Source organism: Oenanthe melanoleuca, chromosome 15, assembly GCF_029582105.1.
Source record: "Oenanthe melanoleuca isolate GR-GAL-2019-014 chromosome 15, OMel1.0, whole genome shotgun sequence".
Classification (NCBI taxonomy): domain Eukaryota; kingdom Metazoa; phylum Chordata; class Aves; order Passeriformes; family Muscicapidae; genus Oenanthe; species Oenanthe melanoleuca.
The window spans coordinates 11655182-11716129 of NC_079349.1; the positions used below are offsets into that span (position 1 = coordinate 11655182).

Genomic DNA, 60948 nt, shown 5'->3' on the forward strand with positions numbered 1-60948 from the left:
AGCACAGCTCTGCCCTGAGCTGCTGTGTGTGAGCTCCATGGCCCTGCACAGAGCTGCACAGCTCTGCCCTGAGCTGCTGTGTGTGAACTCCATGGCACTGCCCTGAGCAGCACAGCTCTGCCCTGCCTCATCCTCTGCAGAGGCTCTCACTGGTACACACTGTTAAGGGAATTAAGTGAGGAAAGCAGACACTCTACCTTTCCTGCAGGCTTCCTCATTACCCTTCTGTATCAGGAGGTAGGATGGTGAATCAGGGAAAAATGGGAGGGTAACCAGCTGAACCAATGCTGAAAGTCCACTAGATGCTAACAACCATGGCCACAAAGCTTCGCTTCCTAAAATCTCCCTGGAAAGTGTATGTGAAACAAAATTATGCTGAAATAATGGAATGAATGTTCAGGAAACTTTTCTGAATGATAAAGATTGCTCAGATTCCATTCAAGGGTTCACTAGATTTAAGCCCTGAATTTTAATTAGGCAAATTTCACAAATTTGGCTATTTTTATTTCTAACAATTTATTTTAAAATAATTATCTGATATTTTGAAAATTTTTCTGAATACCATTGGAACACAGTGTAATGTCTATAGAGCTGATAAGACTTTTTGACCACTGCTTGGCCACAAGAGCAAAACATCTTGCAATGACTTTTCATGTAAGTACAATGAATTTTGAAGGGAAAGTCTCCGAATAGAAAGATAGTGGAAAAAAAAAAGAAATCCGTTTATAAGTAAATGATTTCCTTCCTTCTATATTTAAAACTGTATTTCCCTCAAATATGATCAATATTTTTCTTCTGGCATAAGCTAAGGCATGTTTTGGGGAGGAGTAGAGTGTTTCTCAGTCACTGACTAGGTGAGAGGGTAAAGTTATAGAAACATTTCTACTTTTAGTGTAACCTGATAGAAAAATTGGAGAATTTACCGTAGTCCAACCACCTGTCCTGTGAGTTTTCCCAGGGTCAGAAAAACAGCAACAGTGGAGTTGGTAAAACCACGCAACTTCTTGGGTGAAATCTCTCCTACATACTGAGGATGTATATTGAGAGAAAAACCTTGAACATACAAGGGGATAAATAGCAGTTAAAATATTTAGAAAACATTTTGCCCATCCTCTCTTAGATTGTTTCCATTCACTCTGGTATTTAGATTACAATTTCTTGCAAAAGAGATTATATCTTTCACTTTTATTGAGTGGCTGGTGTATTTGCTTTAAAAATCATTCTTGAAGGATGGCTGTAGAGACAGCCCCAGGACAGTGACATACCTGAACCAATGCCATAGAGAAAGCGCCCAACCAGAATCATCTCAAAGGATTTGGCTGTTTTACTGAGGGCCATGAAAAGTGCAGCTACCAACATGATCAGGTTGGTGAACATCTGGCACTTTTTCCTAGGGAGAAAAAAAAAAAAAGAGACCTTGAGAATTTCATGTGAAATGAGAGCCTCTTGTACTCTTTTGACTACTCCTTCTGTGACAGGAAAAATGGTACAGCCATTCCTACTGTATTGAGGAATGCCTCAAATAATTTCAACTCAGGAGAGTCAAAATGGTTCTTTAAAATTTTAGGATCTTTTAGATTTTAATAAATAAAATCTTAAGTTAGAATTTAAACATCTGGAATCCTTTGTCAGCATTTCCACAGTACAAGGAAGGGAAAAGATTGAAGGTCTGGCCCAGTTTGTCTCCAAGATTTTTAAATGGATGTAAGTCTTCATAAAATGTCAGGTTGTTCCCCAGAAACAGTCTGAGTCCACAGGTCCCATTCTAGAATGGCTCATCCTAAAAACACTCTTGGCTAAATGGGTGCTCTGGGATGGCAGACAGAGTTTTTTAGAGGCATATTTCATTTCAAAAGTCACTCTGTGTGAATCCAGGCTGGTGTGTTCACCACTCTGCTGTCTCAGGCTCAAGTCTTTTGCACTCAGATGTTTTGCTGTGACCCTTGTTAGGCAAGAGCCCCCTTGCCTGCATTGAGGATCACAGAGACTCTGTGCTGTGATTCAGCAATTAGGCTACCAGGTGTTAAATAAGCCATGGGAGAGGTGCATGGTCTTGTTTCCAGCCTTGGGAGACTCTCAGTGTGTGGGATGAGGCAGTGTCCCACAAGAAATTTCTTGGGGGCACTTACCTGTGAGGAAAGAACACAATTGCAGGCAGGCTAAGATGGTTTGTTGAGACCCAAATGAGGGGCCCCTGGATCAGTGTGTTGTGGAGCAGATCTTTAAGTGGGTCACACCAAGAAGATCTGTTTGCCAATTTCTCTGCAAATGAAATTAGTGGTGTTACACACAAGGCACCGAGAACAGACCTGACTGGTGAGGAATCCTTCCTTTGTCCAGTGGCAAAGGTGGCTTGGAACTGACTTTCAGTAAAATGGATTGCCAAGAACAAACATGTCTCTTGGTCACTTGTTTTGGTGCTGATTATATCTTTACAGTGAAATTACAAGCAATTTTTTTCTCCTTTCTCCATATTTTCACTAGAGTAGATCTGAATATTTAGTGTAGTGTCACCACCCTAAAATGAGTGTATTTAAATGGAAATCTGACTCTTCTTTTTCACATAAGGATATTTTCCATGTGTTTGAGTAACTGCATATGATGTATTACAACACAAGACACACAGCTCCTTTTTTGGAGTTTGTAAAGCTTGGGAGATCTAATGAGAGTGGTAGGGGACCCTGAAGGGAACGTGATCCTGTGTCACATTGATCTGGTGATGTGATGATGGCTGCAGCCCCTAGAGAGCACTGCTCCCTGGGGAGGGCAGGTAAATGAGACAGAAGGCTGCTTGGGAACAGTGCCAGGAAACCAAATTGAATGTCTCCAACAGAGCTGCTTCAACTGAAAAGAAGGGACTTACTTGTCCACCTTGGTATTTCCCTGTACTTTCTGACTGCTGAGCTGTTACAAGAAGCACTTACTTCCTGTATTTTGTAGTCAGGTAGCCACAGCAGAGGCTTCCCAGGAATCCTCCTATCCCATAAACAGACACAATGAAGGACCACAGCAGCATGATTGTCTCAGGATGGAGGGGAGAGCCGTGCCGATCTATCCAGGTTTCATTAATAAACTTCCTGATGTGCTGAAAAATAAAACGAGATCTGCCTGGGTAATGGGTGTAAGATCCCTTCACATTTGGCTGTTGTACTTCAGATCAAGCCTGTGGTTCTAATATGAGACTTATTTTGAAACTTTTCTAGTAAAACAAGTTCATTGAGATCACACAGCAAATTCTTCAAGTCTGTATCCCTCAGGAAGCTTCCTGGTGAGCTGAGACTCATTTTGTGCCCTCCTTTGGAGGCTTGTACACTACATGGCAAGAGCTTATTTAAAACAGAAAATGCTATCCAGTTCTTTAAAGGAGGAGAAGTTCTCTACTCAGGTGATGTTACTTTTAGCCAAAGAAATGTCTAGATATATCAGCTGAATGCTCAGTAAATTTGGGATTTGTGGGAGAACAGGGGGCTCAGGCTCTCACCTCTGTGTTTTCAGCCTCAGAGAGAGATGGCTACTTACCACAGAAGGATAGTTGATGACAGAAATATGGAATCCATATGGAAAACTACCACCAATTCCCAGCACTAAGATCATTTGAAGTAGCCCCCGGAACTGAACCTGCAACACAAAAATAAAACCCTCCATCAGCTTCTCACTACTCCAGTTTGGTGCAAGGCCAGAGACTTTGCAGCCACACTGGTCCTTCCTCTTTGTAGCCACACTCTTTGTCCACTTCAGACCCTTTTGAATTTAAACATTTTTCAAAATCCCTCTAATCTGCTGCCAGAGCAGGACCATCAGCCACAGCACCAGAGCAAACAACATGGGTGTAAGGGTGAGAATCCATCACTCTGCTTGCAAGAAAGACAAGCAGTTTAAGAAGGTGTTCCTGATAGTACAACTCTCACTGTGTGCCTGCAACATCCCACAGCTTGGCTGGATAAAGGTGTCAGTCCTGGACATGGGGCAGAGGGAATCATTTTCCCTGTCTGCAATCGACAGCAACCAATGTACACCAAACCATAATTTATGATGATACACATCACTTCTTCCCTTTCTAAGATTATGGAAAGTCTTGATGGATTATATTAATTATCTTTTGAGGAAGTGAAGAAAGCAATTTATTTAAAACTTTATGTCATGATTTCTTAGCCTTTTGCTGTACCATTACTGTATTCATTATTTGAGAAGTAATCACAGTGCTTAATATTTAGTATTGTTATCAGTAATTTAGAAGGCAAAGTAAAGTATCATAGTCAGTGGTGGAAGAGCCAGAGCTGTTATTGGATTTTCATTTAATTTATTTTAATTTCATTTCACTTGTTGCATAGAAAAGACAATGCAACAGGACCTTCATGGCCCCCATTGCTCCTTGTGATGTTTAAACACAGGAAGGAAAGATGGTCTCTGTAACAAAGGAATTTAAAATTTTTCAAGAACCTGAATCTCTAGTATTATGTTATCTTTGTCTCTTTTTAGTCAGAGGCCTGGGGAGATGTGGGCAGGTACTCACCAGGTTAGAGAGGAAGGCAGCCATCTCCTATGAATGAGCTGCTGCCTGCTGCTCACTGCTGCTCCCTGCCAAAGGAGCCAAATGCTCACATTGTACAGCAGCACTGTCAGTGAGCTAGTCCCATGTTACCAAAGTTAAAATTTACTTCAGAGGCTTTTGAGTTAATTACACATATTCCAGCTGTGTACAAAGTTTAGGATTGTTGGATTAAATATTTCAACCAGTGGTTATGCCCAGCCCAAGTAAACAGGATGGTGTCCCTTGCAGAACCTGTGTATTTCATGAACTCTGTCTTCTGTTAGGGGGACAGGGGACCAAGGAAACACTTTTAAACAGGATTGCCATCATCATGACCTGCTCAGTTTTCAGTATAAGTGAGAAACTTGGAGACAGAGTTCTCTAAGTCTTAGATGGGGCTTGGACAGTGAACTCCAGGACTTTGGCATGAATAGGAAAGAGCTGTCCTCTCTCCAGGTGATGGCAACTGGAGCACATCGGAACTTAATCATTACTGGAAGGAACTGAACTATTCCATGGTTTTGAAATGGGGTGAAAACTTAACAATTCTGCAGTGACACACCAGGCTTGACCAGCCAAGTATTTAGTAGAGGATTTTTCTCTGCTAGTAGAGAGAAAGCTTCATCATGCACAGCTTTGTCTGGCATTTCCACTAGTCAGTGTACTCATTTCTGGGTCTGCAATGAAAAATAAGATTGTTTTGAAGCTGTTTTGTAACCTACACAGCTGGATTGGTATCTGTTTCTTCTGAGAGAAAATTCTCAGGCTGTAACTTCAGTTATTTCACAATTAAGAGGATATTGAATGTATTGAGTTGGTAAATGGCTTAGTTATCACTTGGCATTTACACTTCAGTTGAAGGAGAGGATGAGGAAATCATAAAGGACTTGGTTGATGCAAGCTGTCATATTTAATACAAAATATTTCATATGCAAAGCATATTCCTGGATTCTCTAGCTAGTGTTTGAAATGTAGTGTATGGCACCACCCCATTTCTCCTGCCACTCTCAGGCCTCATCATGACCTTGACTTTGCTGTTGGTTTGTGCTGAGAGTTCATGGAGGAGTTTGTTCTTCAGCTGAGGTTCTCCAGCAGATAAACTCTTGTTAAAGCACAAGTGAAACTGTCCCTTTGATGCTAAGAATTAATTTCCTTTTCCTGTAAAGTTATACAAAGTTGAAACAACATGATGTGCATCTGACAAAGGGACAAAATTCCATGTTAGCTGCTGGCACGTGCCTTGCTCAGATGGTGTGGGGGGACACACCAACAGGCAATAACATGTACATTTCTGCATGGGGCACTCCTCAAATGCAGCCTGCTGCACATATTTTCTAATGTTTTACTTTACCCACTTCTACTTAGTGAATTTATACTTATTGGAACTTCTACTTTTTGCTTTCAGACTTTAATTTAGGATTCCTACTTTGGGTAGGTTGAATCTTCCTCTCATAACTCCCTTCCTGTGTAATGTCTTTTGGTGATTAGTGATTGTATGAGTGCTGTTACTGTTTAGACTGTTCTGAGGCTCCCTTTATTAGATGTGCAGTTTGATAATAAGCAGTTAGCAGAAATCTTACAGATATCCTTCAGTCAGATTTGTGATCAGGGCAGTAAGTCTCACAGCATCAGGTCATTTAGTCATTTATCCTCCAGTTTTACAGTCATGTGTGGCACACATGTGCAAAGCTGTGCTGAGCTTCCCTTAATACAGATCCATATTTATTGTGTCCAGCTGACAGCAGTTCACAGATATAAAAATTTAAAAAATGTATCTGTCTCAATTAGTATTTGAGTCATATCTTACCTATCAGCTGATGTCCTGGAAGATATTGTGTGTGTAGTGTTTCTGAATCACTGTCCCCTTTGTCCCTGTGCCCTGCCATGTATACTGGAACATCCCTTTTGCTGTTTCATCCTTGACCACCCTGTCCCCACGACACAGCTCTTGCTCCACTGAGCACAGGCCAAGGCTGACCTGTGCTCCACGTGGCTGTTCTGCTTCGTTGTCCCTGCAATGTTCCACAGGGCATCTCTGGCTGCCTGGGGAGGGTCCTAGGGGAAGGCTTTCCTAATGGCACCTAATGAATAACTGAGACCAGAGAAGTGTCTCACTGGAGAGTCTGTCAGCAGTGCTACACACTGCCACTCTGCTCTGGTTTCCAAAGATTTCAGGGATTGTGGTCATGGAATGGTGTTTCCAGAATGACTGGTAGAGAAGAGACAATTCTGTTTTGCAAAAAGTTGATATTTCTTATCCATATTGGTAGCTGTCTCCAGATGACTGGTAGTTTTTAATCAGATTACATGTATATAGAACACTACAAAATTATTGAGTTTTCTGACTTTAGGACACTTCATGTTTCATAGATACACAGTTCTGTTTATGTAGTTATATTTAATGAGATGTTTGAAGTGTCACTCAGTACTAAAGACAGGAATAATGAAAAACTCCAATCATTTCTAATCAACTCCCCCTGAGGAGATCATGTGGGAAAAGAAATGTTTGTGGAGGCCAGAAGTTTTATTACAAGGCAATCTGTCATTTTTATTATGGTTACCATTTGCAATTAAGATAAGCAGCAGTTAAGACGAACAATTGAATTCTTATTTTGAATAACCTTGTTTGAGTTGAAGTAAATATGCCAGTCAAAGCAACAGCAGAGATAAAACTACTGTGCAAGTCTAGAGTCTGGAATTTAAATTGTATAATGTGCTTCAAAGTAAGCCTTGGGTTTGGTCATGTTCTTCCTCACAGTATTGATTTCCTTCTGCAGCCATGTGAGCCTCTCATTTATGGAGGGAAACATCCAGAATATTAGACACCTTCTAAAGAAAAGAAAAGTCCCATGGGCCTCTATATTTCAAAAGAAGTTTCTGATTAAATCAGTCCCAGTCTGAGGCAGCTCTTCTGGGGTGAGCAGGTTCCAGGCAGCCAAAAGTCACAGGAGGAAGTCTCAGTTCAGCTGCTGTGGGATTCACAGCCCGTGAGCTGTCTGTGGGAATTCTGCTCCTGGAGGAGGAGCTGCAGACTTGAGATGGCAGCAGTGATGGGCAGGACAGCACAGAGTATCTGAAATGACTGTGGATGCTTGGGGCTTATGGTGCCTGGATTGTGTCCATCAGTCCTTTTAGCTCATTGCTGCTGAAAGGCAATCTGAAATGGTTGAAGTCTGTCAAACTAGACACTACACAAGGACAACATGGCACTGTGCATGGGAACCTGGCAAGTTTTGGTTATTCAGCTGAATCTAGAGAAACAAAGAATTTATCTCCTATTCCACTAAATTTTTTCTTTAATCTGTTATGGATTGAACACTAGCCAGAGATAGCAAGCCAAGAACTTCACTGTTCCCATTTCAGCACTGTAAAAACATACTCAGAAATCATAGAGAGAGAGGATCACAGGTCTTTCCTTTCTCTGTGGTCAGCAGAGTGTTTATAAATTCTACATGTGTAGTTTCAGTGTGTATTAGTTGCTCTGTTAAGAAGAGATTTACACATCAGCACTTTAAGCCAAAATGCTCCTGATTCACACAAGTCTATCCTGTTAATATCAACCCTTATCCCTTTTCAGAGATGCCCAGAGTGGAGTGCTTGAGAAAAAAGCTGGTTTGTCAAAATGGGAACCTTGTAAGTGACAGATAGGAAAGCTGACAGTCCATTTGGAGCAACTTGTTAGACAGAGAATGGCAAATGTCTTTTTTTCCCTACTTTTATACAAAAACCTAATTCCACTTATGGCTGGTCAAAGCCTGGTGCAGAAGGTATAATCCTCTGTGACATGATTTGGAGTTGCTGGAATATGCTTGTTTCTAAAGTTTAGCTTATTGAATTCTTCTGTGATTTCCATGATTGATTTCCCTTTTGTTTCTGGAAGGAACAGGTGAACAATTGTCCCTGAAGTGAAAAGTACCACCATAAAGATGAGGAAGCAGAACTGCTTGAGCCTTTCCTGCAGGAAAGAACAAAGTGAGAAAGAGAGCAAGATGAGCATATCTTCGCTTTAGTCACTTTCTTGGCACATTTTTTGTATTTGGGTCCCATGATGCCTTAATTTTTTATATTTTTCAGATTCTGTATTGCATCAGTGTATAACTCTGAGCTCTATGCAGAGTGTTACTAAGCTCTCTTTGCACTTTGGTCAGACAAAACTATCCCTCCAGGCCTGAGAACCAAGGCCACTATCTGCCTCAGGCCCCAAAAAGTATAAACAAAAGTGAGTCAGTGGTGGGGGAAGAAACCAGGGGAATGTGATTTAATTATCTGAAGCTATAATTGGACAATTAACCTCTGATATACACCAGACTGATATCCATCTGAGAAACTCATCATCCATCTCAGGTGTAGCCTCTGCCAGGCTTTGCACTCTGCACTGCCCAAGGTGTATCCTTAAAGACCCTTAATAAATACCTAATTTATTCTTTTAATTCTGTCTAGCCTCTGTTCTAGGTAGCCACACCAAGGCATCACCCAAAGTATTTTGAAATTGATAAGGAATTTTTTCAATTTCCCCTATTCCATTTTGAGCTTTGACATATATTTCAGTCTGAACAAGCATCTTGGGCAGATCAGGGCCCTCTGGTTGCAAAAGTGGATGTGGGAGAGCAGGAGCCAAGAGCTCCCCAGGCTGTGCCACCCCCCAGGGATGCTGCTCATCCCCCAGAGCCCAGAGCTGAGCACTCACCACGATGAAGGGGAAGGTGGTGCCAATCACAAACACTCCCAGCCAGTTCAGAACAGAGCTGATCACAAAGGCAGGAGGTCTGCAGGACAGCTTGAAAATTTCTACCCTGGTGGAAACCGTGGCACCACCTGGAAGGAAAGGACAAGAATTGTTTCTTGTTTGATGTCTTGGCCTCAGTGTTTGGATTGGGTGTTACACAGTCAGCTGAGAGATGCTACTATGATGGACTGGCATGAGCACCAGAATTGTAAAATGGCATTGAGTATGTTGCATTTGTGGCATCTAATAAACTGCTGGACACCAGCTTATTAAAGTGGTAAAATACTCAAATAAATTTTTGAGCCATCCAAGAATTAATTAATTGGGAAAGCCTGACATCCTCTCATGAAAGGTGTCAGGATGGAGTGACAATTATTATTGCTAAAATGAATTTCCAGTGTGATTCTGCTGGGTTACCAATGAGTGATCCTCCCAGATTTACTTCCTGGGCATTTCAGTTATGTTTTGAAGTCACAGGATGTCAACTGTTTTGAGTTAGGAAAATAATTCAACCCTGCCATATGGGAAGGCAAATATTTAAAAAATTATTAGCCTTTATAAAACAAAGCCTTTTATAAAATAAATTTTATAAAATAATTTAATGAATAGCAGGAAATAAATGCCAGGAAAAAAATTACTCCAAAGAAGGTCTTCTGCACTGCTGTCTGTGTGGGATAAGATGTAACATTATAAAACATTGAATTTAAAAGAACTCTTGCTTTTCTTTATCTCTGTCTTTTCCCCTAGCATTTAAAAAAAATATTTTATCCATCTGCTTTTGCTCTATTTCTGCTGTATTTTTCCAATGTGTTCCTTTCTTCTTGTTAGCAAAACTCAAACCTGATGGTATTGAATTTTATGTCCAATGAATAATTGGACCCACAGTGTTTAAATGACTGCAAGATTATGTTAGATTAATTTGCTTATGCAATATAAGGCAGTATTTTCCTAACCCTATTAATAATCTCACCTGACTCAATTCCTTTATTTCCTTTGACTGATAACTTACCTGGCCCAACAGCAAAGACAATTGAAAACAGGACAATGAGAGCAAGGCTGCAGTATGGCATCCAGTAGTACCAGTCCTGGGGAAAGAAAGCCCATAACAAACTGCTGGTTAAAAACTGCTAACAGCCCTAGGTGAGGAATGCTCCTGCTGTTCCTACACTGTCACCTCAAGAAAGAATTATCCAGTGTGTGGGAACTGAGAGCTGGGAGTGCTTTGCTCTGTGGATGGAGCAGCTGAGCTCTTTGCTAGGACACAGGTCTGCCAGTGCAGAGCAGCTGCAAATCTAGGGGGGCTTCAATTAAACAAAGTCTGAAGAGAACTTTTGCACCCTGTCCTTTCTTTCTGATCTCATAGCCCTTCCTCCAATCCTTAGAGATATGAGAAGGACAAATCACATCTTAACTTTTGTTAAGTCATAGATTTAATAACTGGTACTGCAAAACAGTTTTTCTAGATCTTAGTCAAGGAGAAATAAGACTCGATGCTTGAGAAAAAAAAGATTTCTCTCTTCTGTGTTTGGGAGCTTTCATGAATGAAGCAAAACCAGAAGTCTGCTGCCACCTTGCTTCCAGGTCAGTTTTGCAGTTTATCTACAGAGCAGCTCTGGATCAGTACTGGTAACACAGGTGATTTGCTTCTGAAAAAGCTGCAGCAATGACACAGAGGAGTCACTGTTGGAGAAGTGAGCTGCTCTCACAGCAGTGCCTTCCCACAGCTGTCTGCAGCAAAGCTCAGTTGCAAATGAACTGATGCAAAAGGCCTGGGGTTTGTTGTTACTAGTTAAAAACAGCATTAATGGAAGGGGCCATTTTCCTGGGGCTGTCTTGTGGTCTGTGTGGCTGGTGTTTGGTGTTTGCAGTCTCATGAAGTCAGGAGCCAGGCTCCCAGTGTTCTATGTGTTCCAGGCTAAGGTCATGGCTTTATGTTGAGAGGAAGGCAGGAGCACAAGAGACTACTGGGCTAAGAGAGAGTTTAATCCTACATATAGACAAGCTTGATGTAAGCCTCACTTTCCTTTCTCAGTAGTGGTCCTGCCAGGGAGCTTTAGATCAGAAATAGAATGGTCAGAGCAGAATTTGCTTACCTGGAGGGACAGAGTCACAGTGATAGCAGCTAGCAGTGAACCCATGATCCAGTAGCCTCCTCTTATGAGCACTTTCCTGCCCAGTCGCTCAATGATGGAGCTCTGAAGGACAGAAGTGACATCAGTGTCAGTGCTGGCAGCAAAGTGTGCCCCACTCCCCTGAAATGTGACTTACACAGACTACAGCAGCTACGAGCTCAGAGAGTCCAATAGAGAGGGTCATATAGGAGGCCATTCTTTCATCAAAGCCAGCTGCCTGAAGGACTTCAAAAGTATAAAGATAAATCTGGAAAAAAAACCAAACCATCAAACAGTAAGAGAAGAAAATAATTGATTTCTTACCCAAACTTGCATGACACTGCCCTAGATATGAGCTGCTAATTAGGGAGCATGCAGCTCAGATTTGGAGGGAGCTGGAATTCTGCACTCTTTTGGTAGTATTCACTTTATCAACAGACAAAAATATTATAAAACATTACCTAATTAATTTCATTAATTCATTTAATAAAAGATAAATTGCTGGGATAATTGGACCTCCAGTTACTACAATGCAATTAGGTTTGCATACTCTTGATTTAGGTGCTTTCAGAAACAGCCAGGTACATCTTGTTTTCAAAGCCCATCCAAAAACAACATTGTAGGATATTCCCAAGAAAGAAGAGCATGGGTTATAGAGTCATGAGGGGGTAAACCAAACATCTTTTCAAGTCTCTCTGCTAATGTTTGGAGATATGCTGAGGTGATAAAGATTCCAGTTTAAGCTGTGTTGTATTCAGCAGTGTATTTCCTTTACAGATGCTGCTGCATCATGGTGTTAGAGGTAGGAGGATCATGCAGGCAATTGCAAAGCTGTGACTTCAGAAGGATCCCAGAAAAGCAGTGCTGTGAGGAAAGCAGAGCTGCAGAAGCTGCAGAACAGGGAGAATGCTTGTTGTTAGCTTTAATGGCAGAGTGAGCAGACTGCCATCCCAGCGTCTCGGGGTGCCAAGAGTCAGAGGAGAAATAGCAGCAGTTGCAGTGAGCAGTCACATAGCACTAGAGATTGTGCCATTAGAGAGTGGGCTCATCTGTGAGAGAGAGCTCTGCAGTGGCTCCCAAAGGTGGCTGTTCCTTGAGCCTAACTACAGAGACAGGCAACTCCAGCAGGGACCAGGAGCTGGGCTGAGGGACGTCACACAGAGCCCAGCCAAGTTTGTGGCTGCTGCTGCCCTCTAGAAGGGCTGGCAGACAGCAAGGTTCGGTCTGAGAAGCCTCAGAAAAGTGGAGGAAGCTCCTGTGAGCTGTGATTTCTTGGGACTTTAAGGGGGAAATACACTCAACTGCATTGATGCCACACAGCTGAATTGTGGCGGTCAGAATAACTATCATGTACAGCTGCCAACGGAAAGCTGGTTCTTTCACTAGTTCCAGGACACTCAAGATCTTGGTGTTTTTCATTGTTGCCTTCTCTTTCATGATGTCATCAATTTCTGCTTGGTGTTGGCCTTCACCCCAAAGCTGCCTTATGGCTGTGAAGAAGGAGAGGGAGACCTGCCATGTTAATTCATCTCTGTTTATTCCCTGAGGAGTTTTCTGAGCAGGTGATACAAGTGTCTGGCAGCCCAGCGTGCATGGGCTGGGCTGTGCTGAGAGGCAGAGATGTCTTATGGGGTGTTCCAGAGCCCTGGTCCCCTCCTGCACACTGGGACCTGTGGGTGCACAAGGGTTCCCTCCCTGCCCATGGGACCTTTCAGCCTTCCTCCTTCTCTCAGGGTGTGAGCAGGTACACAGCCAATAACCAGAGCTAAGGGGTGCCCAGTGGAGCCCTGCAGTGCAAACAGCTATTTTTCATTTTTCATTTAGTATTAATCATCAGACTGACAGTGCAGGTGGTGTCAGACAAATGCAAAAGGTTATGTAATACAGAGCTGTAGAGTAGTTTTGTGTTCTATGTGGGGACTACAACAATAATGGATTTAGTACATATTCACAGAGCCATGTGGGAAATGAGCAGGGAGAAACTTTGTCCTATTTATTTCTTTCCTCATGGGGAAAGCAAGCATCACAAAATGGTTCTAAGACACGTAAGGAACAGGAACCTGAAGCCCTCAGTTACCTTTTTTGCAGCCTTCCTGGTCTCCCTTGTGCATGAGCAGGTATGGTGGGGACTCTGGGAAGAAGGGAAGAGTGAGCAGCTGGACCAGGGCTGGCAGTCCACAGGAGGCCATCAGCACAGGCCACAGTGCCTGGCTGCCCAGCAGCTCCCTGCAGGGACAAAAGTGTGTTAGAGCTCCTTGCATCAGCTTTGAGACAGAAAGGAAGGGATGGGAAAGCAGAGGAAGAAGTGAAAGGTGGAAGGGATCCAGAAATGAATGTGTGGGTAAACAATTGCATTATACCTTTGTCCTGTAATTTGTCCTATGGCCTTTCCTAAGGTCCAAAAGAAAGAGGAAGTGGAGTTTGCAAATCCACGTAGCTTCTTAGGGGAAATTTCTCCAACATATTGGTGATGTAGAGGAACACAAAGACCTAGAGGTGAAGAGAGAATTAGGAGACAGAATAAAGAAGACATAACCATTGGACATAAAACTAGAAGTAAATGAAATATTACAGAGTACAGCTGTCTCTGGCACACACCTCAGCTCACATACAAGGCTTTTTGTACCAGATTTTTAAACTCCTTCTACAAAAGTATTGGTCCTCTTTGCAGAGTGCAGTTTCCTGACATTAGGAAATGTACAATTTTCCCTTTAAGGTGTAGGTGAGACTCATCATAAGATCTCCTGTGAGCCTTAACATGTTTTAAAGGACACAGGGTGTGCAAGTGATGAGCAGCTGAACACTTTTTAGCAGTATTTAATATGCTTGTAATTAACCCACACAATCTCAGCCTTCTCTGACATAATGCAATTGAAGAGCTGCATGGTAAACCCATGGCAAATTATCACATATAGTGCTGTAGTCAATGTTGATTTCCATGTGATTTAGGTGGAAACATGAATATTTCTTTTTCTCCCCTCAAGCAATAATTTTTATTATTTCAGGCAGAGTTGATGTTTCCAGTTACATCTGTTGACTCAGACATGCTAAATACTAGTCTGGGAACAGAAGCTGTTTCCTCATATGGTGGTCACAGACCATTTTATCTGTTTCAAATGCAACATGTTCTTCTCTTAGCTGTATGTGATGGCAAAGCCATCTCTTTTGATTGCAGTCTTTTTAACAAAAATCAGGTTTTTGAAAGAAGATTCTACATCAGAGGAAGGCCTCTGAGGGTAAGCTGTTCTCTAATTAGAACCATAGCTCTTAAACACACCTGTATGTCAGAGAAGCAATGTACAAAATCTGTTTATTTGAAAAATAGGTATTAACTTCTAAGTTAACTCTTTAATAAGTTAAAAGAAGCATCCCTGTAAATATGCAAACAATAATAAAGCAAGTTTTGTATAGGGAAAAAAAAACCTAAAAAATTACTGATACCTGCATAGGAAGTTTTTACTGCCTGTAGTCTACTTGCCAGGAGTGATTTTGCTTTATTAAGCCCAGATCTTTGTACTAACCCCAAGGAATACTCCCCCTTATGAAAATACAAGCTTTAAAGTGTATAATTCTCAGTACTGGTAGTTAAATTCAAGAAAATATTATACATATTTTTCCTTCAGAAAATCCCTTGTTTCCTGTGTATCCAAACACTTCTGACATCTCTGAATATTCATACACTTGCCAAAGTGAGTTTAATTTGGTATCAGTGAAATCAATAATAATTATGCTCTTTATTGCAGTGCATTATAGAAAACCTTCTTACAAAGGATCACTGACTTCAACATTTTGTTTTCTTAGTGTAGGCTTATTATTTACTTTGAAAAAAGATGCAAAATTTTGTGAGATTCTGCTGAAATCTCCCACTCACCTGTGGGAGAAGTCACCCACCTGCACTTAGTCCACACATGAAGCGTCCAACTAGAATCATCTCAAAGGACTGGGAAATTTTACTGCAGCCCATGAGAGATGCTGCCACTATCATGAGCACATTGTTGCACAAGAGACATTTCTTTCTGTAAGTGCAAGAAAATGAAAAGATTTTTTGTGACTCCAAAGGGAAATGACACTTAATACCAAGTGTTGGCTGAAGTTGTCTTGGTATTTTTTTTTTAAATACACATATGTGGTTCAGGACAAAATTTGGGAACACTTCTGGGTTGTGTAGCAGAGAGAACTCTGAAAGCTTTTCTGCACTTGAACAACCACTGTGAAATACATTACTGCAGCACCAACAAGGGTCTCAATGCTTCTGTATTTTGAGTAGCACTTTCAAAATCTGTTCTGACTCCAGCCAGGTGCTGCCTTTCCTTATTGTGGAGATTAATTAAGATTAATTAATCTGAGGAGCCATGCCTGGTGTGACAGGCTGACAGCTCAGGATATGGGCAGGAGGCAGGAAAATCAGCTGGCATCACAGCTAAGCTGCCTGTGCTACAGCCATGACTATTTTAAAAGTCTGTCTCATTTAAAACCTCAGCTATCATTTCCTTAAGATTCAATTGACAAATGGTCATTAAACATACATACTTGCCAAATTTGACAGTGAGGTATCTGCTTCCTGAAGAACCCAGGAGACCTCCTATACCAAAGATGGACACAGTGATGGACCACAGGAACAGGAGGTTGTCCTGCTGGATGGGATATCCATAACGCTCCAGCCAGGTTTCATTAATGAAAGCCTTGACATGCTGAGACAGAAAAACACCAGGTCACATATTTTATAATATTTACCAAATATTTTTGTTGCCTGAGCTGCAGTTACTACTTCACATAGGCTATAAAAATGTGTAGTAGCTAATAGACATAGTATAACAGAAAGTGCTATGCTCATTCTGCCATTAAAAGTTCAATCTTTGGGGTTTTTATCCTTGAAATCTTGAGGCATGAACTGGTACTAAGGAATAGTGTAAACAGTACTACAGAGTTCTGCAAATGAGTTATGGGTTTTCTCTCACATACCTGCCAAGAGGGCCACATTACACAGAGCCTGTTCAGTGCAATTCCTAAATACTTTTTCAATCAGAATTTAGTCTCTGAAGCCAGAAAATAATGCTTTTCCACTAAGGTGATGTTTACAAAGTAATGATATCTTCCCTCTAGACTTCTGTGCCCTTAATGGAAGTTTCACCTGTGATCAGTGGAGAGAAGCAGGTATTTTCCTAGAGCATGGCTCACTTGTTCTATTTTTCTATCAAAATGGATAACCATAAAAATATCAGCTGAAGAAGGCACATAAGATTTTAGGGGAGACAGATGCCACCCAAGTTAGTGTGTGTCTTCTGAGGAACAGTTCTATTAACAACAACTTGCAGATCTCTCTTTTTCTATTTGCAACACTTTGACATGCTCTGCTCTTCATGATAGCAAATGGGAAATGAGAGGAGAATCCTGTGATTAAATGAACATGAATGCCAGAGGAGCAGCCTCAGGCAGCAGTGGAGGCTCAGTGCTCTCATTAACCAGTGTGCCATGTGCATCTCTGCCCACCTGAGACATGTAGGTGATGGTAGAAATCTGGAAGCCGATCTGGAACGTGCCACCGATGCCCAGGACAGTGATCATTCGAAAGAGCCCCTGGTACTGAACCTGCAGGAGTGGAACAAAATCCTCCTAGGGTTGTAGCCTGTTCGGGCTGTTCTCACAATCTGTCTTTCAGAAACATCTCATTTGTTCAGGGGGTTTTCAGGTGGGAATGTTCCCTCTGCCTGCCCTGGTGTGAGATGTACATCCTCCTGTGGTTTCCCTGCATCCAACTCAAGGAAGTGCAGCTTCCACAAACATCATTTCAGGGCTGCTAGCATCCAGCCCTGTTCCCTGCCTCTCAAAACCTCTGCCTGCCCTGTCTTTTCTTCTAAATAATTACATGTATTTAACAAAGCATTTTTTTTTTACCAGGTAAGCAAAGCAAATTATATTTCTAGATAAGCAAATATTTTCCAGTCCATGAAAACATTTAAGACATTATCATAGTGATAAAAATATGGTAAAGATGGATGGCAGAACACATGGAGTGCAGTAATACCTCAAAATAGTGGGCAGAACCACTTCCAAGATGCTTGTAGTGAACAGGAGCCTTGTTCTTACCAGGACACCAATTTTGTTTCTTGGAAATTTCAGCAGCACACAGAAATGTCCCGGGGGTAAATATCCCACCAAGTACTTACCAGGTTGGAGAGGAAACCTGTCATCTCTGGCTGAGGGCTGGCTGTCCAGCCTGTGATGTGTCTTGGTCATCACAGGCTTGTGTCTCTCTGTCTCCTGCCTGCTGCTGCAGCACTGGGCATTTGGCTTCAGGGATCAGAGTTAAATTTTTACTATTTCATCTTCACTCACTCACATTTACTTCGACTGGCCAAAGTTAACACTGCCAGATTAAATATTTCAGGAAATAATTACATCTAGTCCAGTCTTCAGGGGGAAAGTTTAAAAGCAGAGAAAATCTGCATCTGGGGACCAGTGAGGACTTTTAGAAGAGTTCAGGCAAAGCAATCCAAATAGTTTTCCATGAACAGTAAAGTGATTTACTTTTAATACACTTCAGTGTGTATATCTGCCACAATCTGCAGAAAGCAAAAAGCAGCTGGTACAAGGTTTAGCTATTGTTATTTATTAATAAGTAAAGTATGTGGTGTTCTGTTTCAGATTCTTTGATAAAACAAATATCATAATTGAAAGAAAAATAGGCAGATTTCAGAGCTTAATTTTGTTGTTCTGGCCTTATGAATCAGTTAGACTGTGCTGAGGAAGGGTCTTTGTTGTCTGATGTTTATGGGGATGTTTGTCAAGCAGGTGTAGTGAAAAAGCAGAAGAGATTAAGGCTCATGAAAGTTGTGAGAGAAGGAAAATATGCCCTAATGAATTGGGGTAGGATCATCAGGACCTTACTCCCTCAGGTTTCAGCTTTGACACAGAATGGCTCCAAAATCAGTGTTGCAGGCATTGATAAATCACCTTTGATTCCCAGAGGAACCAAACTGTAGCTTCCAGTGGAGCCAGCACTTGGAAAAAGGGGTTGGTTTGCCTGGGGTTTCCATGTGGCTGATGCCCTGTGCTCTTCTTGCCTTCAAAGCCTTGGCTCATCCCCCTCGTGCCAGGGGACTGCCCTGGTGGGGGCAAGTGGGGCAATGGCTTGTACTGAGGCCCTCACTAAATGCTCAGGACTTGCACCTTCAGTGTATAAAACACAGAATGCAATTATTTACAGAGGGGCTCACTGCAAATCCTGTGAGTCTAAATCAATGAGAAAAAAATGCATGTTAATATTAAAGCCTTGGTTACTTGTGTAATTCCAGCTATTGTCTGTGTTACTGCCTAGCAAATGCTGTTTATCCTGGCTGCCAATAGTGTTTAGAATGATTTGGCATTTTTTACTGACATGGTAACTACTTGCATATCTCTTGGCTATTGTTTCAAATTGTTAATGTTTCCTTTTCACTATGTATTTTTTCTCAAATTGTAGTGAGGTGTAGGGAGGCTGTGTCATAAGGATTCACCCCTTGAAAATAATTACTGATGACCTCAAACAGCAGCAAACCCCACCAGCTCACAGTGAAATTTCTCTTACATTTTGAGGGATTTCTGGTGATTCTAAGCCATGGTACTATTTCACTTTATTAGCAATTTTGGGAGAATTTCATTCTAAGACCTTACTTCTTGGATTTTTGTCAAGTCAAAGAAATGGACCATTTCTGTTGAAAATGTCACCTATATTCTTGAAAAAGCTGCTACACTGGAAGTTGTGCATGGTTTCATGTTTAAAGAATTATTACTGAGTGAAGGAGATCTTGTAATTAATTTTTTTAATAGAGCTGTAAAAAATGCTTGGTGTAAAATGGACAAACACATGAATCCCACCTTCATGAGGTATGTCAAAGAGTTTTGTGTAAAGAGCTGAAAATCAGACTTGGTTCTAAGCCAGCTTGAGCCACACTAAACTGCTCATTGTGGATGACTGAAGCCATCTGCAGTTTAATTCTGCACTGAGAGGAACTCTTTTAGATTTTAGGTTTCTTTTAGATTTAATTTGAGTTTGTTACAATCCAAAACTCAAAATGAAATTCTGAATAACAAAATCATGGGGACTGAACTAGAGAAAATGTTTAGGTACAAAACACATTTTAAGTGAAATCTAAGAGTTTAATATAGCACATATTTCATGTTACAATGACTTGTTGATTGCTGACTGCTCATATCAAATTTTCAAGGTGACATGAGAGTGACTCTCATTCATGAAGATTCCACTTGTGTCTGTGAAAAAATATTTGTATCTTTTCTCATAATAGAAAACAATAATTTGCCTTTGTTTTGCAGTCTGCAAAAAACATTTGCAGTATTTTATGACCTTAATATATGGCCTTTCTGCTGAGCAGTTGCTGAAGGTGGTACTTCTTCAAGATAAGTATTTCCTGGAAAGGAATGAGATATCTTCCTAAAATCTAATGTGCCAAATTCTTTGGTTACTTTCATAACAAGTTTTCCTTTGCCTCTGGAAGGGAGAGGAAGGAGGAAGATGTTGAGCTGATGAGGATCTCAGTAAAGATAAGGAAGCAGAAAGAAATGAGGTTTCCCTGGAAATAAATCAGAAAATTTTATTTTCTTTTTTTGCTCCTCCTTTTACAGCATTTTGAACATGAAGACAAAATGATGACAATGAAGGCCAAGTTTAATTTCATGAAATCCAGTTTGTTTGGTTACTGTGACATGATATAGTCCAGTCTTTAGGTGTGAAACAGCAATAGAAATAAAATAGTTAAAATTTTCTTCTTTCCTGAAGGCAAGATATGTAGGATGAATAGTCCACATAATTTGAGATGTCTCTTGCAGAAGTATGAGAGAAAGGCCTTGGAAGAGGATTAGAACAACCCACAAACATTAATATTGGCAGGTTAATCATCTACTCTTTGGTTTCTCAGTAACTGCAAGAGATGCAGCAATAGTGAGTGCTTGGGAGATCAGGCCTCCTGAGGTCTGGCACTTTGCATTGGTGTGGTGTGGGAGGATGAATGCTTGAGATGGAAAGGGTCACCATGCCATGAAGCAGAGGAGCAGCTTGCCTTCCTGCAGGAGACCTGGAGCTACAGCAGGGCTGGAGTTCGTGGGAGAGGGACAGAGGAATCCAGGCACTCATTTTTAAAGCAGCCATGGTGCTGTGTGGCAGGGATGAGCAGTCCCTCTGCAGTGCTCCAGCTCTGCTTCTGCTGAGACCAGCTCCTGCAAAAGGACCAGCAGAGAGAGTGAAACCAGAGAGAAGGAGCTGAGACATGGGGTGGAACTTACCACAGCAGAGCACACCCCTGATCTGGTGCAGTGCCAATAGTGAACACTGATCCCAGTGGGTGTTTTCCCCTCTGTCTATTGAGTTAGCAGCTCTGTGGTTTAATGTCTGCTCAGCACAGTTCAGAGGTTCTGCCACCTGCAATTGCATTTCACCATGAGACCTGTGCAGTCTGGGAAAGAACAGCATGGAAGAAGATAAAGGTTACATTTGTGATCCATTTGGCCTCATGCTGTTCTTACAGGAAGACACAGACATTAGAAATTCCTTTTTATAACACTGCAAGCTGCACTGTCAGAGGGCACAGGGAAGGGGGCATGGTGGAAACCCCCTGAGTGGAGACACTGATGTGTTTGTTACCTGAGCATCCTGCTCAGAGGCAGCTGTAGGTGAGCTCTTATCCTTTCCTTCTGCACAGAGGAGTGGGTGGAAAGAGCTGGCAATGAAAAGTTGATGGAAAAAATTTGCAATTTGGTTTGGGACGCATCGTTTACATTTTGACCCCACCATTAATGACTCCTGAAGATACTCTATCTGCTTTTCTTATCATGGGGGAGGATGTGTTCATGAAGTTTCAAAGGGACTTGTGAGGGATCCACCAGTTCCCAACACAAAGAACATTACAACCATGGTACTGGACATGCAGGGAACAGCACAAGCTCACCACAGAAGCTGTGATATCCTAGTCCCTGCATTTCCAGGATATTGGCTGGTTTGATGGTGCTTAAACCATCTCAGCAGAACATGCAAAGCATAAATGCAAAAAAAGATCAGCCAGATAAAGGTTCTGGAATTTCAGTTTTGATGCTCTTCTTCACATTAGCCAAACTATCCACAAAACCTTTCTTTTCAGATGTACCATTGCATAACATTGTCACACCACCAGCTAGGAGAGTAGCCTGATAGTGTCACACTTGGACATGGAAGTGAGCAGGTAAAAATGGTACAGAAATACCTCACCATTTAAGAAGTACAGGAATTTAATTTCTAAATTTTTTAAATTAGTTTTTCTAACCAGCTGGAACTTCCTTCAAAGTTTCCATGATGATTTATCCCAGAACGTTAAGTCTGTGTCTTTTGACACAGTATTTTTTAAATTTTAAATGTTAGCTCTAATTTTAAAGGATTATACCCTGCCTACACTATAATTTTGGAAAAAAGTTTGGTAAATATGTAATGCATTACCTTTAGGAATGGCAATTGCAACAGACAACCTCTCAGTTCTCTGAAGTCAATGCTGCCAGCTGCTGTACTCACCACTTCTGGAGGAGCTTGTCCATCTTTGTCAGATCTGGCTGATCCCAGGGCTCTGTCAGGCTGAGGAGCTGTTTTCTCCCATGCCTCTTCTGCACCTTCAGCTTAAGTAACCATCCTGCTCTGAGGCTGAGGTTAATGTTTACTTGGTATGATTTCTGTTGATTTATGTTTTTTGTAGCAATTGGACAACACTTAAAATGGGTGGATTAAACATTTCAGTGCCTCAACAGGAGAGAGCCCTCTGAATGGGAACATTCAGTATCATGAGTGCTCCCTGTGTTGATACAGGCAGTGATAAAGGGAGTGAATCTAAAATCTAAATCAGATTTCAATTGCTGGAACACACACTGGCACTTTAATATCAGAGCTTCTTCTGTGGTTATTCCTTTAGAAACAGTGAGTATATTATTTGTAATTTTTAATAGAAAACTCCCTAAACAACTTAAAACTCAATTCAGACCTCAGCACAATGACAATAAATAAGAATGGTTAAGCTGCAGAAAGAAAAGACTTATGGTCCTGCTAAAGAGGAGGCATGAAATACCATTTGTAATCATGGCAGAAAAAGGAAAAATAATTTATCATCCTTTACAAAGGTAGAAGAGTTTGGGGAGGGAAGGTAATATCAATGATTGAGAAAGAGACAGACACTACTGATTGGTGATCAGAATCCAACTTTACTGTGAGCTACATGTGCTCATATACCATTTTTGGGAAGGCTAGTAATTTTTTACACTCATTGGGTTAAACATCACACAGACAAACTTTACATTTCCACTTAATTCTATCTTGTTTCCTGTTGCCAGCCTTGATCCAACCTTCTTGTAATCTTCAAAGCTCTGTTTGCTCTTGGTTATCAAACTGCAGATGCCAATTACACCCCAGCCCTGTGCCTCAGCTCCCCAGGGAGAGATTGGCTGCTGCAGTGGCCAGCAGGGCTCAGAGCCCTGAGCAGCTCAGTGCACACAGTGGAGGCAGCTGGGGAGCAGTGAGGTGTGCAGTGTGTCCTACAGCAGCTCACAGCTGGCACTTACTGGCCATCACAACTTCCTTTTTGAGCAGTTACTTTTTTATAAAATAGGTGGAATTTTCAAGCTGTCTACTCTCTCAGTACTCTCCCAAAATATTACTCTCTGTCTCCCTCCAGGGATCTTTTCTTCCAGCTCTCAGCCCTGTGTGTGTGTTTGTTAACCCTTGTGCCATCCATGAGGTACCAGAATATACTACAAGAACTTTATCCTGATTTTGCTACAAGTGATCTGCATGGAGAGTGCATCAGTCTGCTCCAGAGGATGCAGGTGAGAGCTCTTCTTATCAAATGCCTGAGGATCAGGCTGATCCCTGACAGTCACAGGGACAATCAGGAGGTGCAGTCACTTGATGTCAGCTCAGGGAAATAGATTTCCTTGTATTCTACCTGGTATTTGTTCATGTGCAGCGTTCACAACCAATACCAAGTCCTTTACAGTGTGATGGCATAAAGAAATTAAATGAGAATTGTTTTCAAGAACAATGGCTATGTTTAATCCTTCATCCTGCTCTTAATCCTACCCAGAACTTTCTTATAAAGTAAGAAACATAGATACAAATCCTGCTGTTTTAAAATGACAGCAAGGGACCAAAACTTGAAATACAACTGACATGTTACCCCTGAGCAGTGGAAATTACTTCTAGTGGCTTATCAGAGCCTGGTGCAAAATGTCTTTTCTTCAGCAGCACACATCTCCACAGCCTGATGATGTTTCCTCTTAAACTGGCAGGTTTTGAATTTTTCTGTGATTTCAGAGGTTGACTTCCCTTTTGTTTCTGGGAGGAACAGGTAGATAGCAACCACTGAAATGAGCAGGACAACAATAAAGATGAAGAAGCAGAAAGGACCAAGAAGCATCTGGAGATAAAAAATAGAATAAGATGAGTGATATTCTTGGCAGCACTTGGCCTGTAGATTCTTGAAACTTGTTGATTTGTTCCTGTGAAATAAGGAATAGGCTCATTTTACAGAAACAATACTTATTTATCTTTTCAATCTGTTCTTGGGGCAGCAGGTGGCTTCTGAAATATTGGGAAGTGTTTTATATAAATGGCCTCCATATGCTATAGCAATAAGGGATTCACAGTTTTGATCATGTACAAGTCATTTCATCCTACTCCCTGTCGAGATCAGCCTAGAAATTCAGATTAAACTGACAAAGAGAAGATTTGAATCAAATTACATACTACAGCAAAGGGGAAAATCATTCCAGTGAAGGTGAGGCCCAGCCAAATGACGATTCCACCAAGTACAAAAGCAGAGGCCCTTGTTGAGAGGGTGAAGATTTCATTCATGACAGCTATAACAACTCCAGCTGAGGAAAAAAAAAAATTAAAAAGTGTTATAAACATTGTTGTAATTGACCATTTCCCATAGAAGATACCTCAGCTCTGCTAGTGTGGGAATTCTGTTGTGTTTCCAAGGCATTCATAGGTGTCAGGTACAACCCTCACAATACTAAAAGATGACATTTGAATTTGGAGACTTTAGTAATGACTGGTTGTGTTTAGTCAGAGAACTTTCAGATTAAACCCTGTTTTAGGTGAGTGAGGTTCTACCAGAGAGCTGTAAGTCTGGGACTGGTGTTACTGATGTAGGTGATTAAGGGTGATATTAAGAGAGGACAAGCAAGGACAGAGCAGTGCTAAGAGGCAGATTATGCTGTCAGGTGTCACTCTTTCATACAGTAGGATTTTACAGCTAAGTTGAGAAAATTCTGCTATTTTAGAAAAGCCTACCTCGCCCTTTGGCAGAGATCAGCCATCTGAACCTGTATTGCTGCACTGAACAGAATTCACACCCAGCAAAACAAGTCTTCATTAATTGATTAACAAGTGTTTATTTGGTTTGAACCTGAAATCCAGTGAGAGAAAACAGGGTCCTGATTCATCTGGGTGTGAATGATTTAATATAATTTGTTAAAGAAATTGTTTCTTGGGTAATTAATTCATCAAAAATTGAGATTCCCACAGTCTCAATTAAGCTGCTGATTTTCAAAGATATACTCACACATTCTAGTTTTACTTTATATATTCATGGCCTGTGCTTTTCCCTGTGGTGCAGACTTTCCTGTTGCTTTTATTGTAGTACTCACCTGGTCCTATTCCATAAGCAATGATGAACAAAAAGATGAGAATAACACTGCAGTAACGCAACCAGAGGAACTGATCCTAGACAAAGGCAAAGGGAGGGAAGAGAATGAAAATGAATTTTGTAGCTGTAACACATCTGATCCAAGCACAGGAGCAGCAATATTTGTGAAAAGTGATGCTGAGCTGTGTGGTAGGTGCTCTCTACACCTGTTTATCTTTCTTTACTGAACACAGCAGAAGGCCTGAAGGAGCTCATGGCATCACATCTACAGATGTGAGCCTAGAAGCCATTTGACCTGCTGGTTTGGACATGAAAGCTGAGGCTGACTCTGCTGCCCTGCACAGAGAATTCTGCTGCAGGCCCACTCCCAGAGAGGCATTTGCTTACACTCAGCAGAAGGCTTGTTTCCAGCAGCACCAGTATCAGTGCCATCAGGGAATAACCCCCACACAGGAGCGTTCGGCGTCCAAACCGGTCGATTATGGAGCTCTGAGGAACAGAAAAAAATGGGGTATTGCTGGAAGCATGGCAAAATCCCACTGTGAGCCATCCAACAAATCAACACTCTCCTTGAGAACTTTCCACTTCAGAGAACACAAATCTGATTGGTACCAACTTCGTTGTTTCATTGAATTCCTTCTACACTCTCTACACTGTGAGTTACCATCACTGCCCAGCATTGCAGCTACTTCTTCAACACTGCAATCAATGGAAGCACTTTGCACCATTTGAATGCATAAATATACATAAAAATATGGAAATGAGTACACATATTTTTGTTTGAATGACACTTCTTAAGGGATTCTTATAAGAAATTAAGATGAATGAAAATGGGACGAAACACATAAAAGTTGGGACAAATCTTGTAGTGGATGGTAACAACCCCTGTATGGATTTATGCAGCAGCACAGAAAAATTCTTTGGTTCAAAAGGAGAAGATTAATTTCCTTCAAGGAAGAGTACCTTAATCCCTAAAACCCCAGGAAGCTCTGACTTACACAGAACATGATAGAGATGAGTTCACAGACTGAAACTCCTAGAGATACATATGGGATTATGCTTTCCTGCAGGTTGGCTGTCAAAAAAATTTCTGAGGTGTAAAAGGTGATCTGGGAAATAAGAAAAATAAAGCACAGTTAATAGATGTGATATGTGCTTATCCAGCATCACTTACAACTAGATTTGTCATCACTGCAAGACCAGCAATACATTATTGGGCCATAGTAGAGGTAATACAACTGCTCCAAATGTGAGAAATCAAAAGGTTAATGGCAATTGAGGAAATGGATTTGTAAGGGGGGAAAAAAGAAAGGAAAAAAAAGAGAAGTAGTTGAAAGGAGAATATTGCCCGTAACGTAGGGGAGAAGGAGTCGTTTTGGCAAAAAAGAAAAAGAAAGGGGCAAGACAAGAGAAAGAAAAGCAAATCTCAGTCTTAGCACACCATACATTGTCAAGCAAACAGTTGACTCTGATGCCCTTTTCCAGGTGCTAATCAGAAGCTGCTCATCTGCAGAGTCCCTGAGGGAATGGGCACCATTCTCCTGCCAGCTGAGTGCAGAGGGAATTCCATTGCTGGCAGCTGGAATGAGCCACCTCCAGCACAGGCTGGACCAGGGCTAATGGAGAGACACCCCAAGACAAGTTTATACATGAAGGGGATGGCTGCCAGCCTGGGCTGCACTGGGCTCAGCCAGCTCTACCTGGAAACAGCTGGAAGGATGTTCCTGAATGGATAAATGTCCTTCCTCTAATGAAATGAAGCTAGATGGCAATAGCTGGCCATCTGCTACTGCAGAAGTCAAAGAAAGTGTTACTGAGTTGTTGTCAGCCTAAGGATACTTGTAAACCTTTCCTCTACAGATTCCTTTGTTGTACTGCCAGGGCAACATTTCCTTGCAGCAACTTAGGCTGAGCCGGAGCTCTTGTGTTCGCAGCTGAGAAACTCCCTAAAAGTTATGAACAATACTGGGGGTGACACCACCGGTGCCAGGCAGTGGGCTCTGTGTGAGGAGGAGCAATGTAGACCCAGAGGAAAGGGGTGAGTTGGCATCGTGGCACTTTGGACACTTAACAGCAGATCCAAGCATGGAAGCAGGGCATACTCAACTGCACTGAGGCCACAGAGCTGCAGACTCAGCAAAAGGAGGAGCATGGTACACAGCTGTGGGTACACTGATCGTTCTCTCAGCACCTCTAGGACATTCATGATTTTGGTGCCTTTTGTCATAGCCTTTTCCTTCATCAAGTCATCAAATTCTGTGTGATAATTCCCATCTCCCCAGAGTTGCTTCATGGCTACAGAAGAGACAGAATGAAGTATACTGCTCCATCATTTGATCCACTCACAATTCTGTGGTTTTCAACTTTTAATGATGCTGAACATTTGCAATTGAGTCCATGCTTTGATTCATTAGTTACTGAGCAAAGGACTGGAAAGAACATCACTTACTGGAACATGGTGAAACTTCCCTGGAAAATGCTGTAGCATCTTAAATGTCCCTGATGACTCTGCTTGGTCTGGAGGACTTTTATCATGTAATTATCAAGAAATCTGTAGCTGGCTAATAGAAAAGCCAATTCCTGCTGTTAGCTTCATTTTCCCAAGAGACATGATTTAACAAACTAAGCATCTAAAGTTTTATTTTACCTTTCAAGCAACCAGCTTTGTCTTCTTTTTGCAGCAGCAGGTAGGGTGGGGACTCAGGAAAGAATGGCAGAAGGAGCAGTTGAATCAATGCCACCAATCCAGGGAAGGACAATAGCACATTCCACATGTCTTCAGTTCCTAAAAGATCTCTATGAAAGCAAGTTAGAATTTATTTCTAGTCCAGTAAAATTACCATTTATAACTAAATTGTTTTTTTCTAAATTCTAGGCTAGCTAAAGAGGCACAAAATACATATAGTCATTGAAAAGTTCAATTGAAATAGATGATGTTTAGGTTAGCAATAGGAAAATAGACTAATACTTTATTTCTTCTGCAAGACTGACATTTTTCTTAGACTTTTAATTTCTGAAGGTCAGAATATTCCCACAACAGCTCTCTAAACCAACAATGCACCTTTGCATGAGGTTATTGAGAAATTAGCAAAACATTTAGATCTCATAAATTTACTAAGAGTATTTACATACAATCTTTTCTTACTAACTTCATCAGAGAGACTGCACCTCCAGAGATGGAGTCATCCTTTCTCAAGAAGGCCTTTCTCTCCCCAGAGAATGACATGGAAATCTCAGCAACTTGTATAGGGTAGATGCCTCCTTTTTGACTGCTGTAGTTAAGCAAAATAAAACCCCACCCATGGTATATGTCTGTTTCTAGGACTGGGAGAACACCACTTCCCTTCTATATAGAAGAAAAATAAGTATAAAACAGGCTGAGACAGAGTAGCACAAGCACCTTAATCCAAGAATTCTTGCTACAGCTTTTCCTAGTGCAAAAAACACAGTGGAGGTCACATTTATAAATCCACGTAGCTTCTTAGGTGAGATCTCTCCAGCATACTGAACATGGGCATTCATATGAATTCCTGAAGGGAGAAGACAGGAGAGTGCTAAAGCTGTGGAGAGAGAGAGGGTCCCTTTTCAGGTCCCTTTCAGCTCTCTCCCCTCTCTTCTGAACCCTTTCCCATACACCCTCTGCAAAAATGGGCTGAAAATGTGCTTTTTACTTTAAGTGAGATGTTTAGCTAATCCATCAGATCTCTCTACAAGACTTCTTGTAGCCAAAGGACAGCTTGTCTAACCTTGCCCCAACCTGCTCCTTGTTGCACTGGGTTACAGGGCATTCCTGGGTGCTCCCAGCAGGAAGATCTCTGTATCCACCCCAAAGAAATCACACTAACATGGAATGTGGGGAGTCCTACCAGCAGCAACGCCCTCGAGGAAGCGCCCAGCCAGGATCATCTCAAAGGCCTTGGCTGTCCTGCTGAAGCCAGTGTGCAGCGTGGCTGCTATCAGCACCACATCATTGAGCAGCAGGCACTTCTTCCTGCAAGAGTGAACACACCTGGACTGAGCCATGCTTTGCTTTTCCTTCTTTGACTCATGTCTGACTCTTCTCCTCTGGATTTACAGACTGAAGCCATGGCCATTAGCTTACAGGACAGCAAAATCTGGTTATGAAAAGGCATAATGTCTCTGCAGAGGATGGGAAAGGAGAACAAGATTCCTCTTATTCACTGTGTGAGGCTGAAGGAAACTCCTGCAGGGTCAAATGTCAGCAAAAATATGGGAATTGTATGTCAACAAAAGCTGTGGCAAGAGAATCAGAGATATCTGCATGTTCTTGTCTCTCCAATCACCCAGCTGTAGTTTTATGTGCTGGGTAAGTTCTGTGGCAGCAGGGGGCAGTGAAATTCTGGTATCCCTTCTGTATTTAGCAGCTTCCCCTGCTGCAGCCCTGGGTAGTGAGACACTAGGAAATGTACTTACTTTCCAAATTTTGCAGTCAGGTACCCACTACACAGACAGCCTGCCATGCCTCCAATGCAGTACACAGACACGATGAGGGACCAGAGCAGCATCAGGGTCTCCTGAGGCAGCACCGAGCCATATCGCTCCAGCCAAGTCTCATTGATAAACTTCTGAACATGCTGGGACAGAAAAGAGATCTTTGTTCCACCAGCCAAGTCTCACTGATAAACTTCTGAACATGCTGGGACAGAAAAGAGATCTTTGTTCCACCAAGGCACTAATCATAAGGTTCTTCATAATGTTTGCAATTTAAAAAATAGAATAATAGTCATGACTAAAAGCCTGACTATAAGACATTTGTTTGCAAACAAGGATTGATATTTCCTCTCATACAGCCTAATAGTGTACAAGCATATTTCAAAAATTAATTGTACCCTTTAGTGTGTTGAATCCTATCTCTCCTATACCAAAAAATTAGGACCTTATATCCATTATAGTGAAGTGCAAATGTTCTTGTGGCCAGTAATGGATATAAAGAGAAAAGGGCTCAGCTGAAGGCTGACCCTTTTAGCTACTTTTGGTTTTATTTTTCTTTCTCCATGGCATAAACTTAAAGGAATTATCTCAATATGTTGTTTCCACAAAATTCTATGGGATATTGTCTTTGGGGCACAGCTCCTTGCAATCCTGCAAACTTTGACAGTGACAGTATGGCATTGGAAACAGCTGGGAATAAACTGACATAGCAACACCTAAGAGCTTTTGTAAAGCACCTGCAAAGTGTAAGGCCTAAGACCATGAGGAACAGCTAGAGAGGGGATTTTCTTTTCTCCAGCTTTGCCTACCGGAGAAGTGTAGTTGATCACAGACATTTGAAAACCAGAGAGGTGGGTTCCACCAATTCCCAGCACCACAATCATGAGCCATAGCCTCCTGTATTGAACCTGCCAAAGAGAAACACATCCTGAGTTCCTGATACCAGCACACCCCTCAGACCATGAGATCATTTACAGCACCTTATATCTTCACATTTCTGTGACTAAGAAACCTTTAACATGCAAGACCCCATCTTGAATTTTACAATAATCAAGTAAAATTCATTTGTTAAATTGTTAAAATACAAATCTGTGCATTCTGCCATGTTCCTCTCCTGGTTATTAGCAATCTGAAATACACATTCTCAAATTCTGTTAGTTTTGCTAACCACAGAAAACAAAAATCATAAAAGCTTTTGTATTTACCTTAGTACTAGAAAGAAGCTACAGCTTTCTTGAATCCCTTTTTGCTTTCACCTTTGCCTCCTCAGGGACAGTGTTTACCATTTTCCAGAGGTGACTCAAGTCTGTCCTCTCAAAACTTTTTTTTTTACATTTCACTTTTATCAACCCCGTATGAAATGACATTTTTTGAGGCCCTATCTGAATGAGTCCTATTGGAAATGCTGTGTTTCTATGACATACACTGAATTTCAGAGCATTTCTCACAAGCACACATGTTTTCAGGCATTTAGTCAGGTCACACTTCAAACTGATGAGCATCCTCAATTGTTCTTGAGAGTGCAGAGCAGTAGAGTGGGAGAGTTTTTTGTGTTTTGTGTTTTTCACTGATACTATGTTCTATCTTCCCCCAAATTCCCATCTTTCCTGGTTTCCCATGTCCTCTTTTAAACCTCTGGCTGTTTTGCATTTCTAATGTATTTTCTGCAGATGCCATTTAGTCAGTCATTGCTCAACCAGTGTTGTCCCAAGCTCTGTTGCCCATTTTTATTACAAGAAAGAATTATTCCCTTTGCTGCAATCTTAAAGACCATGCTGCTGTTAGTGAGCTGGGCTAGAACACAAGAATTTGGATACTCACCAGGTCTGAGAGGAAACCAGCCATTTCCCCTTGAAACCCTGCCTGCTCTGAGAGCCCTTGTCAAGTCTGCCAGATGAGAGAGATGGGCTCCACACTGAGATTATAAGAGTTTGGGATCACAGCACAGAAGTTAATTTCTAACTACGTGGCTTTTAGCAATTTGTGTCCTCCCCTGACACTGGCCAGGGCCTCTTCTTGCTGGTTTAATTATTCTAGGACCCAGCTATCACAAGCTGATTACAACATTTGGTAAATGTTTATCCTTCTTGAATTGGGAGCACTCACCCTTACTCACACTGCTGAAACCCCTGTGTGTTCCTGCTGTGTGAGGAGTCAGACAGTGCCACCATCTTCACTTCCATGGGGCACAGTCCCTCTTCACCTCTCTGAAAAGCACTTTGAACAGGGGAGGTTTCCCCCTCTCCAGTCTACAACAGGCCTTTAGAACTGTAGCTCAGCCATAGTGCCTCTTCTTGCCTGCTGGAAGATTCATAATTGCTTGAACAATTTCCCAGATGCAGGAAATGAAGTACGGGAATATTGGCATTTTGTGTCCCTGTTAACAGCCAGTTTTTAGAGAGGCTCAGAGTTTTTCCAGAACCCTTCAGAAGCCTCTCTGTATCAGTGGAATTGACCCACTGTGTGCCAGAGCAAGATGCCACATCTCAGTGGGCCAGGAGCTGATGAGCCTGGAGAAACTAGAGGGGAAAGGAAGGTTTCTCTTTGAGCTGAGGATGGAAGGAAAGACACACATGACATCTCTGGACCTTTCTGGAGAGGCTCCCAAACATTGTCTGTGGCCAGTTTTTAACATCTGGTTGATCAAACAGTCCCTGCAGAGTCCTGTTCCTCTTCCTCCTCTTGTCTGTGCCCCTCCTAGAACACTCCTACTGCTGTCTCATTTTCATCTGGCCTCACACTACTTTCAGTGCTGTATGATGGCAAAAGCAAGCCTTAAATGCCTAGTACAGTTTTTATTTATTTTCCTAAAGAAGAGGACAAGGTGCAAACCTCTACCTAGGATTTGAATCCTCCAAGAAATGTTCTTTTTCCAGACCCAGAATGGAGCTCACCAAATACCCAGGACTTGGAGGGATTTTGTTTTCAGGGATACCCTGTGCTGCACTGCTCTGATCCTGGATCCTGGAACTGCAGATTCACAAGCACATGTTCAACCTGTATTCCCAATCCATGACAGTTTATGGCAGTGTCAATGATTTACCACACTTTCCCTCCTGTGGACAGCCTTAAGTAGGAGGGGACAAGTAAGGCAGGTTGAACACAATCATGCTGTAGAAAGATGTGCATAAGGAAATGAGTTTTTAATGTCTTGTAAGACAGTAAAAACAACCTCATTGGGAACCAGTAAGTTTGAGAAAGACCAAACCAAATAAGGACCTTTAAAATAATCAATTACCCAATATTTTCTTTTCAAAACACTTCCAATGTTTTTTTATTTCCCCTGCATTTCTGACCAGAAGGAATGTATGTTGGTTATTAAAGTGGCACTGTGCAATCATTGATCTCAAGCCTTAAAACAGTGAACTTTATCTAGTTTTTTTGGTAGTATGATGATTATCATACTGTGTTGGGAAAGTTCCTTGCTCCTGGCATTAGCTTTTTGGTACTGCCACAAAAACTGCTGGAGGATGATGTGAAGATAAAATAACTGGAGCCTTAGAGCTGTGAAAGAAACTGCTGCTCAATATTCAGATCCTTTTGCAAAATTTATTATGCAGCATCTGCATCCGTTGGTAGTGAAGATCTCATCTCCAGAATAAGACAGAGACAGTATTCCTTGACCCCAACAACACTGCCCCAGAAGATGGGGTCTCCTCTGTCCCTGACTCTTCATTCCATGAAAATCTACCCAGGCACAATCAGAAGGATGTGTTTCCCTAGTCACTGCTTTTTATTTCCTTATCAGAAAACTTTAAAGCATGAAGAAGACCAAAAATGTGTCATGTCATACAGCAATGACCACAAATGTGAAGTCATTTTTACCAGGTTTCAGAAATGAAAAAGTGAAATACTCAGAGACAGGGAAAGAAAAGCAAACAGTCACACAGATGAATTAAATTCTTCAAGAACGGTGTTCCTCTGGTTTTCCCAATAGAACAATCTCCAAGACTGTAAACGTGGGGGGAGCACTGCACACTGATTCTGCCTGATTCTGACAGGCAAGGCACCCTGCTTCCACTGCATTAAAGAGCTAAACATCTTTATTCTCTGGGAAAGCTCAGCAGCACTGACTTGTTAATAGGAGCAGAAAATTTCAGTGTCAAAGCTCTGTCTTCTTTTCAAGTTTGCTGTGCCTCTCATTCTTCCAGAATCACTTCTTCCAGCTGTGGAGTCCTGGTTTGGCCAAAAAATAGCAGATCCTGTGTTTTCATTTTACAACTGCAAGCTTGGAAGGACTGACAAAGATCTTATTTTCTCTATAAACTGTGTTAAATTTTTTTCCTACAGAGGAATTAATTCAGCTCACATTTCAGAAGCTGGAGAGAACCACCAAGTTCATGCTGCACCCTGTACTGAAGGTGATTTTTTTGGTGGACCTATGGATTCTCTCTTGCTTAGTGAGACTTCTGGGCACTACAGGAATAAAAGAGCAAAATATATGAAGTGGAGGGTTTGTTCTCAAAGCCTGGTAACAGTCACCACTGAGCAGTTGCTCTGCTGTAGGGCTGCCTGTCCCCTCTTCCCACGGTAGTTCAGGCGGTTGAACTCCTCCATGACCTGCAGCATGCTCTTCCCTTTGGTCTCTGGCAGCACCAGGAGCACAAAAATAGCCATGGACAGGCAGTATGTCAGGAAAATGATGAAACAGAAATTACCAAGACCTTCCTACAGGAAAGCAAAGAGAAAAAATGTGTTCATAAACATTTATCTAGATTTCTTTCTCTTATGTTATAGAGTTTCTGGGTTTGTATTTACTAAAAGGACTTGGTCAGAGACTTAGTTGATTCAAATCCTGCTTCAAATGACATCTGACAGTGTCAGTGCCTCTGTGACTGTGTCTGTTGTCTGTGTCACTCTAACTTGTGTAGAGCTAGAAGCTTTTTGTGGGTTTGCTACACTTCCAGTAAATCTCTGGATAAAAAGGAAGAGGCCATCAGAACTGTAACTAGTCTGGGCTCTGTCTGCTGCATGAAGTGTTGATAAGAGAAGTGTTGACAAGAGAAGCATGCTCTGGGTTCAAGAGGGGTCTGACTTCCTCTGAACTGAATCAAACACCCTACTTTGCTTACCACAATGAAAGGGAACACAAGCCCAAGGATGAAGAGCTGGATCCAGTTTGTAACACCATTAAAAACATAAGCAGTTGGTCTGTAGGACTGAATAAATATTTCTGTGATCAAGGGGCATACTACTGCACCTGAAAGAAATATTAAAGAAAGAAGGAAGCTTAGAAATTTTGTAAGATGCCTCTGTACCTCATACTTCATTTTGCTGCATAAGTTCACAGCTTTAAGTGGCCAGGAAGTGTCTGAAGTGGTGCTTGGCTCTTCAGAAAAAAAGGCATGTGGGAATGCAATAGGAAATGAATTTTACCTCCTACCACAGTTTGGAGGGAAATATTGACACCAGCACTGACTCAGGATTCGTGCCTATTGTGGAACAGCCCTGCCTGGGATCTCTCCTAAAGGCTGCAGTGAGGAAGGAATGAGTGAATAACTGAAACCACTCCAGTAGAAAATACCAACCTGGCCCAATGCCAAAGCTCATGATGAAAATAAAGACAAGTGCGACAGAGCAGTATGGTACCCAGAAATAGGAGTCCTGTGGTAGGAAATGAAAAGCAAATAAAATCAGAAATCCCAGTTTTATTTATCTAGCTCCATTACAAATGTTCATCACTACTGAATGTGTCAATGTTTAACATAGATCTATTTCCTCTACTTTCAGAAATTTCATGAGATTGCAGTGATCTTGGTTGTGTAAAGCTACTGTCTTTAATCCATATGCACATGGTTGGGAGCAGACCTCTATGAATATGATGGTTAGCCCAAAAATACTTCTACTCACTAAAAATTATTTGTGGGGAGGGAAATAGTCATGATATTCTCATACAATAAAACATGGGCAGAGTTCACCAGTGGGGTCTTACCTGCAGTGAGAGTGTGACTGTGAGGAGCCCTAGAGCCAAGGCCATCACTGTGTAGGTTTTCCACAGCAGTGTCCTCCTCCCTGCACGGTCAATGAGGAATCCCTGCAAGCAGGAGGAGATGCTGCCTGAGGGCAGGCACTGCTCAGCTGCTCCAGCCTCTGCCCTCACTGCCAGGCAGGGAATCACTGGGGACAGGGCATGGGAGGGTGAGGAAAGGCAGCTGGGGGGGTGAGCAGGGCCAGGAGCTGCAGGGAGGAGCAGGGAGCACTGGCTGGGGAGAGGAGGTCAGAGATTGTGTTCTGCAGGGAGAGGAGAGCCAGGCAGGAGAGCAGAGTGGGAATTCTTACACTGCTAAATCACTGTGATTCCTACAGCCCTGAGTCCTACTGACAAATGGCATCTGCCCTTCCTCCAGGGAGGAGCTGGATTCCCAAGCCTGGCCCAGAATGGGCTGTGATTTTGACAGAAAGACTCTCAACTCTTTCCAAGAGCTCAAAAGAAATGTCCATGTTGGCAGGGTGTGGGGAGAGGGCTTTGGGGATTCTGATATGTTCCATGGTTGATTTGTTGCAAAAATTTGGTTCCTGAAGCTCCATTTACAGTATTTCTAAAGCTCAAAATGAGCAATGTATTACAACAGAACAAAATTCAGCTGAAAAGCCACTTACACACAGAACTGTGGAGAGGATCTCAGCGGTCCCAACCCCCAGGGAGACATAATGGGTTTGAGAAGGGGGGATTCCAGCCTTTGTGAAGATGCTGTATGCATAAGAGTAAACCTGGAAAGAATAGAAATTTGTGAAAGCTGTACACATGTGGCCATGTTTATACTAGAAACAGAAAATAACTAACCAGACCTTAACAAAACGGGAAATAATCTTATCATAACAGGGTAATCCATAGCAATGCCTTCAGAAGACACTTGCTAAAACACAGCTCTCAACTTATCCCAGGTCCCAAACTTCCAGGGGAAAGGATTGTAATAAACAACAACAGACCCCTGCTTTAGCACTGCTGCAGTGACTCCCAGCTCCTGCAGAGGTGCTGCCGGGCAGGCAGGGGCAGAGCAGAGGGCACGTACCACGCTGGCGCCGATGAGCTGCATGCAGGACACCACGAGGAAGAGCGTGAGCAGCTGCCAGCGCACCGCCCTGTCCCGCAGCAGGTCCCACACGCCCTTGGCCTTCTCCCCACCGATGGCTTTCTGCTCTGACATCATGTCATCTATTTCAGCCATGTGGTCCCCATCTCCCCAGAGCTGCTTCACAGCTGCAAGGACAGGACAGGTGACCAAGCTCACCAGCACAGACAAGAATCCAGATTATTTCCTGCTTTGCAGAGTATCTTATTAGAACGTCATGCTCTGTTCTTGAGTGAACTTCCTAAAGACCTGGGCTCAGATATGACACAGGTCCAGATCATTGCTGTCTGCTTTTACCCATAAATCTTAATATGACCTCCCCTTTGGCCAATAGCTGCTGACAGTCTTTCAATGTAAGTCACACCTAAACTCTCACCAATCTTTCCTCCTGCTAAAGGTGTAGTTCTAGTGCACACTCTGAAAGACAGACAAGATAAAATGACTCCCACATATATACAAAAAAAGTTTATATCCAGGGAGTACTATCTTTTGGTATTTAAATACCCACAGTGGCTGTTGCTCAGTTTCTGTCAGTAGCTGCTGTTAGGGTTACTGAAGAACTGGAATGCTTACAGGTGCAGCATGACAGTGCAGAGCCTCTCTTTCCCACACAGAGAAGGTACTGTATGTGTACTCTGACAGCTCAGGGCAGAATCTGCATTGCTGCAAATACAAGCTGTGTGTGATCAGCTCCCTTGGAGGGCCCTGGCAGAGGGTAAGGGAAGCACTAGTGCCAAGAGAGCATTAATATCCAAACAGAAGAGGCCAGCTTTCATTTAAGCTGAAGGTACTTTCAGAGCCAAACCAGCAAGAGTCTTTTTCCCACCTGTACCTCTCTTCCATGTTCATCTGGGGCTTTACTGTGTTTTCCCCTTTTCCCCAAAACAAATTATTTATGGCTCATTTCCTTACCTTTGATGCATCCCTCCTTGTCCTTTCTGTCAATGAGCAGGTAGCGAGGAGAGTCTGGGAAGAAGGGGAGGGTGAGAAGCTGAACAAGGGCAGGGACTGCATTGGCTGCCAGGAGAACTGGCCAGAGAGCCTCCACTCCAAGAACTTCTCTGGAACAAAAGCAGCAGGGTGAGAGGGGCTGAGGAACTGTGTGTGCTGGCCATGTGGGCAGAGTATCAGCCTGGTCCTGGCTGCCCCAAATAGCAGCTGCTGGGCACAGGCATTGCAGGCTGTGCATTGATACATGCAGGTATTTTAATAATGGAAGAACTTGAGTATGTTGTAGACTCTCTTACCTGAGACCCAGAGCAAATCCTATAAATTTTCCAGTAGCAATGGAGGTAGAAGCTGTTATGGCAATCAGCCCACGGAGATTCCGTGGAGCACATTCCCCAGCATACATGATATGGACATTCTGAGCTAAGCCTGCAGGGACAAAGGACTGTTAGGGCAATGCAAATCCTCCCAGGTCTGCTGTTTTGGAGGGGACCACTATGACACTGCCTGTAGGGGCTGGCTCTCAGATGCATTTTTATCTGTGCTGAGGATGTGGCTGCCTGACACAAAGCATGTGCCCCATACTGTGATCTTGTGCCTTTGCTAAACATTTCCCTAAATAAATATGGGAAATCTGTCCTTCAGCAGGCTGGCCTTCTCTTGCCTTGTCTCCTACAACCACATATACAGACAGGACTGTGGTTAGTCCCTCTAGTCTTAGATGATATTTTTCAGTGGCTATTCAGATGCTATGTGCTTTATTTTCTGCTTGAAACCACCAAGCTGGCAAATGCTGTACATTCTATTTGCTCAATGAATTAATTAATATTTATCCTCTCAAATTTTTTTCCTGATTAGTATTATCTTTATCCAACTGCTCAGGGATCAAAAGCACTGGCAGAATGTAACCTTCTGAGGCATCTGGAAATTAGAGTTGGAAATTCTAGTTGAATTGCCTTGAAAACCATTCCCTTGTCTGTAATGTGGAGGGCAGCACCAGCCCCAGCAAAAAGCAACAGGAACAACAAAGGCCAGCTCTCTACAAAGTGAGCATGCTTCCCTGAAATATTGCATGTTTTGGCTTATCAGAAGTTGGAAGTACCTTTTGTATGGACTGGATGTAAAGATAGAAGAAAGAGAAATGGAGATGGAGATGTTATACATTACTAATTTAATTATGTTTGTGATTTCTTATTTAGTTAAAAATGCACTCAGCAATCATGTTCCCTCAGCAGAATGCACTAAATCTATGATCTGTAAACTCAGGCTGGTGAATCCCTGTGACTCTCAGCCTCTGCTTTTCCCACTCTTTGATACCACAGGTAGGAATGCAAATTTACCTCCACAGACTCCAGAAAATAACCTTCCAGCCATGATCATCTCAAAAGATCCACACAGCCGGCTGAGTCCCATCAGAGCTGCACCCAGCAGAGCAGGGATGTTGGCAAGCAGCAGGGCCTTCTTCCTGGAATTCATTCAAATTAATGAGAGCATAAATACTGCCCTTGCCTCATTCAGAGCCTGACAGGAGGGTAGGAATTGTACCATGGTTACAGACTCAGTGCTGGCATCTGAGATCAGCTGCAGTAAATGGGAAATGGCAATGGGGAACTTGTCACTGACTGATAAGTTAGTTGAAGATTTTGGTGCCTGTAGTGGAGTCAATACCTACACAGGAGAGCAAGCTTTGTGAGTGGTTGTCTCTGAAATTCTCCTTAAAATGCATGTACTTGTATGACTTCCCTGGACTGGATTTGCTTTGGACTTTATAAGGGAGAGGGTATGATTTTCCTTGTGATCATTGGCACATTTTCCATTCTGTTTCTCCACTATACTGGTCTTTAATTGGAATCCCTGGGCTGCTCACAATGCCACATTACAAGCAGAATTTCTCCTGAGACACAGTGTATTTTTCTGCAGTTGTGGGTGTAAAGAGAAGGACTGGTGTGACCACTCTTCCTACCTTCCAAACCTAACAGACAAGTACCCAGCAGACGAGGAGCCCAGGAGCCCACCAATGCTGTAAATGGACACAATGAAGGACCACATCAAAGTCATCATCTCTGCACTGGGAGAGAAGCCATATCTCCTCAGCCAGGTCTCACGGATGAAACTCTGGATGTACTTTAAAAGGAAAAAAAACCAGAACAGACTGTGAGCACAATCAACATGTGTTTGCATAATTGCCCTGCTTTTTAAATTCTCTTTCCTGCTTATCAGTCTTTTTGATACATTTCTGTCAGTAACCTTGGTTGGAATCTTAGCCCCAGTGAAATCAATGGGAATTTTGCCATTTACATGCCTGAAGCTGATATTTTAGCAATGAGATTCAATGAATAAATATATCAATATTAAGAATCAGCTGTGAGTGCCAGTAAGAGAATGGTAGTCTGGTTGCCTGTTTCTGTGCTAAACCCTGATTTTTTCTCTACCTGATCTTTTCCTGCCATTCCTGCTCCTCTGTGGTAACAGTATGAGCTGAGTGTCCTTAGTACCACCCAGGATGACAAACACCATCCCCAGTTTTCCTTTTCCAGCTACAGGTACGAGTGCTGACCTCAGCTCTAGAGCTGCAGTCCTTCCCTGCCCTATTTCACCTTACAGCCACTTGGAAATAGTGTGTGTGGCCAAGCACATGGTGCAAGGAACTCCCTGAGCCATGGAGAGAGGAGACTGCCCTGGGAGCAATCCCTCTCAGTAAGGAGGAAATGGCTGACTTTATGGGTATCATTCATCCTTCCCTTTCCCAGCTCTGTCACATCAGGCAGAAATTCAAACCTCATGAAACACAAGAGCAGTAGCAGCTACTCTTAGAACTAAGAAACCAAGATAAGTCTAATTTTGAAAGCACAAGTAAATGTTAGCAATTGCATATAGAGGCATGAATGCCAGAGAACAGTGAAATCCTGGTAGCTCACTCTCTGAGCTCTCCATGCTTACCTCAGCAGGAGAATTGATAATGGAGACCTGCAATCCATAGTGGAAAGCTCCAGTAATGCCCAGGACAAAAGCCAGGAGAAAAAGGTTGTAGCTCATTTTCTCACAGGAAATAAAACCAGCAAACAAAGTGGTTCAGCTATCCAGACATGCCTCCAGATGTCCTGTGTTTCCCTTGGGAGCTCTAACAGCTTGAGCAATGCCACACACCTGCCTGCTGCTCCTTGCTCCTCTGAGACCCGGGAGGCAGCAATAGGAAACCACAGCTACTAAAGCACAGGGCAGGGAGGACGCTGAGTACAGACCAGGCTCCCAGGTGCCTCCCAGGACCCAGTTACACACTTCAGTGCTCCTCTCTTCAGCTTTGGCCATCTCAATCTGCACTGTCATAGTTGTGGGAGCATAGTGCAATGTGCAAGCATTTTATGAACAACTCCATCTATTTGTCCTTTCTCCTCATCCTTTCCCACTTGTTAACTCACCTAAATGAATGTTTTGCTCAGTGGCTTGGCTGAGACTAGATAAACATTTGGGCATTGAAGTGCAGCCCTTGTTTCATAGTTTATTCACCTTTTCTCTCTGATAGGAGGCTTAAGAATACAGGACTGCAAAACACGCACCTCAGCCCCTCCCACTGCCACTGCTCCCTGTTACTGACTGTGCTGGGAACATTCTGGCCAGCAATGAGAGTGTGATACTGCACCTCTATGCCTGGAATATTTCATATTCAAACAGTGACTGCCAAGCATTTACAAGCTGATTTCTAATCAGGGGAATGTCATTGCTTGAATGGGCATCAAACCTCTTCACACCGACTTGCATGCAAAGGTAGTCATCCCCACTTGCAGCCTAGGTCTTTCCTGATGCTCTCTTTGGCTACTTTGGAAAAAGTTCTTATTTATATTATTTATATAGAGAAAGAGGAGCCTGAGACAATATTTCAACACTCGCAGTGTTTACGCTCCCTTTGGTTTGCCATGCTGTGAGGTTTGTTGTTGTTGTGTTGGCTGCTGATGAAGCTGGGATAGCTGGTGAGCTGTGTGCTCCTGCCAGGGCTCTGGGTGTGTTCTGGCAGCAGCTGTGCACAGTAAGAGCTGCAGGAGATGAGTAAAGGACAATGAGGAAAGTGCCAATGGAAGTCGAAGTCCAAGGACTGGAGCAAACTGGAGTGGGCTGGCTTGGACTCCCAAAGTCATGGGCTGGGTAATCATTGATCACACTCAAATGAAGAATTTGTGAGTGCTACCTTGAGCCTCAATTCAGAAAAGCCTTTTTAAGCCAACTTGGCCAAGCCAGACAACACCTGTGCACCCAGCTGTTGAGTTACCAGCTGACTGATCAATTGACTCTCTAATGGTCATTGGCTGAAAGTTCAAGTTTGTATCCCTATAATAGAGGGCAGATGCTAGGAAAGTTTAATGTCAGTTTTAAATCATTAGTTTTACCCATAATTTTTGAAGGCAGTGTCCAAGATGGTTCTGTAAAAAGGCTTTTACAAGTTATTCAAACATGGGGAATTCCTCCTCCTGAGCCTGGCTGCCCTTGGTGGTTCCAGGCTGGGACGCTGTGTGTCTTTGGAAGAACCCAACACCAGCTGGGCTGCAAGTGAGAGCTGGCTTGTGCAGAGGAGCAGTGTTTGAGGACAACAGCAGCACTAGTTTTCTCTAGTATTGATGGTTATTAATCCAACAGTGCACAATTATTTCATCTGCAAACAGTAATATCAACTGTGAGTTTCTGAGGATAACTTTTCAAGGTTTTGCCAGCACTTCATGTGATTAAGAAGATGTGAACACGTGTCATAGATTTCTCAGCTGAAGGTGTTTTAATTCTATATCAATTAACCAACTTGTAAATGCTTCAATTAAAATGTAACAACTTGGACCAACTGAAATGTAACCACTGTTTGTGTTTGCTTAATCAGCCTGATTTCAGGCCACAGTCAGAAAAAAATGATGGAATTTGGAATTAATGTCTTCTGCTACATGTTCTCACAGGACTGGCTCTAAAATCAGGAAATCAAGTAACTGTGCATCATTTCTGACCAAGCCTGTTCCATTCTGGCACTGAGGATGGTCTCTGTCCTTGCAGGGCTCTGGGAAAGGCACAGTCCTGACTCACAGGAGCAGCCACAGAAGGTGAGGACTGCAGGACTTCTCTCCCCTCTGACCTGTGTGTTCCAGCAGGGTGAGCCAGGCCTCCCCCTCTCCTCAGTCCACCCTGTTTCCTGCCCTGCATGCTCCCCTCTGACCTGCTTCCCTTCTTCACTCTGCCTCACTTCTGTCTCTTCCTCTGGTCCTCACCAAAGGAATGACAGAATATTTTGCCACCCTCATGATGATAGTGACACTTTTTGCTTTGACTTTGTGTTTCACTCTTTCCATCTGCCCCTCACTGCTTTCTCCAAACTATAGCAATGAAAAGCATCTCTTCAGTTCCCAGTTCTGTGGAGTCCTGCTCTTGATTGTCTTGTCTCAAAATCCTTCATAATACTTCAAAATCTCAGTGTTTTCCAAGAGCAGAGGTAGCTGCTCCTGCCCATGTCTATATATTAATGACTTTTAAAATAGCAGCAACCACAAAGGAAAAAAAGTTTACTTTTATTTTTCATATGTTATAAACTTTGGGTAGTGAAAGAGAGTTCTTGCACAGCCTCCTCTTCTGAGAAATAGATCTGCTGCTCCACTCATGCCCAGCACAACAGCAATACACTCCAGAAATGTTTACAGTCTTTTTATTCAAAAATGCTGCATTTTTCTTTGTAGTTAAAAAATACACTGAAAGAAACTTGACTTACTTTGTGTTCTTTGTTGCAAACATGAGCAGTACTGTGACTTTCATACAAAGTCAAAGAAAAGAAGTGGCTGGATTGTGACTTTGAGAAGAAGCTGGAAGGAACTGGACCAGCCAGGCCAATGCCTGTGAAATGCCACATCCAGTGAGGAGTGTTGCCCTGTTCTGTATCAGGTTAATTGAAAAGAAGAAAAGTCACATCTGGGTCTTTGCCAATGTGCTCTACACAGACAGCAGGAACATGCTGCAGAGAACACTGTGGTGTGATCTAAAGATCCATCTCCAAGCATGCAGCTCCTCCCCATGCTTCACCTCAGCAGAGCATAGGTGCAAAACCCTACAGGGTGCACCAGCAGTGTCTGTGGGAGCACAACTAGCTGGACCAGGGAATTACTTTTGCTTTACAACATAGGATTGGAGGACAACAAACAAGCCATGAAGAAAACCAGTCCAGAATAAATAGTCTGCAAAGCAATGCCCAAAAGTCTGTTGTATAATAAGCCACTTAGCAAGTACTAGAAGCTTTCTTTCTAATCCATCTGTCACATGTTTTTATAGCTGAAAATAATTAACTGCTCACTATTGCTTAACAAGTAGGGGTCTATTTGAAATCACTTAATAACAGAAACAATGGGAGCACCAAGACAAGGTACTGAAAATTTCATCTGGTGTCTGAAAACAGAATTTAATCAGATTAATTTCTGTGCTAGAAAGCCCAGATTCAGGAGCAAGGAAAGGACTCCTGAGATGGAAGTTACTGTTTGGAGAAATTCTGATGAAATTTTCTAAAGCATTACATGGTGGTGTATGATAATAAGAGATAAGGCATCATTCTGTCACTCTCTGATATGGATTCCAAAATATGCATTTGTTACTCAGTAGTAATAGCTGAGAACAGTTTACTGAACACTTGTTTGGGTTTATCAGTTCAAGTTTATGTTTTCAAGGTGAACTTAAGGACCTAGGAGTAATACATTGTCCCTAACTTCTCTCTTTGTGTCCTGCAAGGGCACACAGCCACTGCTGAATTCACTGCAGAGTCCCCCCAGATCCCATCTTCCTTCCTTCTGCTACAAAGTGGTGGTTTTGATCTCCTCAGGGCCTTTGTAGAAACCTGCACGGGTCTTGGTTTTGAAGTTTCGTTTCCTGAACTCCTCCGAGATTTCCAGGAAGGACTTGCCCTTTGTCTCAGGAAGGAAAAACCAAACGTAGAGGGCAGTGCAGACACACACCACAAGGAATGGGATGTAGCAGAAATGTGCTAGACTTTTCTGAGGAGGAGGAAAAAAACAAGACAGGGTTGGTGACATTCTCTATGATGACAAAAAGGCCACTAATCCCCCTTCCTGCACAGTCCAAAGTCACTCAGGGAGTGTTTCTGTGAATCCTGCTGAGGGCCTGGATGCAACAGCTCCCCAGCACAGGCTGGGAAACTTGACATAGCAAGAACAGTAATTGGAAATGTCTTTTTCTGTCTGTATGTGATTGACATGGGAGCCCTCAGCAGGAAATAAGACAGGAATGTACAACTGTGGAGTTCTGCTCCTTTTGCTTCAGGAGTCATCTTAGAGACAGGTGCCAGGGTCTGGCAAAGGAAAATTACATCACATCTTTAGTTCCAGCTGTTCTCAACTGAGGACAGACGAGGAATATTGATCATCCACCCCCAAATGATTTTACTCCCAACCTCAAATCAGAAATCACCATAGGGAACACAGAGAAAGTTTGGCTTAAAGGAGTTCTGGCCTCATAAAGATAACATTTCTTTGAAAAGTATCTTGCTGCTTCAGTATTCTCTTTTCCTGGTCACTAGCAGAGCCTTGTTCTTGTACAGAACACTAAAGAGCTGCTCTGTTTGGGAACCCACCACAATGAATGGAAAGGCTGTTCCAACCAGAAAGAGGTTGAACCAGAGCAGGGAGCCACAGATCATGTAAGCAGCTGGTCGGGACATTTGATCAAAAACTTCTGTGGGCAGAACTCCTGTTACACCAGCTGGAAAAAGAAATGGCAAGAAAGTTAATAATGTTGTTGACATTACATTAAAAACAAGAGAACACATCTTAACAAGAAAACCCAACATGAAGTGTGAGAGGTGAATTTTTAGGTTAAATATTAAAGACTGGGTAATTATTCAAACTTTCTCATGTTAGAATGAACTGCCAGGAAAGGTTTTGTAATCCACATTATTCTTACCAGGACCCAACAGTGAGAAAGGCTTATAATTAATTCAACCACATGGCACTGTAGGGACTGGGACAAGAAATTATTGCCAACTTGTGTGGCATGTGACACTGGCAGCTTGTTTCTATTCTTACCTGCCTTCCTTCATGTGAGCAAACAGAGTCTCACATCTATATATTCACCATGAAAACATCACAACATCCTGTGCATTGCCCACCCCCAGAAACTAGTGGATTCTGCCATGGAAAGGCACATTAGTAGGCTAACAAATAGACATGGAAATTGTGCTTCCAGGTATCTGTAAGAAAATCAGATGGCATAGCCAACAATATATAGGATTAAAGTGAAGCATTAGTAAATGCTGGTTTACAGCCCTAATGGACTGGGAAGCAAATCAAAAGCTTGTCATCCATCAAGAATCACTTCCAAGGGCCTTGGCCTAATATCCAAGCTGCCTGTGAGGGGGAATATGACAGAGAGAGAAATGGGCACAGCCTGCCCTGCACAGCACAAACTCACCAGGGGCACACAACCCCTGAACCAGCCAAACACCACAGCAGGAACTGCCTCGTTCCTCTGAGCATGCTGCAGCTAAAGAGGCTCTGAGAGTTTCCATAAGATGCCTGCACACATCTCCAAGCCCCTGCAGTACCCAAAAGTTTCACTGAAAACGCTGAGGGAACTGACCTGGTCCGATTCCAAAGCTCAGGATATAGGCGAAAATGCAGGCCATGCTGAGATAGGGCATCCAGCTAATCTGAGTCTACAGCCACAGAGACCAATGGAAAACCAGTGAGGGCACTTATCTGCCACCACTGAACACCCCAGCCATACAGAAGGCAAAGCCCAACTCCATTCCACCTAAAGAATGAGTGAAGTTTGTTACCTGCTGGCTCAGAGCGACCATGAAGACAATGGCCCATCCTGCCATGAAGGTGTATCCCCCCAGCAGCAGCGGCCTCCGACCAGCATAGTCTATAATCATGTTCTGCACAAGGCAACACAGGCAAATAAAGCAAGATATTTAACCTGTGCTTGTATTTCCTCTTTGCCTTTCAATACTCCGTGCCTAGTTCGCTCTACAATAACTTTCAGAGTATTGCCTGCTTCATAGCAAAAAAAAAAAAAAAAAAAAACCTCAAAAGAAAGTTCTGGTGGCAGGAGTCAGGCAAGAAGTGTGTTCAGGGGAGATGAGAATGTCCCAGCTGCACCTCAACTCTGCCACCATCCATATGAACACAAAGCAAGAGAGTTACACTTGTTGGAGATTCCAGACAGCGATGGCAATGCAATGTCTGACCAAACACCTCTGCATTAACCTCTCTGCCTGGGGGTGCTGACAGCCTGGCTCCTGTGCCCAAAGGGTTTCCTTGGCATGAAAAGCAAAGCCAACCCCAAATTTGTAATTAACAGCCTCCTCCCTGCCGTGCAATGCACCAGAGTGCACTGAAGTCTCACACAAGTGACAGATGTGATCAGCTCACAGCTTCCCGTGCCGATTACAACATAGGGAATTTTGTCCTGAGGAATTCCAGCCTCTTGGAACACATAAGCTGCATAAGAATACATCTGTGAAGAGAAGAAAGGAGAAAGCAGTAAGGGAAGACATCTGAAAATGCATCCCCTCGTTTTTCCTGGAGGACCATGCAGAGTGACTAACACACTGACACACAGCATCCTGAGTGTTCCCACGATGCACAGGTGTATTTAGGGAACCAAACCTCTGACATTTGAAGATGCCCACAGGCAGAGACACTATTTGCTCCTCTCCTGCTGCCAGGATGCTGAGCCCAGAGCTCCCAGGCCGGCCCCAGAGCTGCTTACCGAGTCGTTCCCGCAGAGCTGCATGGCGCTGCTCAGCACAACGATGCTCAGCAGCTGCCACCTCAGGGCTGGGTTCTGGAACAGCTCCCACGGGTTCTTGGCTCTCTGGCCTTTAACAGCAGCCTGCTCTGCCAGCATCTCTTCCAGCTCTGCACTCAGGTCACTGGTGCCTCTGAGCTTCTGCAGCGCTGCAAGGACAAGGGAACCTCTCACTCCTGGGCTCTCTCTTCCCTTTGCTGTGATTGTGCTGTGACCTGCACAGAGCTGATCAGCTGTGGTGCAGCCACTTGAAAGATTTGGGGGAAAGGGAGTGCAAATCCCTCAGCACTGTTTGACAACTCAGTATTTCCCAACACTGCCACTTTAGCTGCCATGCCTCTGACTCAGTCTCAAGTGCCTTCCCTGGGAAAAGCAGGCAATTAAGATGTTCTTGGTACACAGCACATATTTCCCACAACTAACTCCAGCCACTCTGCATATTTTGGATTTGTATGCCACAAATCTAAGTAAATCCTTTAATATGAATTGGCTTCAGATTTGATCCTGAGCTCTTCAACCAGCATTTATTTCACTCCATAGTTACAAAACATATTTGCCATTGTGAGCACAAGTCTCACCTTTTGACCCTATTACTGTAGCAAGTAAGTCTGTTGCAGGAAGATGCCCTTCAATTACCTCAATGGATGAAATATATTTAAGTTTATAGAATGTTCTTTAGTTTGGAAGGAGGAAGTGATAACATTTACAACTTGATATGAAATTTCCTATATGTAAAATTTGTGACACCATTCCAAAAATGTTGGGGCCCAAGTCTCACATGTTCTGTGAGGAGCTAACAGTCACCCCAAACTCACCAGAGATGCAGGATTCTTTGTCTCCACGGTCAATCAAGAGATACCTGGGACTTTCAGGGAGCCAAGGCAGAGCTGTGAGCTGGATCAGGGCAGGAATCAGATTGCTTGCTAAAAGGAATGGCCAGCGCTCCTCCCCTCCTAGGAGCTCCCTAGGGAAAAACATACACAATTTACACAGTATTGATACAACCTGGGGAAGGGAAGGGAAGGGAAGGGAAGGGAAGGGAAGGGAAGGGAAGGGAAGGGAAGGGAAGGGAAGGGAAGGGAAGGGAAGGGAAGGGAAGGGAAGGGAAGGGAAGGGAAGGGAAGGGAAGGGAAGGGAAGGGAAGGGAAGGATTTAATAAATGGGCTGCTTGCTTTACACTACCTGAGTCCAACAACCTGGCCCAGCACCAGCCCCAGGGCTGTAAACGATGCAGAGGTCAAGGCCACAGCTCCTCTGAGCTTCTTTGGGGCACTCTCTGCCAGGTACATGGGCTGAATGTTCATGCTTACACCTGGGCAAGGCAGACAAATGCTGACCTCAGCTTGTGGGCAGAGGAGACAAGAATAAATGCAGTCAGACACCTCTTGTGAGGTTGCTGGCTGCACTCTTCTGTTGCAGGCCATGTGATAACTAATCTACTTGATATTTACCTTCAGTTTCACCTCTGTCCCATGTGTAACTAAACACACACTTCAATATTTGACAGTAGCAATGGATAATGAATCTGAAATCTGTCAGTGCCTCAGTTCTATGGTCTTTTCAGCACCAAATCCAAGTTTATATGCAATGTTTCCCTTGACTGCCCCCTTTTGAGGGGAATATCATATTTTAATTCCCTTATATTGATAATTTCCTAGGATGAACTTCTACAAAAGCTTTTGTGTTGGTGCTCATGCTATGACAGACAAGCAGATAGGGATCCATTTTCAGTACAAATTTTCCCTGTGCACAGAGATGCTTATGTGTAATACAACCCCTCCCCACCACCTGTGTATGCTTTAAAAGAAAGCCCTTAGAAGCAAAGTATAAAATCTGTGTATACAACTTCTTAATTCACTTACATGTGTCTATCAGCCTAAAGGATTAATTGCCTTAATATCCTGGATTGCCCCAGGCTGCCACAGCAAGCCCAGATAAATATTCTGAATAGAACAGATCTCCTCCTGACTGCTTCAAGGCATAAGTCAGCTACAGCTTAAATGCAAGCAAAGCCTAGACTTAGGCTATCAGCTCTTTTGTGATTTCATTTGCTTGCAGCACTTTCTTAGCCAGTGGGGAAGAGATCTGGGAAGAGCTCTGCAAAGATTCCATAGGCAACTTTATTTCTGTGAAGGGGTCCTACAGCAAATCCGAGTACATCAAATATCAAAGGGGTTTTGTAGGGTTGGGGTGACTTGAGAAGTGGCCAATAGAGTTATAAGCTGAAAGCTATCCAATTACTTTAAGGTTTTAGGCAAAAAGTGATCAACTACCTAGAAGAGATAAAGACCAATTAGAACTCTAAAAGATAACACGGGGGTCTGCAGGGGGGTGAACATTTCTCTAGAATGAATCATCCTAAGGAAGGATTTCTTGTCTTAGGGGATAAGTTTCCAAGGGGGCCCTAAAGGGGTGTTTGAATCATCCACACTGGATCATTCCTACTTAAATTTCTTCTAATTGTTCCCACCTTCATTCTTTTGTATTTCCCATGTTGCCATACCTGCATTCACACCAGTAAAAAATCTGCTGAGCATAATCATTTCAAAGGATTTGGCCATCCGGCTGAACCCAGACAAGGCTGCAGCTATGATCACAAAGCCATTGTTCAGCAGCAGGGACATCTTCCTTCCAAGAGAAAAAACAGTTTTTTGTCAGGTTCAGCTCTGGGATAAAACACTTCCCGTGGCAGGTGCTGCCTGCCCAGCCCCACCACAGAGCATCCTGCTGGATCCCAGCCCTGCAGAGGTGTCCCTGTGCCACACAGTGTCCCTGCAAGGCTGCCCTTAGGGTTCTCCCCCAGGGTCAGGGCTCTTGTGCTCACACACAGTTTGCATTTGAATGGAAGGGAATATTCCTTCAGCAAGCCCTGTGCATTTTGGTCTGAAAATGCTAAATTGTTGAAACAGGCATTTTTCATGTAATAAAGTTCTGAAAGTTTGTCAGAAAGTCTTCATGTGTCCCAGGAGAAATTCCTGCTGAACCCAGGAGGAAAAAGAGAGCTCTGTTGACCCATACTATTATTATTATTACCAGAAATTCTCTCTAGTCCCTGCTCACTGCCTTACCATTCAGTCTTTGTTTCTTTTATCTATGGTGGAATATGATTTTGTTCCAAAGTAGTACAGGGTGAAATCTCAAAAATTTTAATGGATTAAGGAAGCCATATCCTTTCAGATCTTTATAACCATACAACTGGTAAAACCATGGGACCTCAAATCACAATTGGGTCTCCTTCATCATGTAAGAGGAGCAAATTAAAGTGATAGCACATAGAGGAAAATCTTGGGGTCAAGAGACAGGCAGAAAAAAAATCTAATTTTCTATTAGTTTACGTTGGCAACACTGTTTGTTTTTGTTTGATTTTTTGTTTTTTTTTCTGAAGAGAACTGGGGATAGAGCTATGTATGAAAGGTACATGAGGTAAGACAGATACTTTTCAAAGACTCAAGCACAGAGATAAAAATCCCACTGTGGAGAGTTAATGAATACCTCCTGAAATATTTCAGAACAAAATGTGGATATGTAGCCTGTGAGACAAGAGGAGCTGGGATGCAACCACTGCTCTTTGTAAGCACCCTCTGTTTTTCTAGTGTCATTCTCACAGTTTATTTGAAGAAGAATCCTTAGTCTGATCCATTATGATTTCCCATTTAAAAGCATGGCAGAAAACTGGGCACAAAAATGATAGAGATTATGTAGGTGGGTACTGTGATAAGGAGTTGAGCTGAAATCCTTGTGGCACCTCAGCTGGGGTGGAATGTGATGAGAAGGTAATGTGGGGAAGAAACAGTTCCCTGTTGAATTTTGAAATATGAAATACTGTCCTGTCAGGTAGTTTCTCCCCACCAACCCAGAGTGTTTATAGAAGGCTGATCTGTGATACAAAACGTGTTTTCGTTATTTTTAACCATGGTGAGTACTTTGCTGTAGGGATCCTAATTCCTCTTGGACTAAGGGAAGCTGCAAAGCTTAAATTAATCTCCAGCACCTCTTACCTGCCCAGCATGATGGCCATGGGCCCAGCAACCACAGCCCCTGTGAGGCCTCCCAGAGGGTAGGCAGAGACCGTGAAGGACCAGAGCAGCAGGATCACGTTGCTCTCCAAGGGAACGCCCATGCGCTCCAGCCAGGTGGTGTTCATGAACATCTGGATGTACTGAGAGAGAAGGACAGAGCTGCAGAGCCACCACAGAGGTGAAGAACTGTCACAGTACAAGCTGGCCTTGTTACCGGGCAAAGTGGTTCTCCATATATGGAGATACAGCCTGGTGGGACAAGCAGTCCTCTGGGGAACAGTGATAGGACAAACTTGGAAGCAGACAGGGACTTGGACCCATGGGTTCCTGCCTGTGCTGTGGAGGCTATTGGTCAGAGAGATGGACAGCCTGGACTTCAGACCAATCACAAGTGCATGCTGAGGAACATTAAGAAGGTTATTTAGCAGCAGTTCTGAACAATAAAGTGCTTTTTGTCACATGGTCACAGAGTGCTTGTCAATGTCACAACTGGTGACCCCAACGTGATATGAACACGCATCCTTCTGATGTGGAGTCAGAGAAAGGCTCCCTTATTAGTGCACCTATTTATCCTGTATTTATGCTTCCCATCTCTTCCAGTTCTCAAATGTGTTTTTAACAAAGAGTTTAGGGTGTAAAACTGTTGCTGGTGAAAAATCCAATTGGTTTATATCTCTACGTAGCTATTTTTGATCATTTAAAAATTTATTTCATGGATCTCACTTTCAATCTAAGGGCGCAAATCAACTGCAAAGGATGCAGGTTGGAAAACTCTAGAATTAGATTTTTCTAAAGCAGTTGAAACAAAGTTTTTGAATAAACTCTTGTGACACTAGGTCCTGCTCAAGGGTAGCTTTTGACAACAAAGTCCTGTACTCTGAATGTGAATTATACAGAGGGAACAACACATCCTTGCTTTGTGTCCCCCAGCAGCAGATTCCCTGTGGCACAGCACTGCTCACAGCCCAGCAGAGGCACCAAGGAAGGGTCTGCCAAGGGGGAGGCACTCGGAGCAGCAGCACTTACTGAGGCTGGGGCATTGATGATGGAGAGGTTGTAACCGTACTGGAAAGTGCCTCCAATCCCAGCAGCACATATTGTCAGGATCAGGATCTTGTTCTGCAGCTGAAGAAAAGGGGCAGACAATGGATGGCTTCCTTGCACAGAATAAAATGACTCAACAGACATTCAGACTTTGAGCTGGGGAATTTTCCCATGGCCATGTACATCCAGAGCATTTGGGATTCCTTGGTGTATTATTTCTATCCTTTCATGATAATAACACATATTTTAGATTAGAGTGCCTTGCCTGTGATGCTGCACTAGCACAGAGCAGACAATATTTAGCAGTGTATAATTGTGATACAGATTAAATATGTGGCAGGCAGTGAGTTCCTATGCCATGCTCAGGTCTCCTTGAGGACATTTCTTCACAAGTACCAAGTGACACAGCTGCTGAGCCTTGGGAGCACAGGCAGGGGAACAAGCTCATGTGGCATCACAGGATGGGGTGTTGGTATAAAAGTCAGGGCTCTTGACTCTTGGAAGGGTGTGGAACAAGCTGTCCTGGCTGGCCCAGCTCAGCAGCTGACAGCTCACTGGCAGGCTGACAAGCAAAAACATTTTTCCATTATTTTGTGCCTTTGGTTTCCCCGTCTGCAGTTAAAAACAAGATGTGCCTTGAGGGAGTCTTGGGACTGGGAGCTCTGTTCCACATCTCAAGACCACTCTGAGCATGCTGGGGGCCCTACTCTTTAGCCTGACACCTCCTGCACAAAGTTCTGGGTGGCCCAAGGCCAGGATGGCCTTTGCCAGCCCCCTGCTTAAAAACCCCTCCCACTGGGAAAGTGCTAGTGTGACACAGAGAGCCCATGCTCAGGCTGGGCTGTTTGCCAGCCAGTGCAGGGCACCTCAGGCCAGACTGTGTTTTGCTACATGAATATGACCCCAGTGACCCTAAGAACTTAAATAACCCAAAGCTGAGGACCTCTTTCTGCTTTACCTGCTTCTTAAAGAGACATCCACCTAAGAAAAGGAAATTTTGATCTAGTCCACCATAGCTCTAAAACCACAAATTGAAATAATCTTGGATTTTTTCCCTTTCCTCAAGGTGTTTTCTTTTAAATAACTTCCATACCAGCCCGAGATGGGATAGTCTCCCAGTACAGAAATAGAGCCAGACTATTCCAAGCCTGCAGCAGGAGGAGACTGAGCTCTGCTGTCCCAGCTCACAGCAGATACATTTCACTTGCACTTTCCATGGCTACACCACCTCCCTGCCTCATTACTGAGAACTGACCTAAGGAACTGGGCACCTGAAATCTCTGCTGGTTCCTCATGACCCTCGTTCTCCAGGTGAGAGAGTTTCCTCTCCCTACAATAGCACATTTCTTTTTCATTGGCAGTGTCTAGGAATATGCCACTCCTCCTGCTCATTTCCCTGCTTTCATTATAGAGTACATCAAGTCATGTATCACAGAGCTCTTTTGTCACCATGAGCTACAGCAAAATGTTTTGTTTCTCCCTTCAGGGGCCAGCAAACACCTCTGTGCTCAGAGCTGAGCTGTATTTAGAGTGACCTTCCCAACCTTTCAGCCCAGCCTCTGCAGTGTTTTCCCAGCCACTGCGCAGCTGCCAGGAGAGCCATTAGTGTGTCAGCTTTTTCCCAAGGACTGTGCTGAACTAGAGAAATAATTCTGTGCAAACCTGACAGTACTTACATAGCCTTAAAAAAATTCAAATTAAAAAAAAATTATCTGTCAGTAATAATAGTAAAATAGCTGTTTTACCAGTCTCTGCAGCTTGTTCATCCTCTTTCGTAGGTTTGCCTCTGTCTGCCAAAGCCTCTGGTACTCTCACGGTGCTCAAAAGGATTATTTAAATCTCCAGCACAGGAATGTGTATTTAGTCACCCATTACGTTAGGATAAGACACTTGATTTGGCAGGTGTTTTGCCAGCTGATTTACATTCCCAAAACTGAGCTGCATGTTCATTAGCAAGACGGTTCAATTCATTTTGTTGAAAGCCCATGACAGTCCAGGGAAATGATTCTCTGTTGCAGTTAGTGTTTGTGTTACCCCAGCTTTCAGTTTCATAATCCAGGTAATGGTTGCTTTTGATATTGGTTGCTTCCAAAGCCCTTCCTGTGTTCCAAGTTGGTTTCTCCCTAAGTTGTATCCACCCCTGATGTAAACCACCCCCCTTTCTCCTCCCCTAAGGTTATCCCATTGGCACTGGCTCTGTAAACAACTCCCCTTTCTCCTCCCCTAAGGTTATCCCATTGGCACTGGCTCTAAACCACTCCCCTTTCTCCTCCCCTAAGGTTATCCATTATCTGGCTGTTTGTACCCGCCCACCGGTTTTGGCCAGTATATAAACCACAGCAGAGTTGATCTCTCCCTCTTTTGCTTTTGCACCTCTGGATTGAAAGTGCTTCTGGAATATCAGGTGGAGAGCATCCATCAACTCTTTTACTTTTCTCCCTGATGCTGATAAATGTGGACGCTGTTGAGAGCTCAGGGAAAATACCAATTCATATTTTCCCAGGCTAGAAGCTTTCTCAGCTCCAGCTCAGATCTTTCTCAGGCTGGAGACTTCCTCAAAAATAAGGAAGAAAAGGAAGAATGAATAACATAGATTAACACCTGTTAATCACAGAATAGTTCGTGAGAGATGTGATGGGAGGTGTTTCTTTCTCTTGACCAATGAACTATTGCTCTGTTTCTATTCTATGATCCTGTCTATAAATGTGAGATGAATTTGTAATAAAGCACTTCTTCTTGCTGCCTTGGAAGAAGTTGTGTGTGTGTTGCTATATTATTTGCTGTTCCTAATCAGATAGTGACAGGTAAAGCTAATCCCACTGCAGAGCTGCAGCTCTGAAGTTCAGCCCCTGGTGGATTTATCCTGGAGTTTTTCCACAACTTTGGTGTGGCTGCTGGAGTTCTAGAAGAGCTAGCTAAAGACTCCAGTGGTTGCATCAATTCTCCAAGACCCAGATCTGTCTAAACCTTCTTGAGGGCCAGTGTGATTTATAACACCAATTCCTTCTCAGAGCATCTGGCACAGCTCCCAGTATCACTTCTCTGATTAGGTGTCACCAAAGCAGAAGTGAACTACAATAATTTTTTTCCTGGTTATATTTGTCCTGGAACACAATCTAGGATCAGACAAACCAGACTATTTCCCTTGGTCCCAGCAGTGACAGGAAAGAATGAAGCCCAAGCCTTTCAAATCCCTGGTTATCCAAGGCCTTTCCTGTGCTCCTGTCTATGCCCTGGTGACAGACAGGCAATCCAGCTGCTGCTGGAAAGGCTGTGCTCCTGTTCCCCCTCCATAGCCTGGCACAGAGCAAACAGCCACACTTAGAGCACTGGGTCCTGACAGGTACAGAACACAGCAGTGACAGCCTTGCTTCTTTCTACAGCACAGAAAGGGACTCCCTGGCAGTGAGAAATGGTGAATCCTTGTGAATCCTAGAGATGGAGGCATATTGACTGCCAGCAGTAGCATTAAAGCTGCTGCTTCATAACATATATGGACTTCAGAAGTATTCAACCTTTTAACATCCTTTTCTTCTGCAGAGTGAGATTTGTGAGGGCCCTGACAGATTTCAGAGAGTTTGAAAAAAGTGAAATATTTTTAAATACCTCTTTGTCCCTATTCAAGTTTTACTGCACCTGAACAGAAATATGAAACTGTTCCACATCACAGTTATTCTCTGGTGAATGTGTAGCCAGGGATGTGGTGCTGCATCAGCTGCAGCCACTAAGTGGCAGGAGAAGTACAAAATTTGAGTATTGAGCTCTGAATCTGTCATGCCAGCACTGCACTGCCTGTGGTGTGTGGCAGGGGAGAGATGAATGCTTCCAGCAGCTTCCCAAACAATAACTTGTTAACTGGGAAACTGTACCAGTCAACAGGCACTGATGGAGGGTTTAGGCAGCATATACCAAGAACAATAAATAATTCAAAAAGGAAACCTCTGGTTCCCTCCTGCTGTGAGCTGTGCCAGTGCCAGAGGTGAGGGAAGTGCAGTGGCAGCAGTGAGGTGCTGGGGATTGTGCTCAGGAGCCTCCCTGCCAGAGAGGGCACAAACTGGATGTGGCTGTGGCCAGGTCTGTGTGCAGCTGGCTCGCTGGGAGTTCCAGGAAGTTGTCCTCTGTCTTTTCTAGTGACAGCTCCTTGATGAGGAGTGAAGGGATAGATTTTTTTCATCTACACAACATTTATATTACTTGTGCTTTGGTGCTGAGAGATATTCACACTGGTTGTATTTCTAACTGGCTTTTTGCTGCACCTAAAACCCCCCATCTTTCCCAGTGTTTCATCCTTGTTGTCAGAGTTTCTGAGCTGCAGATGAGAAATCCCCGGGGTCAGGGTCTGTCACAGGGTGTAATCACTGCTCTGCAGCTGCTCAGACTGCTGGCACTGGAAATCTTCAGACAAACCCAGCAGCTTTCCAGCAGCTCTGTGGGGACCCACCACCCTCTTCCTTCAAATACTCTTTCACTGAACCCAAACCTGTCATAACCAGGGTGAAATATGATGCCATGCACATGGGAGAGGAGTTATTTGGAGAAGGTGATGGCAGTCTCTGCCTGCAGTAATCTGACTGCAGGAATGAGTGGTAATCCTGCATTAGGCAAGACCATCAACACATGCTCTTTGATCTGTCACGAACTGAGAGCTTCCAATGTTTTAGTGTTTTTTACACCAGAATCATCTGGACCAGCTTCAAGGGGAGAAAAGGGGCCACATTTCCATCTGTGAGGCTTGGATCTCACCTTGGATCAGGATGAATTCTCCCTACAAATGCTGCACTGTAAATTGCAGAAGAGTTTTGGAGCTGCTCCGGGGCTGGTTGCTGATTTTCCCAAGCTCTAGCCTGGCTATTTCTGCAATCCCTTCCCACTTTCCTGTAAGGGCCATCACTGCAAGATACAAAATGTCTCTGTTGGCTTGTCCTGACTCTTGCAGAACTCACTCAGAATACAGAAGACAAATAATAAGATCTGCAAACAAGCAGCTTTCTCAAGAAACATGCAGCAGGTCTGCTGATTTGGTAGTGAAAGCAGTGTTTGTGGAACTTAGTTGTTGAAATGGATTTTTCTTTGTAGGAAATGGTTGCCCTGCTGTGACACCATTATTCTCAGTTCCAGCAGTTTGCTGGTGTTCTCTATAAACACACACAGAGTGATATAAAAACCCCACAATTTATGTAAGTTCAAGACACTGTATAAGAACTTCAGGAAATGAGCTTCATCACAGAGGTTTCTCAGGGCAGGGACCCAATGCTGACAGAGCTTCTGCTACCACACAGAGTCACTGGGACACTTTCCAGAGCAGTGCAGATCCATGGGAGCTGAGTCCTTTGAGGACACAGGGGCTGAGACAGCCAAGGGAACTTTGCTGCTTGCCCTTGCTGGGATTTTTGGATGTCAGAACAGCTGCATGTTCTGTGTGTTGGATCAGCAGTCTGCCTTTTCCTCCACCTGATAAGCACTGGAGCTTCTCTGGGAAAACTGAGAAAACCAAAAATCCTAAAAATAGCGGAAATACCCTTTTTTCAGTCCATTGTGAGCTGTAGGCCATGCTGTGGCTGAACTATTTATTTTCCTTCCATCTCTGTATCAGACACTGGCACAGGCAGTTAGTTGAAACTGAGTGACTTCAAGGCCAGAGGGAACAAAGTCCTTCCTGAACAAAACCTCTGTTTCTGGTGAGGGAAGAGCATTTAGACTCTACCAAATGATGCTGAGTGTTCCCCTCAGAGGAGAGGAAAATGTGTGCAGCAGTGCCAGGGTGCCAGACTCATCCTGTTTTCTTATTTAGCAGTCCCTTCAGACAGAGCTTTTGATTGGAGCTGTGCCCTGGCTTTTTGAGAGGCAGCTGGACTGGGACACATAGTCCTGCCTCTGGTGAAAACCAGAGTACCAGTACCTTTTCTGACTCCTGGTAGGGCTCTCCAGCAGCTGGCAGCATGCTTGATGTGCTGCTGTTGTGAGCTGAGCACACACCTCTTTTCACAAGACACAAGCATCGTTTTTCAGTTCTCTTGTTGATTTGGCCACAGTGCTTATGAAATGGATGTTACAAAATAAAGGCTCCTGAAGGACATTCCCTACTGGCAGCTGTGGGAGGTGGCCTGTGGTGTAGGGAACAGATCACAAGGCAGAAGAATTTAACAAGAATTATTAAATACCAGAGAAAAATAACTGTGCAAAGAGACAGACATTTTCTTGTTTGATGTCTTCAACTCATGATCAGAAGCTGTTTTGGAAGAGGTGCTTTATTTGGATATGTGATGAGGCTCTGCTCAAGCAGATTTAAATGAGATCTTCTTTCTCACGATATGCCAGACAAAAAATTGAACTAAAAAACCATAGGAAATAAAAATAACATTAGCTGTGATTTCCAGCAAACCCTGTGCAAACCACATGTCCTTGGAGAGCTGAACTCTAAGTGCTATCTTTAGTTTCTTTCTAACAAACAAACAAATGTAAAAATCCATCTATTTCTGTATGATTCAGTTTCTCCTGACTTTAGCCATCACACTCCAGAGTTGGAGTGATTTGGAACAAGAAATCCTTCAATGGAGAAGAAAGAATTTGTATATGGCTATTATACATGGAAAAGTAAACATTTCAAGTGCCTCAAGCAGTTATGATTACACAGCTTATCTATGTGCAGAGGGTGCATGGAGCTCCTGGCACCTCCTGTCCATGCCACCAAGGACTGAGTTTGGGAGCTGAAAGAACCTTCCAGAAAGGTCCTCCTGGCTGGTGTCCTCATTTCTCCTGGTGCCAGGGCATCAGGCATGCAGAGATCTCTTCTGCACCAAGGCCCCCGGGGGTCTCAGGCATGGCATGTCCTGGGGAGCTCTGTGGGGAGACCTTGGACACAACTGTGGGAGTCCCTCACAGTGGGTGTGGGGGCATCTTTGCTGTCTGATGAAGGTGTGCTTAAAAATGAGGGATGCAGAACTCCAGGCAGGCTCTTTAAAATGTGTTTATTGTGTCAAAATGAAGCAGCACTTCAGGGGTTGTGGGTGACAAGAGCTCTGCCCACAGCCTGGCAGCCACAGCTGTGGGTTCAACTGAAAGCTTCTTGTAATTTTGGTTACAATGCATTAAATCCTTTTCATTACAGAGCATCTTAGAACACGACAACCAATCAATACCTTTACTATCACCTGTAGCCTATCCCACCTTCTAACATTACCATATTCATGTTACAATTTTCCAATCACAAAAGGTTAGTACGTTACACTTTAAGCTAGAAGTTGTTTTTGAGTTTTCTTGCAGTGGAAAATTCTGAGATCTTTTCTCAACTTGCAACATGGCATTTTTGTTTGTGCGTGAAAATCTTTCTGCTTGGTAAAAACATCTTTTGTTTGAGGTGGATTTATCCTTTGCTCAGAGTCATAAAATATGTGTCATTCCAACACAACTCGCCTGCCTTCTTAGTCACCCAGTAAAACTCATTCAGCAATTCTTTTAACTTGCTATCATCCCTATACCTCCTTCAGATTCTACATTCAAAAATCTTTCTGTAAGACATACATATCTGTGAGACCTTCCTGTCAACTCCTCATCCTCCCCAGCACGAAGGAGGGGTTTGGCACTGTGGGCAGGGGTGGAGCACTGCCCCAGGCAAGGGGTTTGTGCTGCCCTGAGCCCGCTCAGCCCAGCTGAGGAGATGCCTGAGCATCACCGACTTGTCACAGCAGGACGGGATGCAAAACGCCATCAGCTGGAGCTACAGACGAGATGCCAAAGGCGGGGCAGAGCAGAGGGCACATGTCACCAGCCGGACACTCCCGGTGGAGCCTGGGGCTGTTTCCTGCCCCATCAGCTGCTCCTTAGGGCTGTGCTGACAAGGCACAGCTCCTTTCATCTGAGCTGCCGCCCTTAAACAAAGCAGCTGTTTACTCTTGGAACAATTAGAGACGGCAGCTAGATCTTGAACTCATTACCGAGCCCAAAACAATTATGGTAAAAACAAGTTCCAGATGGGCTCAAAAGGAGTTGTTTTTGTCTTTGCTGAATTAGAATGGATTCCGTGTCTTCAAGTTCCTCTGGTATTTATGGACAGGAAACGTGAATTACACACAATAATTTACTACAAACAAAAGAGATGACTGCTGCAACAGCCCATTTATCTTTGCCTTCTTGAGGTTTATGTGTTTAACTCGTGGGGGGAGTTAATAACATTTTTCTCTGTTTTCTAACTCTGCAGTTTTGGTTTGCAGAAACTGAGACAGGAAGCTGTTGAATTTATGCTGCAGTTTTTTATACTATTTATGTATTTTTGTATTTTTTGTACTATTTTATGTATTTATACTACTATCACTGAGCCTGCAGATGCTCAGTGGGTAAATATTGTCTGGCAAAGGGATACCATCATGTTTCAGCTCTTCCTTTGAAGGACTTGTGCAAAGGTTGGGAGTCTTTCTAATAATGTCCTCTGGCTGCTCCAAGAGCAAGCAGACAGACTCTTTTCAAAGCCTGTCCAAAATGGGCTGAAGTCTGGGCATTACACAAAGCTGTATGGAAATTTTGAGTTTCTGACATCTTGGGTTTTGAAGCCAATGCTGCACATTGACAGCAAGTGAACTGATCCCAAAAGGAAGGGGAGCCCAGCAGATGCA

The 60948-nt window shown here is 43.2% G+C and overlaps 5 protein-coding genes across 9 annotated transcripts in view; all 5 read right to left on the reverse strand.

Moving 5' to 3' along the window:
• Positions 1-4624, reverse strand: part of LOC130259725 (solute carrier family 2, facilitated glucose transporter member 11-like) — an 8266-nt gene extending 3642 nt beyond the window's left edge. The window contains exons 1-6 of one of the 3 annotated variants that reach the window (XM_056504346.1): positions 4514-4624; positions 3520-3618; positions 2925-3085; positions 1266-1390; positions 924-1053; positions 198-346 (exon numbers count right to left, since the gene is read on the reverse strand). In XM_056504346.1, the coding sequence (XP_056360321.1) occupies positions 198-346; positions 924-1053; positions 1266-1390; positions 2925-3085; positions 3520-3618; positions 4514-4537 (688 nt within the window). In that variant the 5' untranslated portion in view covers positions 4538-4624. Of the gene's footprint in view, positions 1-197; positions 347-923; positions 1054-1265; positions 1391-2129; positions 2263-2924; positions 3086-3519; positions 3646-4513 lie in introns of those variants that run through there. The other 2 variants (XM_056504345.1, XM_056504347.1) reach the window with 2 other exon arrangements.
• Positions 4625-6767: 2143 nt separating this feature from the next.
• On the reverse strand, positions 6768-17652 carry LOC130259729 (solute carrier family 2, facilitated glucose transporter member 11-like). The gene is made up of 12 exons (XM_056504351.1): positions 17536-17652; positions 16859-16957; positions 15899-16059; positions 15260-15384; positions 13729-13858; positions 13446-13594; positions 12671-12858; positions 11526-11636; positions 11351-11452; positions 10267-10342; positions 9219-9346; positions 6768-8486 (listed from the first exon to the last, which is right to left on the reverse strand). Exons 1-12 carry the CDS (start codon positions 17557-17559, stop codon positions 8280-8282), a joined length of 1500 nt encoding a protein of 499 aa, XP_056360326.1. The 5' UTR covers positions 17560-17652; the 3' UTR covers positions 6768-8279.
• A 4907-nt stretch (positions 17653-22559) lies between these two features.
• On the reverse strand, positions 22560-31464 carry LOC130259727 (solute carrier family 2, facilitated glucose transporter member 11-like). Of its 2 annotated transcripts, XM_056504348.1 has the most exons (12): positions 31300-31464; positions 30288-30386; positions 29461-29621; positions 28893-29017; positions 28427-28556; positions 27674-27822; positions 27134-27321; positions 26025-26135; positions 25414-25515; positions 25028-25103; positions 24120-24247; positions 22560-23790 (listed from the first exon to the last, which is right to left on the reverse strand). In XM_056504348.1, exons 1-12 carry the CDS (start codon positions 31321-31323, stop codon positions 23584-23586), a joined length of 1500 nt encoding a protein of 499 aa, XP_056360323.1. In that variant the 5' UTR covers positions 31324-31464; the 3' UTR covers positions 22560-23583. The 2 variants fall into 2 exon arrangements, with proteins under 2 accessions (XP_056360323.1, XP_056360324.1); XM_056504349.1 differs by lacking the exon at positions 31300-31464 and having other exon boundaries at positions 29461-29683; positions 30288-30377.
• A 1267-nt stretch (positions 31465-32731) lies between these two features.
• LOC130259817 (solute carrier family 2, facilitated glucose transporter member 11-like) lies at positions 32732-40770 on the reverse strand. Its single transcript, XM_056504530.1, has 11 exons — positions 40440-40770; positions 39463-39623; positions 38840-38964; positions 37799-37928; positions 37464-37612; positions 36492-36679; positions 36079-36189; positions 35411-35512; positions 35007-35082; positions 34551-34678; positions 32732-34146 (listed from the first exon to the last, which is right to left on the reverse strand). Exons 1-11 carry the CDS (start codon positions 40533-40535, stop codon positions 33940-33942), a joined length of 1473 nt encoding a protein of 490 aa, XP_056360505.1. The 5' UTR covers positions 40536-40770; the 3' UTR covers positions 32732-33939.
• Positions 40771-43154: 2384 nt separating this feature from the next.
• Positions 43155-54464, reverse strand: LOC130259816 (solute carrier family 2, facilitated glucose transporter member 11-like). 2 transcript variants are annotated; one of them, XM_056504528.1, is made up of 12 exons: positions 54085-54464; positions 52322-52420; positions 51275-51435; positions 49780-49904; positions 48459-48588; positions 48092-48240; positions 47238-47425; positions 46872-46982; positions 46300-46401; positions 46101-46176; positions 45097-45224; positions 43155-44500 (listed from the first exon to the last, which is right to left on the reverse strand). In XM_056504528.1, the coding sequence occupies exons 1-12, from the start codon at positions 54103-54105 to the stop codon at positions 44300-44302; spliced, it is 1491 nt and encodes a 496-aa protein (XP_056360503.1). In that variant the 5' UTR covers positions 54106-54464; the 3' UTR covers positions 43155-44299. The 2 variants fall into 2 exon arrangements, with proteins under 2 accessions (XP_056360503.1, XP_056360504.1); XM_056504529.1 differs by having other exon boundaries at positions 49780-49900; positions 54085-54440.
• Positions 54465-60948: the final 6484 nt, after the last annotated feature.

Bases quoted from the DNA above. Each gene is read 5' to 3' on its own strand.
- LOC130259816 (XM_056504528.1), bottom strand. From the start codon at position 54,105: ATGAACAAGCTGCAGAGACTG. The intron at 48,589-49,779 runs GTATGGCAACAT...TGCCTTGCCCAG, and splicing joins TTTTACTGGTGTGAATGCAG to GTGTAAGCATGAACATTCAG. The intron at 45,225-46,100 runs GTCAGTTCCCTC...TTCTTTTTCCAG, and splicing joins GAGCTTTGGAATCGGACCAG to CTGGTGTAACAGGAGTTCTG.
- LOC130259727 (XM_056504348.1), bottom strand. From the start codon at position 31,323: ATGGCTGGTTTCCTCTCAGACCTG. The intron at 29,622-30,287 runs GTAGGCAAAGCT...TTTCTGTCCCAG, and splicing joins TGATCAACTACACTTCTCCG to CATGTTCAGAAGTTTATCAA. The intron at 25,516-26,024 runs GTAAGTCAGAGC...TCTGTTCCTCAG, and splicing joins TCATCTCTATCATGTTCTGT to AGCTCCATAATCGACCGGTT.
- LOC130259817 (XM_056504530.1), bottom strand. From the start codon at position 40,535: ATGAGCTACAACCTTTTTCTCCTGGCTTTTGTCCTGGGCATTACTGGA. The intron at 39,624-40,439 runs GTAAGCATGGAG...TTCCTTTTAAAG, and splicing joins TTATCAATTCTCCTGCTGAG to TACATCCAGAGTTTCATCCG. The intron at 34,679-35,006 runs GTTGGTATTTTC...TATTTCTTTCAG, and splicing joins GAGCTTTGGCATTGGGCCAG to GTGCAGTAGTATGCCCCTTG.
- LOC130259729 (XM_056504351.1), bottom strand. From the start codon at position 17,559: ATGACAGGTTTCCTCTCCAACCTG. The intron at 13,859-15,259 runs GTGGGTGACTTC...CTTCACCTCTAG, and splicing joins CATGTGTGGACTAAGTGCAG to GTCTTTGTGTTCCTCTACAT. The intron at 11,453-11,525 runs GTAAGTCACATT...TCTGTCCTTCAG, and splicing joins TCGTAGCTGCTGTAGTCTGT to AGCTCCATCATTGAGCGACT.